Raw genomic sequence first — 72,089 nt, forward strand, 5'->3', positions numbered from 1 at the left:
TGAACCTCTCCTGTGAGTCCAGTTTTAAGTTCCGATGCTTCACTTCTGGTTTACTGTATACCTTGGACCATCTTATTGACGATGAAACACAGAAATTGCATCCGAATGTAATACAAAAGGCACAATGCCGACTTAAGTACAAGAGGACTGACACTCTAACTTTCTATGATTTGAACCTCTCCTGTGAGTCCAGTTTTAGATCCCGATGCTTCACTTCAGGTTTACTGTATCTCTTGGACCTTCTTACTGACGATAAAACACAGAAATTGCATCCGAATTTAATACAACAGGCACAATACCAACTTAAGTACAAGAGGACTTACACTCTAACTTTCTATGATTTGAACCTCTCCTGTGAGTCCAGTTTTAGATTCCGATGCTTCACTTCAGGTTTGCTGTATCCCTTGGACCTTCTTATTGACGATGAAACACTGAAATTGCATCCGTATTTAATACAAAAGGCACAATGCCGACTTAAGTACAAGAGGACTGACAATCTAACTTTCTATGATTTGAACCTCCCCTGTGAGTCCAGTTTTAGATTCCGATACTTCACTTCAGAATTACTGTATCCCTTGGGCCTTCTTATTGACGATGAAACACAGAAATTGCATCCAAATGTTATACAAAAAGGCACAATGCCGACTTAAGTACAAGAGGACTGACACTCAAACTTTCTATGATTAGAACCTCTCCTGTGAGTCCAGTTTCAGATTCCAATGCTTCACTTCCGGTTTACTGTATCCCTTGGACCTTCTTATTGACGATGAAAAACAGAAATTGCATCCGAATTTAATACAAAAGGCACAATGCCGACCTAAGTACAGGAGGACTGACACTCTAACTTTCTATGGTTTCAACCTTTCCTATGAGTCCAGTTTTAGATTCTGATGCTTCACTTAAGGTTTACTGTATCCCTTGCACCTTCTTATTGACGAAGAAACACAGAAATTGCAACTGAATGTAATACAAACGGCAGAATGCCGACTTAAGTACAAGAGGACTGACACAACAACTTTCTATGATTTGAACCTCTCCTGTGAGTCCAGTTTTAGATTCCGATGCTACACTTCCGGTTTACTGTATCCCTTGGACCTTCTGATTGACGATGAAACACAGAAATTCCATCCGAATTTAATACAAAAGCACAATGCCGACTTAAGTACAGGAGGACTGACACTCTAACTTTCTATGATTTGAACCTCTCCTGTGAGTCCAGTTTTAGATTCCGATGCTACACTTCCGGTTTACTGTATCCCTTGGACCTTCTGATTGACGATGAAACACAGAAATTCCATCCGAATTTAATACAAAAGCACAATGCCGACTTAAGTACAAGAGGACTGACACTCTAACTTTCTATGATTTGAACCTCTCCTGTGAGTCCACTTTTAGATTCCGATGCTTCACTTCTATTTTACTGTATCCCTTGGACCGTCTTATTGACGACGAAACACAGAAACGGCCTCCGAATTTAAACAAAAGGCTCAATGCCGCCTTAAGTACAAGAGTACAGACACTCTAATTTTTTATGATTTGAACCTCTCCTGTGAGTCCAGTTTTAGATTCCGATGCTACACGTCAGGTTTACTGTATCCCTTGGACCTTTTTATTGACGATGATACACAGAGATTGCATCCGAATTTAATACAAAAGGCACAATGCCGACTTAAGTACAAGAGGACTGACACTCTAACTTTCTGTGAATTGAGCCTGTCCTGTGAGTCCAGTTTTAGTTTCTGATGCTTCACTTCCGGTTTACTGTATCCCTGGGACCTCCTTATTGGCGATGAAACACAGAAATAGCATTCGAATTTAATACAAAAGGCACAAAGCCGACTTAAGTACAAGAGGACTGACACTCTAACTTTCTATGATTTGAACCTCTCCTGTGAGTCCAGTTTTAGATTCCGATGCTTCACTTCATGTTTACTGTTTCCCTTCGACCATCTTATTGACGATGAAAAACAGAAATTGCATCCCAATTTAATACAAAAGTCACAATGCCGACTTAACTACAAGAGGACTGACACTCTAACTTTCTATGATTTGAACCTCTCCTGTGAGTCCAGTTTTAGATTCCGATGCTTCACTTCAGGATTACTGTATCCCTTGGACCTTCTTATTGACGATGAAACACAGAAATTGCATCCAAATGTAATACAAAAGGCACAATGCCGACTTAAGTACAAGAGGAGTGACACTCTAACTTTCTGTGATTTGAGCCTCTCCTGTGAGTCCAGTTTTAGTTTCCGATGCAGCACTTCCGGTTTACTGTATCCCTGGGACCTTCTTATTGACGATGAAACAAAGAAATTGCATCCGAATTTAATACAAAAGGCACAATGCCGACTTAAGTACAGGAGGACTGACACTCTAACTTTCTATGATTTGAACCTTTCCTTTGAGTCCAGTTTTAGAATCCGAAGCTTCACTTCAGGTTTACTGTATCCCTTGCACCTTCTTATTGACGATGAAACACAGAAATTGCAACTGAATGTAATACAAACGGCAGAATGCCGACTTAAGTACAAGAGGACTGACACTCTAACTTTCTATGATTTGAACCTCTCCTGTGAGTCCAGTTTTAGATTCCGATGCTACACTTCAGGTTCAATGTATCCCTTGGACCTTTTTATTGTCGTAGAAACACAGAAATTGCATCCGAATTTAATACAAAAGGCACAATGCCGACTTAACTACAAGAGGACTGACACTCTAACTTTCTATGATTTGAACCTCTCCTGTGAGTCCAGTTTTAGATTCCGATGCTTCACTTCAGGGTTACTGTATCCCTTGGACCTTCTTATTGACGATGAAACACAGAAATTGCATCCAAATGTAATACAAAAGGCACAATGCCGACTTAAGTACAAGAGGACTGACACTATAACTTTCTATGATTTGAACCTCTCCTGTGAGTCCAGTTTCAGATTCCGATGCTTCACTTCCGGTTTACTGTATCCCTTGGACCTTCTTATTGACGATGAAACAAAGAAATTGCATCCGAATTTAATACAAAAGGCACAATGCCGACTTAACTACAAGAGGACTGACACTCTAACTTTCTATGATTTGAACCTGTCCTGTGAGTCCAGTTTTAGATTCCGATGCTACACTTCAGGTTCACTGTATCCCTTGGACCTTTTTATTGTCGTAGAAACACAGAAATTGCATCCGAATTTAATACAAAAGCACAATGCCGACTTAAGTACAAGAGGACTGGCACTCTAACTTTCTATGATTTGAACCTCTCCTCTGAGTCCAGTTTTAGATTCCGATGCTTCACCTCAGGTTTACTGTATCTCTTGGACCTTCTTATTCACGATGAAGCACAGAAATTGCAACTGAAATTAATACAAACGGCAGAATGCCGACTTAAGTACAATAGGACTGACACTCTAACTTACTATGTTTTGAACCTCTCCTGTGAGTCCAGTTTCAAATTCCGATGCTTCACTTCAGGTTTACTGTATCCCTTGAACCTTCTTATTGACGACGAAACACAGAAATTGCAGCCGAATTTAATACAAAAGGCACAATGCCGCCCCAAGTACAAGAGGACTGACACTCTAACTTTATATGAATTGAACCTCTCCTGTGAGTCCAGTTTTAGATTCCGATGTTTCACCTCAGGTTTACTGTATCACTTTGACCTCTTTATTGACGATGAAACATAGAAATTGCATCTGAATTTAATACAAAAGGCACAATGCCGACTTAAGTACAAGAGGACTGACACTCTAACTTTCTATGATTTCAACCTCTTCTGTGAGTCCACTTTAAGATTCCGATGCTTCACTTCAGGTTTACTGTATCGCATGGACCCTTTTATTGACGATGAAACACAGAAATTGCTTTCGAATTTAATACAAAAGGCACAATGCCGACTAAAGTACATGAGGACTGACACTCTAACTTTCAATGATTAGAGCCTCTCCTGTGAGTCCAGTTTCAGATTTCGATGCTTCACTTCGGGTTTACTGTATCCCTTGGACCTCCTTAATGACGATGAAACACAGAAATAGAATTCGAATTCAATACAAAAGGCACAATGCCGACTTAAGTACAAGAGGACTGACACTCAAACTTTCTATGATTTGAACCTCTCCTGTGAGTCCAGTTTCAGATTCCGATGCTTCGCTTCCGGTTTACTGTATCCCTAGGACCTTCTTATTGACGATGAAAAACAGAAATTGCATCCGAATTTAATACAAAAGGCACAATGGCGACTTGAGAACAAGAGGACTGACACTTAACTTTCTATGATATGAACCTTTCCTGTGAGTCCAGTTTTAGATTACGATGCTTCACTTCAGGTTTACTGTATCCTTTGCACCTTCTTATTGACGAAGAAACACAGAAATTTCAACTGAATGTAACACAAACGGCAGAATGCCGACTTAAGTACAAGAGGACTGACACTCTAACTTTCTATGATTTGAACCTCTCCTGTGAGTCCAGTTTTAGATCTCGATGCTTCACTTCAGGTTTACTGTATCACTTGGACCTTCTTATTGACGATGAAACACAGAAATTGCATCCGAACTTAATACAAAAGGCACAATGCCGACTTAAGTACAAGAGGACTGACACTCTAACTTTCTATGAATTGAGCCTGTCCTGTGAGTCCAGTTTTAGTTTCTGATGCTTCACTTCCGGTTTACTGTATCCCTGGGACCTCCTTATTGGCGATGAAACACAGAAATAGCATTCGAATTTAATACAAAAGGCACAAAGCCGACTTAAGTACAAGAGGACTGACACTCCAACTTGCTATGATTTGAACCTCTCCTGTGAGTCCAGTTTTAGATTCCGATGCTTCACTTCAGGATTACTGTATCCCTTGGACCTTCTTATTGACGATGAAACACAGAAATTGCATCCAAATGTAATACAAAAGGCACAATGCCGACTTAAGTACAAATGGACTGACACTCTAACTTTCTATGATTTGAACCTCTCCTGTGAGTCCAGTTTTAGATTCCGATGCTTCACTTCAGGTTTACTGCATCCCTTGGACCTTCTTATTGGCGATGAAACATAGAAATTGCATCCGAATTCTATACAAAAGGCACAATGCCGACTTAAGTACAAATGGACTGACACTCTAACTTTCTATGATTTGAACCTCTCCTGTGGGTCCAGTTTTAGATTCCCATACTTCACTTCAGGTTTACTGCATCCCTTGAACCTTATTATTGGCGATGAAACACAGAAATTGCATCCGAATATAATACAAAATGCACAATGCCGACTTAAGTACAAGAGGACTGACACTCTAACTTTCTATTATTTGAACCTCTCCTGTGAGTGCAGTTTTACATTCCGATGCATCACTTCCGGTTTACTGTATCCCTTGGACCTTCTTATTGACGATGAATCACAGAAAAAGCATCCGAATTTAATACAAAAGGCACAATGCCGACTTAAGTACAAGAGGACTGACACTCTAACTTTCTATGAATTGAACCTCTCCTGTGAGTCCAGTTTTAGATCCCGATGCTTCACTTCAGGTTTACTGTATATCTTGGACCTTCTTATTGACGATAAAACACAGAAATTGCATCCGAATTTAATACAAAAGGCACAATGCCTCCTTAAGTACAAGAGGACTGACACAATAACTTTCTATGATTTGAACCTCTCCTGTGAGTCCAGTTTTAGATTTCGATGCTACACTTCCGGTTTACTGTATCCCTTGGACCTTCTGATTGACGATGAAACACAGAAATTCCATCCGAATTTAATACAAAGCACAATGCCGACTTAAGTACAAGAGGACTGACACTCTAACTTTCTATGATTTGAACCTCTCCTGTGAGTCCACTTTTAGATTCCGACGCTTCACTTCTATTTTACTGTATCGCTTGGACCGTCGTATTGACGACGAAACACAGAAACGGCCTCCGAATTTAAACAAAAGGCACAATGCCCAATTAAGTACAAGAGGACAGACACTCTAAATTTATATGATTTGAACCTCTCCTGTGAGTCCAGTTTTAGATTCCGATGCTACACTTCAGGTTTACTCTATCCCTTGGACCTTTTTATTGACGATGATACACAGAAATTGCATCCGAATTTAATACAAAAGGTACAATGCCGACTTAAGTACAAGAGGACTGACACTCTAACTTTCTGTGATTTGAGCCTCTCCTGTGAGTCCAGTTTTAGTTTCTGATGCTTCACTTCCGGTTTACTGAATCCCTGGGACCTCCTTATTGGTGATGAAACACAGAAATAGCATTCGAATTTAATACAAAAGGCACAAAGCCGACTTAAGTACAAGAGGACTGACACTCTAACTTTCTATGATTTGAACCTCTCCTGTGAGTCCAGTTTTAGATTCCGATGCTTCACTTCATGTTTACTGTTTCCCTTCGACCATCTTATTGACGATGAAACACAGATATTGCATCCGAATTTAATACAAAAGGCACAATGCCGACTTAAGTACAAGAGGAGGGACACTCTAACTTTCTGTGATTTGAGCCTCTCCTGTGAGTCTAGTTTTAGTTTCCGATGCTTCACTTCCGGTTTACTGTATACCTGGGACCTTCTTATTGACGATGAAACAAAGAAATTGCATCCGAATTTAATACAAAAGGCACAATGCCGACTTAAGTACAGGAGGACTGACACTCTAACTTTCTATGATTTGAACCTTTCCTGTGAGTCCAGTTTTAGATTCCGATGCTACACTTCAGGTTTACTGTATCCCTTGGACCTTCTTATTAACGATGAAACACAGAAATTCCATCCGAATTTAATACAAAAGCACAATGCCGACTTAAGTACAAGAGGACTGACACTCTAACTTTCTATGATTTGAACCTCTCCTCTGAGTCCAGTTTTAGATCCCGATCCTTCACTTCAGGTTTACTGTATCCCTTGGACCTTCTTATTGACGATGAAACACAGAAATTGCATCCGAATTTAATACAAAAGGCACAATGCCGACTTAACTACAAGAGGACTGACACTCTAACTTTCTATGATTTGAACCTCTCCTGTGAGTCCAGTTTTAGATTCCGATGCTTCACTTCAGGGTTACTGTATCCCTTGGACCTTCTTATTGACGATGAAACACAGAAATTGCATCCAAATGTAATACAAAAGGCACAATGCCGACTTAAGTACAAGAGGACTGACACTCTAACTTTCTATGATTTGAACCTCTCCTGTGAGTCCAGTTTCAGATTCCGATGCTTCACTTCCGGTTTACTGTATCCCTTGGACCTTCTTATTGACGATGAAACAAAGAAATTGCATCCGAATTTAATACAAAAGGCACAATGCCGACTTAACTACAAGAGGACTGACACTCTAACTTTCTATGATTTAAACCTCTCCTGTGAGTCCAGTTTTAGATTCCGATGCTACACTTCAGGTTTACTGTATCCCTTGGATCTTCTTATTAACGATGAAACACAGAAATTCCATCCGAATTTAATACAAAAGCACAATGCCGACTTAAGTACAAGAGGACTGACACTCTAACTTACTATTATTTGAACCTCTCCTCTGAGTCCAGTTTTAGATTCCGATGCTTCACTTCAGGTTTACTGTATCGCTTGGACCTTCTTATTGACGATGAAACACAGAAATTGCATCCGAACTTAATACAAAAGGCACAATGCCGACTTAAGTACAAGAGGACTGACACTCTAACTTTCTATGAATTGAGCCTGTCCTGTGAGTCCAGTTTTAGTTTCTGATGCTTCACTTCCGGTTTACTGTATCCCTGGGACCTCCTTATTGGCGATGAAACACAGAAATAGCATTCGAATTTAATACAAAAGGCACAAAGCCGACTTAAGTACAAGAGGACTGACACTCCAACTTGCTATGATTTGAACCTCTCCTGTGAGTCCAGTTTTAGATTCCGATGCTTCACTTCAGGATTACTGTATCCCTTGGACCTTCTTATTGACGATGAAACACAGAAATTGCATCCAAATGTAATACAAAAGGCACAATGCCGACTTAAGTACAAATGGACTGACACTCTAACTTTCTATGATTTGAACCTCTCCTGTGAGTCCAGTTTTAGATTCCGATGCTTCACTTCAGGTTTACTGCATCCCTTGGACCTTCTTATTGGCGATGAAACATAGAAATTGCATCCGAATTCTATACAAAAGGCACAATGCCGACTTAAGTACAAATGGACTGACACTCTAACTTTCTATGATTTGAACCTCTCCTGTGGGTCCAGTTTTAGATTCCCATACTTCACTTCAGGTTTACTGCATCCCTTGAACCTTATTATTGGCGATGAAACACAGAAATTGCATCCGAATATAATACAAAATGCACAATGCCGACTTAAGTACAAGAGGACTGACACTCTAACTTTCTATTATTTGAACCTCTCCTGTGAGTGCAGTTTTACATTCCGATGCATCACTTCCGGTTTACTGTATCCCTTGGACCTTCTTATTGACGATGAATCACAGAAAAAGCATCCGAATTTAATACAAAAGGCACAATGCCGACTTAAGTACAAGAGGACTGACACTCTAACTTTCTATGAATTGAACCTCTCCTGTGAGTCCAGTTTTAGATCCCGATGCTTCACTTCAGGTTTACTGTATATCTTGGACCTTCTTATTGACGATAAAACACAGAAATTGCATCCGAATTTAATACAAAAGGCACAATGCCTCCTTAAGTACAAGAGGACTGACACAATAACTTTCTATGATTTGAACCTCTCCTGTGAGTCCAGTTTTAGATTTCGATGCTACACTTCCGGTTTACTGTATCCCTTGGACCTTCTGATTGACGATGAAACACAGAAATTCCATCCGAATTTAATACAAAGCACAATGCCGACTTAAGTACAAGAGGACTGACACTCTAACTTTCTATGATTTGAACCTCTCCTGTGAGTCCACTTTTAGATTCCGACGCTTCACTTCTATTTTACTGTATCGCTTGGACCGTCGTATTGACGACGAAACACAGAAACGGCCTCCGAATTTAAACAAAAGGCACAATGCCCAATTAAGTACAAGAGGACAGACACTCTAAATTTATATGATTTGAACCTCTCCTGTGAGTCCAGTTTTAGATTCCGATGCTACACTTCAGGTTTACTCTATCCCTTGGACCTTTTTATTGACGATGATACACAGAAATTGCATCCGAATTTAATACAAAAGGTACAATGCCGACTTAAGTACAAGAGGACTGACACTCTAACTTTCTGTGATTTGAGCCTCTCCTGTGAGTCCAGTTTTAGTTTCTGATGCTTCACTTCCGGTTTACTGAATCCCTGGGACCTCCTTATTGGCGATGAAACACAGAAATAGCATTCGAATTTAATACAAAAGGCACAAAGCCGACTTAAGTACAAGAGGACTGACACTCTAACTTTCTATGATTTGAACCTCTCCTGTGAGTCCAGTTTTAGATTCCGATGCTTCACTTCATGTTTACTGTTTCCCTTCGACCATCTTATTGACGATGAAACACAGATATTGCATCCGAATTTAATACAAAAGGCACAATGCCGACTTAAGTACAAGAGGAGGGACACTCTAACTTTCTGTGATTTGAGCCTCTCCTGTGAGTCTAGTTTTAGTTTCCGATGCTTCACTTCCGGTTTACTGTATACCTGGGACCTTCTTATTGACGATGAAACAAAGAAATTGCATCCGAATTTAATACAAAAGGCACAATGCCGACTTAAGTACAGGAGGACTGACACTCTAACTTTCTATGATTTGAACCTTTCCTGTGAGTCCAGTTTTAGATTCCGATGCTACACTTCAGGTTTACTGTATCCCTTGGACCTTCTTATTAACGATGAAACACAGAAATTCCATCCGAATTTAATACAAAAGCACAATGCCGACTTAAGTACAAGAGGACTGACACTCTAACTTTCTATGATTTGAACCTCTCCTCTGAGTCCAGTTTTAGATCCCGATCCTTCACTTCAGGTTTACTGTATCCCTTGGACCTTCTTATTGACGATGAAACACAGAAATTGCATCCGAATTTAATACAAAAGGCACAATGCCGACTTAACTACAAGAGGACTGACACTCTAACTTTCTATGATTTGAACCTCTCCTGTGAGTCCAGTTTTAGATTCCGATGCTTCACTTCAGGGTTACTGTATTCCTTGGACCTTCTTATTGACGATGAAACACAGAAATTGCATCCAAATGTAATACAAAAGGCACAATGCCGACTTAAGTACAAGAGGACTGACACTCTAACTTTCTATGATTTGAACCTCTCCTGTGAGTCCAGTTTCAGATTCCGATGCTTCACTTCCGGTTTACTGTATCCCTTGGACCTTCTTATTGACGATGAAACAAAGAAATTGCATCCGAATTTAATACAAAAGGCACAATGCCGACTTAACTACAAGAGGACTGACACTCTAACTTTCTATGATTTAAACCTCTCCTGTGAGTCCAGTTTTAGATTCCGATGCTACACTTCAGGTTTACTGTATCCCTTGGATCTTCTTATTAACGATGAAACACAGAAATTCCATCCGAATTTAATACAAAAGCACAATGCCGACTTAAGTACAAGAGGACTGACACTCTAACTTTCTATGATTTGAACCTCTCCTCTGAGTCCAGTTTTAGATTCCGATGCTTCACCTCAGGTTTACTGTATCTCTTGGACCTTCTTATTCACGATGAAGCACAGAAATTGCAACTGAAATTAATACAAACGGCAGAATGCCGACTTAACTACAAGAGGACTGACACTCTAACTTTCTATGATTTGAACCTCTCCTGTGAGTCCAGTTTTAGATTCCGATGCTTCACTTCCGGTTTACTGTATCCCTTGAACCTTCTTATTGACGACGAAACACAGAAATTGCATCCGAATTTAATACAAAAGGCACAATGCCGCCCCAAGTACAAGAGGACTGACACTCTAACTTTATGTGATTTGAACCTCTCCTGTGAGTCCAGTTTTAGATTCCGATGTTTCACTTCAGGTTTACTATATCACTTTGACCTTCTTATTAACGATGAAACACAGAAATTGCATCCGAATTTAATACAAAAGGCACAATGCCGACTTAAGTACAAGAGGACTGACACTCAAACTTTCTATGATTACAACCTCTTCTGTGAGTCCACTTTAAGATTCCGATGCTTCACTTCAGGTTTACTGTATCGCTTGGACCCTTTTATTGACGATGAAACACAGAAATTGCATCCGAATTTAATACAAAAGGCACAATGCCGACTTAAGTACAAGAGGACTGACACTCAAACTTTCTATGATTTGAACTTCTCCTGTGAGTCCAGTTTCAGATTCCGATGCTTCACTTCCGGTTTACTGTATCCCTAGGACCTTCTTATTGACGATGGATAACAGAAATTGCATCCGAATGTAATACAAAAGGCACAATGGCGATTTAAGAACAAGAGGACTGACACTTAACTTTCTATGTTATGAACCTTTCCTGTGAGTCCAGTTTTAGATTACGATGCTTCACTTCAGGTTTACTGTATCCCTTGCACCTTCTTATTGACGAAGAAACACAGAAATTTCAACTGAATGTAACACAAACGGCAGAATGCCGACTTAAGTACAAGAGGACTGACACTCTAACTTTCTATGATTTGAACCTCTCCTGTGAGTCCAGTTTTAGATCTCGATGCTTCACTTCAGGTTTACTGTATCACTTGGACCTTCTTATTGACGATGAACACAGAAATTGCATCCGAACTTAATACAAAAGGCACAATGCCGACTTAAGTACAAGAGGACTGACACTATAACTTTCTATGATTTTAAACTCTCCTGTGAGTCCAGTTTAAATTCCGATGCATCACTTCAGGTTTACTGTATCCCAAGGACCTTCTTATTGACGATGAAACACAGAAATTGCATCCAAATGTAATACACTAGGCACAATGCCGACTTAAGTACAAGAGGACTGACACACTAACTATCTATGATTTGAACCTCTCCTGTGAGTCCAGTTTCAGATTACGATGCTTCACTTCAGGTTTACTGTATCCCTTCTACCATCTTATTGACAATGAAATACAGAAATTGCATCCGAATTTAATACAAAAGGCACAATGCCGACTGAAGTACAAGAGGACTGACACTCTAACTTTCTATGATATGAACCTCCCCTGTGAGTCGACTTTTAGATCTCGGTGCTTCACTTCAGGTTTACTGTATCCCTTGGACCTTTTTATTGTCGTAGAAACACAGAAATTGCATCCGAATTTAATACAAAAGGCACAATGCCGACTTAAGAACAAGAGGACTGACACTTTACCTTTCTATGATTTTAAACTCTCCTGTGAGTCCAGTTTAAATTCCGATGCATCACTTCAGGTTTACTGTATCCCAAGGACCTTCTTATTGACGATGAAACACAGAAATTGCATCCAAATGTAATACACTAGGCACAATGCCGACTTAAGTACAAGAGGACTGACACACTAACTATCTATGATTTGAACCTCTCCTCTGAGTCCAGTTTTAGATTCCGATGCTTCAGTTCAGGTTTACTGCATCCCTTGGATCTTCTTAATGACGATGAAACACAGAAATTGCATCCGAATTTAATACAAGAGGCAAAATGGCAACATAAGTACAAGTGGCCTGACACTCTAATTTTCTATGAATTCAACCTCTCCTGTGAGTCCAGTTTTAGATTCCGATGCTTCACTTCAGGTTTACTGTATCCCTTGGACCTTCTCATTGACGATGAAACACAGAAATTGCATCCGAATGTAATACATAAGGCACAATGCCGACTTAAGTACAAGAGGACTGACACTCTAACTTTCTATGATTTGAACCTCTCCTGTGAGTACAGTTTTAGATTCCGATGCTTCACTTCAGGTTTTCTGTATCCCTTGGACCTTCTTATTGATGAAGAAACACAGAAATTGCATCCGACTTTAATACAAACCGCACAATGCCGACTTAAGTACAAGAGGACTGACACTCTACCTTGCTATGATTTGAACCTCTCCTGTGAGGCGAGTTTTAAATTCCGAAGCTTCACTTCAGGTTTACTGTTTACCTTCGACCTTCTTATTGACGATGAAACACAGAAATTGCATCCGAATTTAATACAAAAGGCACAATGCCGACTTACGTACAAAATGACTGACACTCTAACTTTCTATGATTTGAACCTTTCCTGTGAGTCCAGTTTTATATTCCGATGCTTCACTTCAGGTTTACTGCATCCCTTGGACCTTCTTATTGGCGATGAAACACAGAAATTGCACCCGAATTTTATACAAAAGGCACAATGCCGACTTAAGTACAAGAGGACTGACACTCTAACTTTCTATGATTTGAACCTCTCCTGTGAGTCCAGATTTAGATTCCGATGCTTCACTTCAGTTTTACTGTATCCCTTGGACCTTCTTATTGATGTTGAAACACAGAAATAGCATCCGATTTTAATACAAAACGCACAATGCCGACATAAGTACAAGAGGACTGACACTTTACCTTTCTATGATTTGAACCTCTCCTGTGAGTTGAGTTTTAGATTCCGATGCTTCACTTCAGGTTTACTGTATACCTTGGACCTTCTTATTGACGATGAAACACAGAAATTGCATCCGAATTTAATACAAAAGGCACAATGCCGACTTAAGTACAAATGGACTGACACTCTAACTTTCTATCATTTGAACCTCTCCTGTGGGTCCAGTTTTAGATTCCGATACTTCACTTCAGGTGTACTGCCTCCCTTGAACCTTATTATTGGCGATGAAACACAGAAATTGCATCCGAATATAATACAAAATGCACAATGCCGACTTAAGTACAAGAGGACTGACACTCTAACTTTCTATTATTTGAAACTCTCCTGTGAGTGCAGTTTTACATTCCGATGCATCACTTCCGGTTTACTGTATCCTTTGGACCTTCTTATTGACGATGAATCACAGAAAAAGCATCCGAATTTAATACAAAAGGCACAATGCCGACCTAAGTACAAAAGGACTGACACTCTGTCATTCTATGATTTGAACCTCTCCTGTGAGTCTAGTTTTAGATTCCGATGCTTCACTTCAGATTTACTGTATCCCTTTGTCCTTCTTATTGACGATGAAACACAGATATTGTATCCGAATTTAATACATAAGGCACATTGCCGACATAAGTACAAGAGGACTGACACTCTAACTTTCTGTGATTTGAACCTCTCCTGTGAGTCCAGTTTTAAGTTCCGATGCTTCACTTCTGGTTTACTGTATACCTTGGACCATATTATTGACGATGAAACACAGAAATTGCATCCGAATTTAATACAAAAGGCACAATGCCGACTTAAGTACAAGAGGACTGACACTCTAACTTTCTATGATTTGAACCGCTCTTGTGAGTCCAGTTTTAGATTCCGATGCTTCACTTCAGGTTTACTGTATCCCTTGGACCTTCTTATTGACGATGAAGCACAGAAAGTTCATCGGAATATAATTCAAAAGGCACTATGCCGACGTAAGTACAAGAGGACAGACACTCTAACTTTCTATGATGAGAACCGCTCTTGTGAGTCCAGTTTTAGATTCCGATGCTTCACTTCAGGTTTACTGTATCCCTTGGGCCTTCTTATTGACGATGAAACACAGAAATTCCATCCGAATTTAATACAAAAGCACAATGCCGACTTAAGTACAAGAGGACTGACACACTAACTTTCTATGATTTGAACCTCTCCTGTGAGTCCAGTTTTAGATTCCGATGCTTGACTTCAGGTTTACTGTATCCCTTGGACCTTCTTCTTGACGATGAACCACTGAAATTGTATCCGAATTTAATGCAAAAGGCACAATGCCGACCTAAGTACAAGAGGACTGACACTCTAACTTTTTATGATTTGAACCTCTCCTGTGAGTCCAGTTTTGGATCTCGATGCTTCACTTCAGGTTTACTGTATCACTTGGACCTTCTTATTGACGATGAAACACAGAAATTGCATCCGAACTTAATACAAAAGGCACAATGCCGACTTAAGTACAAGTGGACTGACACTCTAACTTTGTATGATTTGAACCTCTCCTGTGAGTCCAGTTTTAGATTCCGATGCTTCACTTCTGGTTTACTGTATCCCATGGACCTTCTTATTGACGACGAAAGACAGAAATTGCATCCAAATGTAATACACAAGGCACAATGCCGACTTAAGTACAAGATGACTGATACTCTAACTTTCTATGATTTGAACCTCTCCTGTGAGTCCACTTTAAGATTCCGATGCTTCACTTCAGGTTTACTATATCCCTTGGACCTTTTTTTTGACGATGAAACACAGATATTGCATCCGAATTTAATACAAAAGGCATAATACCGACTTAAGTACAAGAGGACTCACACTCTAACTTTCAATGATTTGAGCCTAACCTGTGAGCCCAGTTTTAGATTCCGATGCTTCACCTCAGGTTTACTGTATCACTTGGACCTTCTTATTGACGATGAAACACAGAAATAGCATTCGAATTTAATACAAAAGGACAAACCCGACTTAAGTACAAGTGGACTGACACTCTAACTTTGTATGATTTGAACCTCTCCTGTGAGTCCAGTTTTAGATTCCGATGCTTCACTTCTGGTTTACTGTATCCCATGGACCTTCTTATTGACCATGAAAGACAGAAATTGCATCCAAATGTAATACACAAGGCACAATGCCGACTTAAGTACAAGATGACTGATACTCTAACTTTCTATGATCTGAACCTCTCCTGTGAGTCCAGTTTTGGATCTCGATGCTTCACTTCAGGTTTACTGTATCACTTGGACCTTCTTATTGACGATGAAACACAGAAATTGCATCCGAACTTAATACAAAAGGCACAATGCCGACTTAAGTACAAGAGGACTGGCACTATAACTTTCTATGATTTGAAGCTCTCCTGTGAGTCCAGTTTTAGATCCCGATGCTTCACTTCAGGTTTACTGTATCTCTTGGACCTTCTTACTGACGATAAAACATAGAAATTGCATCCGAATTTAATACAACAGGCACAATACCAACTTAAGTACAAGAGGACTTACACTCTAACTTTCTATGATTTGAACCTCTCCTGTGAGTCCAGTTTTAGATTCCGATGCTTCACTTCAGGTTTGCTGTATCCCTTGGACCTTCTTATTGACGATGAAACACTGAAATTGCATCCGAATTTAATACAAAAGGCACAATGCCGACTTAAGTACAAGAGGACTGACAATCTAACTTTCTATGATTTGAACCTCTCCTGTGAGTCCAGTTTTAGATTCCGATGCTTCACTTCAGAATTACTGTATCCCTTGGGCCTTCTTATTGACGATGAAACACAGAAATTGCATCCAAATGTTATACAAAAAGGCACAATGCCGACTTAAGTACAAGAGGACTGACACTCAAACTTTCTATGATTAGAACCTCTCCTGTGAGTCCAGTTTCAGATTCCAATGCTTCACTTCCGGTTTACTGTATCCCTTGGACCTTCTTATTGACGATGAAAAACAGAAATTGCATCCGAATTTAATACAAAAGGCACAATGCCGACCTAAGTACAGGAGGACTGACACTCTAACTTTCTATGGTTTCAACCTTTCCTATGAGTCCAGTTTTAGATTCTGATGCTTCACTTAAGGTTTACTGTATCCCTTGCACCTTCTTATTGACGAAGAAACACAGAAATTGCAACTGAATGTAATACAAACGGCAGAATGCCGACTTAAGTACAAGAGGACTGACACAACAACTTTCTATGATTTGAACCTCTCCTGTGAGTCCAGTTTTAGATTCCGATGCTACACTTCCGGTTTACTGTATCCCTTTTACCTTCTGATTGACGATGAAACACAGAAATTCCATCCGAATTTAATACAAAAGCACAATGCCGACTTAAGTACAGGAGGACTGACACTCTAACTTTCTATGATTTGAACGTCTCCTGAGAGTCCAGTTTTAGTTTCCAATGCTTCACATCAGGTTTACTGTATCCCTTGGACCTTCTTATAGACGATGAAACACAGATATTGCATCCGAGTTTAATACAAAAGGCACAATGCCGACTTAAGTACAAATGGACTGACACTCTAACTTTCTATGATTTGAACCTCTCCTGTGGGTCCAGTTTTAGATTCCGATACATCACTTCAGGTTTACTGCATCCCTTGAACCTTATTATTGGCGATGAAACACAGAAATTGCATCCGAATATAATACAAAATGCACAATGCCGACTTAAGTACAAGAGGACTGACACTCTAACTTTCTATTATTTGAACCTCTCCTGTGAGTGCAGTTTTACATTCCGATGCATCACTTCCGGTTTACTGTATCCCTTGGACCTTCTTATTGACGATGAATCACAGAAAAAGCATCCAAATTTAATACAAAAGGCACCATGCCGACTTAAGTGCAAGAGGACTGACACTCTGTCATTCTATGATTGGAACCTCTCCTGTGAGTCCAGTTTTAGATTCCGATGCTTCACTTCAGGTTTACTGTATCCCTTGGTCCTTCTTATTGACGATGAAACACAGAAATTGTATCCGAATTTAATACATAAGGCACATTGCCGACATAAGTACAAGAGGACTGACACTCTAACTTTCTGTGATTTGAACCTCTCCTGTGAGTCCAGTTTTAAGTTCCGATGTTTCACTTCTGGTTTACTGTATACCTTGGACCATCTTATTGACGATGAAACACAGAAATTACATCCGAATTTAATACAAAAGGCACAATGCCGACTTAAGTACAAGAGGACTGACACTCTAACTTTCTATGATTTGAACCTCCCCTGTGAGTCCAGTTTTAGATCCCGATGCTTCACTTCAGGTTTACTGTATCTCTTGGACCTTCTTACTGACGATAAAACACAGAAATTGCATCCGAATTTAATACAAAAGGCACAATACCAACTTAAGTACAAGAGGACTTACACTCTAACTTTCTATGATTTGAACCTCTCCTGTGAGTCCAGTTTTAGATTCCGATGCTTCACTTCAGAATTACTGTATCCCTTGGGCCTTCTTATTGACGATGAAACACAGACATTGCATCCAAATGTTATACAAAAAGGCACAATGCCGACTTAAGTACAAGAGGACTGACACTTAAACTTTCTATGATTAGAACCTCTCCTGTGAGTCCAGTTTCAGATTCCGATGCTTCACTTCCGGTTTACTGTATCCCTTGGACCTTCTTATTGACGATGAAAAACAGAAATTGCATCCGAATTTAATACAAAAGGCACAATGCCGACCTAAGTACAGGAGGACTGACACTCTAACTTTCTATGGTTTCAACCTTTCCTATGAGTCCAGTTTTAGATTCTGATGCTTCACTTAAGGTTTACTGTATCCCTTGCACCTTCTTATTGACGAAGAAACACAGAAATTGCAACTGAATGTAATACAAACGGCAGAATGCCGACTTAAGTACAAGAGGACTGACACAACAACTTTCTATGATTTGAACCTCTCCTGTGAGTCCAGTTTTAGATTCCGATGCTACACTTCCGGTTTACTGTATCCCTTGGACCTTCTGATTGACGATGAAACACAGAAATTCCATCCGAATTTAATACAAAAGCACAATGCCGACTTAAGTACAGGAGGCCTGACACTCTAACTTTCTATGATTTGAACGTCTCCTGAGAGTCCAGTTTTAGTTTCCAATGCTTCACATCAGGTTTACTGTATCCCTTGGACCTTCTTATAGACGATGAAACACAGATGTTGCATCCGAGTTTAATACAAAAGGCACAATGCCGACTTAAGTACAAATGGACTGACACTCTAACTTTCTATGATTTGAACCTCTCCTGTGGGTCCAGTTTTAGATTCCGATACATCACTTCAGGTTTACTGCATCCCTTGAACCTTATTATTGGCGATGAAACACAGAAATTGCATCCGAATATAATACAAAATGCACAATGCCGACTTAAGTACAAGAGGACTGACACTCTAACTTTCTATTATTTGAACCTCTCCTGTGAGTGCAGTTTTACATTCCGATGCATCACTTCCGGTTTACTGTATCCCTTGGACCTTCTTATTGACGATGAATCACAGAAAAAGCATCCGAATTTAATACAAAAGTCACAATGCCGACTTAAGTACAAGAGGACTGACACTCTGTCATTCTATGATTTGAACCTCTCCTGTGAGTCCAGTTTTAGATTCCGATGCTTCACTTCAGGTTTACTGTATCCCTTGGTCCTTCTTATTGACGATGAAACACAGAAATTGTATCCGAATTTAATACATAAGGCACATTGCCGACATAAGTACAAGAGGACTGACACTCTAACTTTCTGTGATTTGAACCTCTCCTGTGAGTCCAGTTTTAAGTTCCGATGCTTCACTTCTGGTTTACTGTATACCTTGGACCATCTTATTGACGATGAAACACAGAAATTGCATCCGAATTTAATACAAAAGGCACAATGCCGACTTAAGTACAAGAGGACTGACACTCTAACTTTCTATGATTTGAACCTCTCCCGTGAGTCCAGTTTTACATCCCCATGCTTCACTTCGGGTTTACTGTATCTCTTGGACCTTCTTATTGACGATAAAACACAGAAATTGCATCCGAATTTAATACAAAAGGCACAATGCCTCCTTAAGTACAAGAGGACTGACACAATAACTTTCTATGATTTGAACTTCTCCTGTGAGTCCAGTTTTAGATTCCGATGCTACACTTCCGGTTTACTGTATCCCTTGGACCTTCTGATTGACGATGAAACACAGAAATTCCATCCGAATTTAATACAAAAGCACAATGCCGACTTAAGTACAAGAGGACTGACACTCTAACTTTCTATGATTTGAACCTCTCCTGTGAGTCCACTTTTAGATTCCGATGCTTCACTTCTATTTTACTGTATCCCTTGGACCGTCTTATTGACGACGAAACACAGAAACGGCCTCCGAATTTAAACAAAAGGCACAATGCCGCCTTAAGTACAAGAGTACAGACACTCTAATTTTTTATGATTTGAACCTCTCCTGTGAGTCCAGTTTTAGATTCCGATGCTACACTTCAGGTTTACTGTATCCCTTGGACCTTTTTATTGACGATGATACACAGAAATTGCATCCGAATTTAATACAAAAGGCACAATGCCGACTTAAGTACAAGCGGACTGACACTCTAACTTTCTGTGAATTGAGCCTGGCCTGTGAGTCCAGTTTTAGTTTCTGATGCTTCACTTCCGGTTTACTGTATCCCTGGGACCTCCTTATTGGCGATGAAACACAGAAATAGCATTCGAATTTAATACAAAAGGCACAAAGCCGACTTAAGTACAAGGGGACTGACACTCTAACTTTCTATGATTTGAACCTCCTCTGTGAGTCCAGTTTTAGATTCCGATGCTTCACTTCATGTTTACTGTTTCCCTTTCACCATCTTATTGACGATGAAACACAGAAATTGCATCCCAATTTAATACAAAAGGCACAATGCCGACTTAACTACAAGAGGACTGACACTCTAACTTTCTATGATTTGAACCTCTCCTGTGAGTCCAGTTTTAGATTCCGATGCTTCACTTCGGGATTACTGTATCCCTTGGACCTTCTTATTGACGATGAAACACAGAAATTGCATCCAAATGTAATACAAAAGGCACAATGCCGACTTAAGTACAAGAGGAGTGACACTCTAACTTTCTGTGATTTGAGCCTCTCCTGTGAGTCCAGTTTTAGTTTCCGATGCAGCACTTCCGGTTTACTGTATCCCTGGGACCTTCTTATTGACGATGAAACAAAGAAATTGCATCCGAATTTAATACAAAAGGCACAATGCCGACTTAAGTACAGGAGGACTGACACACTAACTTTCTATGATTTGAACCTTTCCTGTGAGTCCAGTTTTAGAATCCGAAGCTTCACTTCAGGTTTACTGTATCCCTTGCACCTTCTTATTGACGATGAAACACAGAAATTGCAACTGAATGTAATACAAACGGCAGAATGCCGACTTAAGTACAAGAGGACTGACACTCTAACTTTCTATGATTTGAACCTCTCCTGTGAGTCCAGTTTTAGATCCCGATCCTTCACTTCAGGTTTACTGTATCCCGTGGACCTTCTTATTGACGATGAAACACAGAAATTGCATCCGAATTTAATACAAAAGGCACAATGCCGACTTAACTACAAGAGGACTGACACTCTAACTTTCTATGATTTGAACCTCTCCTGTGAGTCCAGTATTAGATTCCGATGCTTCACTTCAGGGTTACTGTATCCCTTGGACCTTCTTATTGACGATGAAACACAGAAATTGCATCCAAATGTAATACAAAAGGCACAATGCCGACTTAAGTACAAGAGGACTGACACTCTAACTTTCTATGATTTGAACCTCTCCTGTGAGTCCAGTTTCAGATTCCGATGCTTCACTTCCGGTTTACAGTATCCCTTGGACCTTCTTATTGACGATGAAACAAAGAAATTGCATCCGAATTTAATACAAAAGGCACAATGCCGACTTAACTACAAGAGGACTGACACTCTAACTTTCTATGATTTGAACCTGTCCTGTGAGTCCAGTTTTAGATTCCGATGCTACACTTCAGGTTTACTGTATCCCTTGGACCTTTTTATTGTCGTAGAAACACAGAAATTGCATCCGAATTTAATACAAAAGCACAATGCCGACTTAAGTACAAGAGGACTGACACTCTAACTTTCTATGATTTGAACCTCTCCTCTGAGTCCAGTTTTAGATTCCGATGCTTCACCTCAGGTTTACTGTATCTCTTGGACCTTCTTATTCACGATGAAGCACAGAAATTGCAACTGAAATTAATACAAACGGCAGAATGCCGACTTAAGTACAAGAGGACTGACACTCTAACTTACTATGATTTGAACCTCTCCTGTGAGTCCAGTTTCAGATTCCGATGCTTCACTTCAGGTTTACTGTATCCCTTGGACCTTCTTATTAACGATGAAACACAGAAATTCCATCCGAATTTAATACAAAAGCACAATGCCGACTTAAGTACAAGAGAACTGACACTCTAACTTTCTATGATTTGAACCTCTCCTCCGAGTCCAGTTTTAGATTCCGATGCTTCACCTCAGGTTTACTGTATCACTTTGACCTCCTTATTAACGATGAAACATAGAAATTGCATCTGAATTTAATACAAAAGGCACAATGCCGACTTAAGTACAAGAGGACTGATACTCTAACTTTCTATGATTTCAACCTCTTCTGTGAGTCCACTTTAAGATTCCGATGCTTCACTTCAGGTTTACTGTATCGCATGGACCCTTTTATTGACGATGAAACACAGAAATTGCTTTCGAATTTAATACAAAAGGCACAATGCCGACTAAAGTACATGAGGACTGACACTCTAACTTTCAATGATTAGAGCCTCTCCTGTGAGTCCAGTTTTAGATTTCGATGCTTCACTTCGGGTTTACTGTATCCCTTGGACCTCCTTAATGACGATGAAACACAGAAATAGAATTCGAATTTAATACAAAAGGCACAATGCCGACTTAAGTACAAGAGGACTGACACTCAAACTTTCTATGATTTGAACCTCTCCTGTGAGTCCAGTTTCAGATTCCGATGCTTCACTTCCGGTTTACTGTATCCCTAGGACCTTCTTATTGACGATGAAAAACCGAAATTGCATCCGAATTTAATTCAAAAGGCACAATGGCGACTTGAGAACAAGAGGACTGACACTTAACTTTCTATGATATGAACCTTTCCTGTGAGTCCAGTTTTAGATTACGATGCTTCACTTCAGGTTTACTGTATCCCTGGGACCTCCTTATTGGCGATGAAACACAGAAATAGCATTCGAATTTAATACAAAAGGCACAAAGCCGACTTAAGTACAAGAGGTCTGACACTCTAACTTGCTATGATTTGAACCTCTCCTGTGAGTCCAGTTTTAGATTCCGATGCTTCACTTCAGGATTACCGTATCCCTTGGACCTTCTTATTGACGATGAAACACAGAAATTGCATCCAAATGTAATACAAAAGGCATAATGCCGACTTAAGTACAAGAGGAGTGACACTCTAACTTTCTGTGATTTGAGCCTCTCCTGTGAGTCCAGTTTTAGTTTCCGATGCAGCACTTCCGGTTTACTGTATCCCTGGGACCTTCTTATTGACGATGAAACACAGAAATTGCATCCAAATGTAATACAAAAGGCACAATGCCGACTTAAGTACAAGAGGAGTGACACTCTAACTTTCTGTGATTTGAGCCTCTCCTGTGAGTCCAGTTTTAGTTTCCGATGCAGCACTTCCGGTTTACTGTATCCCTGGGACCTTCTTATTGACGATGAAACAAAGAAATTGCATCCGAATTTAATACAAAAGGCACAATGCCGACTTAAGTACAGGAGGACTGACACACTAACTTTCTATGATTTGAACCTTTCCTGTGAGTCCAGTTTTAGAATCCGAAGCTTCACTTCAGGTTTACTGTATCCCTTGCACCTTCTTATTGACGATGAAACACAGAAATTGCAACTGAATGTAATACAAACGGCAGAATGCCGACTTAAGTACAAGAGGACTGACACTCTAACTTTCTATGATTTGAACCTCTCCTGTGAGTCCAGTTTTAGATCCCGATCCTTCACTTCAGGTTTACTGTATCCCTTGGACCTTCTTATTGACGATGAAACACAGAAATTGCATCCGAATTTAATACAAAAGGCACAATGCCGACTTAACTACAAGAGGACTGACACTCTAACTTTCTATGATTTGAACCTCTCCTGTGAGTCCAGTTTTAGATTCCGATGCTTCACTTCAGGGTTACTGTATCCCTTGGACCTTCTTATTGACGATGAAACACAGAAATTGCATCCAAATGTAATACAAAAGGCACAATGCCGACTTAAGTACAAGAGGACTGACACTCTAACTTTCTATGATTTGAACCTCTCCTGTGAGTCCAGTTTCAGATTCCGATGCTTCACTTCCGGTTTACTGTATCCCTTGGACCTTCTTATTGACGATGAAACAAAGAAATTGCATCCGAATTTAATACAAAAGGCACAATGCCGACTTAACTACAAGAGGACTGACACTCTAACTTTCTATGATTTGAACCTGTCCTGTGAGTCCAGTTTTAGATTCCGATGCTACACTTCAGGTTTACTGTATCCCTTGGACCTTTTTATTGTCGTAGAAACACAGAAATTGCATCCGAATTTAATACAAAAGCACAATGCCGACTTAAGTACAAGAGGACTGACACTCTAACTTTCTATGATTTGAACCTCTCCTCTGAGTCCAGTTTTAGATTCCGATGCTTCACCTCAGGTTTACTGTATCTCTTGGACCTTCTTATTCACGATGAAGCACAGAAATTGCAACTGAAATTAATACAAACGGCAGAATGCCGACTTAAGTACAAGAGGACTGACACTCTAACTTACTATGATTTGAACCTCTCCTGTGAGTCCAGTTTCAGATTCCGATGCTTCACTTCAGGTTTACTGTATCCCTTGGACCTTCTTATTAACGATGAAACGCAGAAATTCCATCCGAATTTAATACAAAAGCACAATGCCGACTTAAGTACAAGAGGACTGACACTCTAACTTTCTATGATTTGAACCTCTCCTCTGAGTCCAGTTTTAGATTCCGATGCTTCACCTCAGGTTTACTGTATCTCTTGGACCTTCTTATTCACGATGAAGCACAGAAATTGCAACTGAAATTAATACAAACATCAGAAAGCCGACTTAAGTACAAGAGGACTGACACTCTAACTTTATATGATTTGAACCTCTCCTGTGAGTCCAGTTTTAGATTCCGATGTTTCACCTCAGGTTTACTGTATCACTTTGACCTCCTTATTAACGATGAAACATAGAAATTGCATCTGAATTTAATACAAAAGGCACAATGCCGACTTAAGTACAAGAGGACTGACACTCTAACTTTCTATGATTTCAACCTCTTCTGTGAGTCCACTTTAAGATTCCGATGCTTCACTTCAGGTTTACTGTATCGCATGGACCCTTTTATTGACGATGAAACACAGAAATTGCTTTCGAATTTAATACAAAAGGCACAATGATGACTAAAGTACATGAGGACTGACACTCAAACTTTCTATGATTTGAACCTCTCCTGTGAGTCCAGTTTCAGATTCCGATGCTTCACTTCCGGTTTACTGTATCCCTCGGACCTTCTTATTGACGATGAAAAACAGAAATTGCATCCGAATTTAATACAAAAGGCACAATGGCGACTTGAGAACAAGAGGACTGACACTTAACTTTCTATGATATGAACCTTTCCTGTGAATCCAGTTTTATATTACGATGCTTCACTTCAGGTTTACTGTATCCCTTGCACCTTCTTATTGACGAAGAAACACAGAAATTTCAACTGAATGTAACACAAACGGCAGAATGCCGACTTAAGTACAAGAGGACTGACACTCTAACTTTCTATGATTTGAACCTCTCCTGTGAGTCCAGTTTTAGATCTCGATGCTTCACTTCAGGTTTACTGTATCACTTGGACCTTCTTATTGACGATGAAACACAGAAATTGCATCCGAACTTAATACAAAAGGCACAATGCCGACTTAAGTACAAGAGGACTGACACTATAACTTTCTATGATTTGAAACTCTCCTGTGAGTCCAGTTTAAATTCCGATGCATCACTTCAGGTTTACTGTATCCCTTCTACCATCTTATTGACGATGAAATACAGAAATTGCATCCGAATTTAATACAAAAGGCACAATGCCGACTGAAGTACGAGAGGACTGACACTCTAACTTTCTATGATATGAACCTCCCCTGTGAGTCGACTTTTAGATCTCGATGCTTCACTTCAGGTTTACTGTATCCCTTGGACCTTTTTATTGTCGTAGAAACACAGAAATTGCATCCGAATTTAATACAAAAGGCACAATGCCGACTTAAGAACAAGAGGACAGACACTCTAAATTTCTATGATTTGAGCCTCTCCTCTGAGTCCAGTTTTAGATTCCGATGCTTCACTTCAGGTTTACTGTATCCCTTGGACCTTCTTATTGACGATGAAACACAGAAATTGCATCCGAATGTAATACATAAGGCACAATGCCGACTTAAGTACAAGAGGACTGACGCTCTAACTTTCTATGATTTGAACCTCTCCTGTGAGTCCAGTTTTAGATTCCGATGCTTCACTTCAGGTTTTCTGTATCCCTTGGACCTTCTTATTGATGAAGAAACACAGAAATTGCATCCGAATGTAATACAAACCGCACAATGCCGACTTAAGTACAAGAGGACTGACACTCTACCTTGCTATGATTTGAACCTCTCCTGTGAGGCGAGTTTTAAATTCCGATGCTTCACTTCAGGTTTACTGTTTACCTTGGACCTTCTTATTGACGATGAAACAAAGAAATTGCATCCGAATTTAATACAAAAGGCACAATGCCGACTTAAGTACAAAAGGACTGACACTCTAACTTTCTATGATTTGAACCTCTCCTGTGAGTCCAGTTTTATATTCCGATGCTTCACTTCAGGTTTACTGCATCCCTTGGACCTTCTTATTGGCGATGAAACACAGAAATTGCACCCGAATTTTATACAAAAGGCACAATGCCGACTTAAGTACAAGAGGACTGACACTCTAACTTTCTATGACTTGAACCTCTCCTGTGAGTCCAGATTTAGATTCCGATGCTTCACTTCAGTTTTACTGTATCCCTTCGGACCTTCTTATTGATGATGAAACACAGAAATTGCATCCGAATTTAATACAAAACGCACAATGCCGACTTAAGTACAAGAGGACTGACACTTTACCTTTCTATGATTTGAACCTCTCCTGTGAGTTGAGTTTTAGATTCCGATGCTTCACTTCAGGTATACTGTATACCTTGGACCTTCTTATTGACGATGAAACACAGAAATTGCATCCGAATTTAATACAAAAGGCACAATGCCGACTTAAGTACAAATGGACTGACACTCTAACTTTCTATGATTTGAACCTCTCCTGTGGGTCCAGTTTTAGATTCCGATACTTCACTTCAGGTTTACTGCATCCATTGAACCTTATTATTGGCGATGAAACACAGAAATTGCATCCGAATATAATACAAAATGCACAATGCTGACTTAAGTACAAGAGGACTGACACTCTAACTTTCTATTATTTGAAACTCTCCTGTGAGTGCAGTTTTACATTCCGATGCATCACTTCCGGTTTACTGTATCCCTTGGACCTTCTCATTGACGATGAATCACAGAAAAAGCATCCGAATGTAATACAAAAGGCACAATGCCGACTTAAGTACAAGAGGACTGACACTCTGTCATTCTATGATTTGAACCTCTTCTGTGAGTCTAGTTTTAGATTCCGATGCTTCACTTCAGGTTAACTGTACCCCTTCGTCCTTCTTATTGACGATGAAACACAGAAATTGTATCCGAATTTAATACATAGGGCACATTGCCGACATAAGTACAAGAGGACTGTCACTCTATCTTTCTGTGATTTGAACCACTCCTGTGAGTCCAGTTTTAAGTTCCGATGCTTCACTTCTGGTTTACTGTATACCTTGGACCATCTAATTGACGATGAAATACAGAAATTGCATCCGAATTTAATACAAAAGGCACAATGCCGACTTAAGTACAAGAGGACTGACACTCTAACTTTCTATGATTTGAACCTCTCCTGTGAGTCCAGTTTTACATTCCGATGCTTCTCTTCCGGTATACTGTATCCCTTGGTCCTTCTTATTGACGATGAACCACAGAAATTGCATCCGAATTTAATACATAAGGCACAATGCCGACTTAAGTACAAGAGGAATGACACTCTAACTTTCTGTGATTTGAACCGCTCTTGTGAGTCCAGTTTTAGATTCCGATGCTTCACTTCAGGTTTACTGTATCCCTTGGACCTTCTTATTGACGATGAAGCACAGAAAGTTCATCGGAATATAATTCAAAAGGCACTATGCCGACGTAAGTACAAGAGGACTGACACTCTAACTTTCTATGATGAGAACCGCTCTTGTGAGTCCAGTTTTAGAATCCGATGCTTCACTTCAGGTTTACTGTATTCCTTGGACCTTCTTATTCACGATGAAGCACAGAAATTGCAAATGAATTTAATACAAACTTCAGAATGCCGACTTAAGTACAATAGGAACGACACTCAAACTTTCTATGATTTGAACCTCTCCTGTGAGTCCACTTTTAGATTCCGATGCTTCACTTCAGGTTTACTGTATCCCTTGGACCTTCTTATTGACGATGAAACACAGAAATTCCATCCGAATGTAATACAAAAGCACAATGCCGACTTAAGTACAAGAGGACTGACACACTAACTTTCTATGATTTGAACCTCTCCTGTGGGTCCAGTTTTAGATTCCAATACTTCACTTCAGGTTTACTGTATACCTTGGACCTTCTTATTGACGAAGAAACACAGATATTGCATCCGAATTTAATACAAAAGTCACAATGTCGACTTAAGTACAAGAGGACTGAAACCATAACTTACTATAATTTGAACCTCTGCTGTGAGTCCAGATTCAGACTCCGATGCTTCACTTCAGGTTTACTGTATCCCTTGGACCTTCTTCTTGACGATGAACCACTGAAATTGTATCCGAATTTAATACAAAAGGCACAATGCCGACTTAAGTACAAGAGGACTGACACTCTAACTTTCTATGATTTGAACCTCTCCTGTGAGTCCACTTTAAGATTCCGATGCTTCACTTCAGGTTTACTATATCCCTTGGACCTTTTTTTTGACGATGAAACACAGAAATTGCATCCGAATTGAATACAAAAGGCATAATGCCGACTTAAGTACAAGAGGTCTGACACTCTAACTTTCTATGATTTGAGCCTAACCTGTGAGCCCAGTTTTAGATTCCGATGCTTCACCTCAGGTTTACTGTATCACTTGGACCTCCTTATTGACGATGAAACACAGAAATAGCATTCGAATTTAATACAAAAGGACAAATCCGACTTAAGTACAAGTGGACTGACACTCTAACTTTGTATGATTTGAACCTCTCCTGTGAGTCCAGTTTTAGATTCCGATGCTTCACTTCTGGTTTACTATATCCCATGGACCTTCTTAATGACGATGAAACACAGAAATTGCATCCAAATGTAATACACAAGGCACAATGCCGACTTAAGTACAAGATGACTGACACTCTAACTTTCTATGATTTGAACCTCTCCTGTGAGTCCAGTTTTAGATTCCGATGCTTCACTTCATGTTTACTGTATCCCTTGGACCTTCTTATTGACGATGAAACACAGAAATTGCATCCAAATGTAATACAAAAGTCACAATGCCGACTTAAGTACAAGAGGACTGACACTCTAATAACTTTCCATGATTTGAACCTCTAGTGTGAGTCCAGTTTCAGATTCCGATGCTTCACTTCCGGTTTACAGTACCCCTTGGACCTTCTTATTGACGATGAAACAAAGAAATTGCATCCGAATTTAATACAAATGGCACAATGCCGAGCTAGGTACAAGATGACTGACACTCTAACTTTCTATGATTTGAACCTCTCCTGTGAGTCCAGTTTTAGATCCCGATCCATTACTTCAGGTTTACTGTATCCCTTGGACCTTCTTATTGACGATGAAACACAGAAATTGCATCCGAATTTAATACAAAAGGCACATTGCCGCCTTAGGTACAAGAGGACTGACACAATAACTTTCTATGATGTGACCCTCTCCTGTGAGTCCAGTCTTAGATTCCGATGCTACTCTTCAGGTTTACTGTATCCCTAGGACCTTCTTATTGACGATGAAACACTGAAATTGCATCCGAATTTAATACAAAAGGCACAATGCCGACTTAAGTACAAGAGGAATGACACTCTAACTTTCTATGATTTGAACTTCTCCTGTGAGTCCAGTTTTAGATTCCGATGCTACACTTCAGGTTTACTGTACCCCTTGGACCATCTTATTAACGATGAAACACAGAAATTCCATCCGAACTTAATACAAAAGCAGAATGCTGACTTAAGTACAAGAGGACTGACACTCTAACTTTCTATGATTTGAACTTCTCCTGTGAGTCCAGTTTTAGATTCCGATGCTACACTTCAGGTTTACTGTACCCCTTGGACCATCTTATTAACGATGAAACACGTAAATTCCATACGAATTTAATACAAAAGCAGAATGCCGACTTAAGTACAAGACGACTGACACTCAAAGTTTCTTTGATTTGAACTTCTCCTGTGAGTCCAGTTTTAGACTCCGATGCTTCACTTCAGGTTGACTGTATCTCTTGGACCTTCTTATTCACGATGAAGCACAGAAATTGCAACTGAATTTAATACAAACGGCAGAATGCCGACTTAAGTACAAGAGGACTGACACTCTAACTTTCTATGATTTGAACCTCTCCTGTGAGTCCAGTTTTAGATTCCGATGCTTCACTTCAGGGTTACTGTATCCCTTGAACCTTCTTATTGACGACGAAACACAGAAATAGCATCCGAATTTAATACAAAAGGTCAATGCCGCCTCGAGTACAAGAGGACTGACGCTCTAAATTTATTTGATTTGAACCTCTCCTGTGAGTCCAGTTTGAGATTCCGATGATACACTTCAGGTTTACTGTATCCCTTGGACCTTCTTGTTGACGATGAAACACAGAAATTCCATCCGAATTTAATACAAAAGCACAATGCCGATTTAAGTACAAGAGGACTGACACTCTAACTTTCTGTGTTTTGAACCTCTCCTGTGGGTCCAGTTTTAGATTCCAATGCTTCACTTCAGGTTTACTGTATCCCTTGGACCTTCTTATTGACGATGAAACACAGATATTGCATCCGAATTTAATACAAGATTCACAATGCCGACATAAGTACAAGTGGACTGAAACTCAAACTTTCTATGATTTGAACCTCTGCTGTGAGTGCAGTTTTAGAATCTGATGTTTCACTTCAGGTATACTGTATCCCTTGGACCTTCTTATAAACGATGAAACACAGAAATTGCATCCGAATTTAATACGAAAAGCACAATGCCGACTTAAGTACAAGAGGACTGACACTCTAACTTTCTATGATTTGAGCCTCTCCTGTGAGTCCAGTTTTAGATTCCGATGCATCACTTCAGGTTTACTGTATCCCTTGGTCCTTCTTATTGACGATGAAACACAGAAATACATTCGAATTTAATACAAAAGGCACAATGCCGACTTAGGTACAAGAGGACAAACACTCTAACTTTCTATGATTTGAACCACTCCTGTGAGTCCAGTTTTAGATTCCGATGCTTCACTTCAGGTTTACTGTATCCCTTGGACCTTCTTATTGACGATGAAACACTGAAATTGCATCCGAATTTAATACGAAAAGCACAATGCCGACTTAAGTACAAGAGGACTGACACTCTAACTTTCTATGATTTGTACCTCTCCTATGAGTCCAGTTTTAGATTCCGATGCTTCACTTCAGGATTACTGTATCCCTTGGACGTTCTTATATACGATGAAACACAGAAATTGCATCCAAATGTTATACAAAAGGTACAATGCCGACATAAGTACAAGAGGACTGACACTCATACTTTCTATGATTTGAAACTCTAATGTGAGTCCAGTTTCAGATTCCGATGCTTCACTTCCGGTTTACTGTATCCCTTGGACCTTCTTATTGACGATGAAAAACAGATATTGCATCCGTATTTAATACAAAAGGCACAATGCCGACTTAAGTACAAGAGGACTGACACTCTAACTTTCTATGATTTGAACCTTTCCTGTGAGTTCAGTTTTAGATTCCGATGCTTCACTTCATGTTTACTGTATCCCTTGGACCTTCTTATTGACGATGAAACACAGAAATTGCATCCAAATGTAATACAAAAGTCACAATGCCGACTTAAGTACAAGAGGACTGACACTCTAATAACTTTCCATGATTTGAACCTCTAGTGTGAGTCCAGTTTCAGATTCCGATGCTTCACTTCCGGTTTACAGTACCCCTTGGACCTTCTTATTGACGATGAAACAAAGAAATTGCATCCGAATTTAATACAAATGGCACAATGCCGAGCTAAGTACAAGATGACTGACACTCTAACTTTCTATGATTTGAACCTCTCCTGTGAGTCCAGTTTTAGATCCCGATCCATTACTTCAGGTTTACTGTATCCCTTGGACCTTCTTATTGACGATGAAACACAGAAATTGCATCCGAATTTAATACAAAAGGCACATTGCCGCCTTAGGTACAAGAGGACTGACACAATAACTTTCTATGATGTGACCCTCTCCTGTGAGTCCAGTTTTCGATTCCGATGCTACACTTCAGGTTTACTGTATCCCTTTTACCTTCTTATTAACGATGAAACACAGAAATTCCATCCGAATTTAATACAAAAGCACAATGCCGACTTAAGTACAAGAGGACTGACACTCTAAGTTTCTATGATTTGAACATCTCCTCTGGGTCCAGTTTTAGATTCCGATGCTTCATTTCAGGTTTACTGTATCTCTTGGACCTTCTTATTCACGATGAAGCACAGAAATTGCAACTGAATTTAATACAAACGGCAGAATGCCGACTTAAGTGCAAGAGGACTGACACTCTAATATTCTGTGATTTGAACCTCTCCTGTGAGTCCAGTTTTAGGTTCCAATGCTTCACTTCTGGTTTACTGTATCCCTTGGACCCTTTTATTGACGATGAAACACAGAAATTGCATCCGAATTTAATACAAAAGGCACAATGCCGACTTAAGTACAAGAGGACTGACACTCTAACTTTCTATGATATGAGACTCTCCTGTGAGTCCAGTTTTAGATTCCGATGCTTCACTTCAGGTTTACTGTATCCCTTGGACCTTCTTATTGACGATGAAACACTGAAATTGCATCCGAATTTAATACAAAAGGCACAATGCCGACTTAATTACAAGAGGACTGACAATCTAACTTTCTATGATTTGAACCTCTCCTGTGAGTCCAGTTTTAGATTCCGATGCTTCACTTCAGAATTACTGTATCCCTTGGGCCTTCTTATTGACGATGAAACACAGAAATTGCATCCAAATGTTATACAAAAAGGCACAATGCCGACTTAAGTACAAGAGGACTGACACTCTAACTTTCTATGATTTGAACTTCTCCTGTGAGTCCAGTTTTAGATTCCGATGCTACACTTCAGGTTTACTGTACCCCTTGGACCATCTTATTAACGATGAAACACATAAATTCCATACGAATTTAATACAAAAGCAGAATGCCGACTTAAGTACAAGACGACTGACACTCAAAGTTTCTTTGATTTGAACTTCTCCTGTGAGTCCAGTTTTAGACTCCGATGCTTCACTTCAGGTTGACTGTATCTCTTGGACCTTCTTATTCACGATGAAGCACAGAAATTGCAACTGAATTTAATACAAACGGCAGAATGCCGACTTAAGTACAAGAGGACTGACACTCTAACTTTCTATGATTTGAACCTCTCCTGTGAGTCCAGTTTTAGATTCCGATGCTTCACTTCAGGGTTACTGTATCCCTTGAACCTTCTTATTGACGACGAAACACAGAAATAGCATCCGAATTTAATACAAAAGGTCAATGCCGCCTCGAGTACAAGAGGACTGACGCTCTAAATTTATTTGATTTGAACCTCTCCTGTGAGTCCAGTTTGAGATTCCGATGATACACTTCAGGTTTACTGTATCCCTTGGACCTTCTTGTTGACGATGAAACACAGAAATTCCATCCGAATTTAATACAAAAGCACAATGCCGATTTAAGTACAAGAGGACTGACACTCTAACTTTCTGTGTTTTGAACCTCTCCTGTGGGTCCAGTTTTAGATTCCAATGCTTCACTTCAGGTTTACTGTATCCCTTGGACCTTCTTATTGACGATGAAACACAGATATTGCATCCGAATTTAATACAAGATTCACAATGCCGACATAAGTACAAGTGGACTGAAACTCAAACTTTCTATGATTTGAACCTCTGCTGTGAGTGCAGTTTTAGAATCTGATGTTTCACTTCAGGTATACTGTATCCCTTGGACCTTCTTATAAACGATGAAACACAGAAATTGCATCCGAATTTAATACGAAAAGCACAATGCCGACTTAAGTACAAGAGGACTGACACTCTAACTTTCTATGATTTGAGCCTCTCCTGTGAGTCCAGTTTTAGATTCCGATGCATCACTTCAGGTTTACTGTATCCCTTGGTCCTTCTTATTGACGATGAAACACAGAAATACATTCGAATTTAATACAAAAGGCACAATGCCGACTTAGGTACAAGAGGACAAACACTCTAACTTTCTATGATTTGAACCACTCCTGTGAGTCCAGTTTTAGATTCCGATGCTTCACTTCAGGTTTACTGTATCCCTTGGACCTTCTTATTGACGATGAAACACTGAAATTGCATCCGAATTTAATACGAAAAGCACAATGCCGACTTAAGTACAAGAGGACTGACACTCTAACTTTCTATGATTTGTACCTCTCCTATGAGTCCAGTTTTAGATTCCGATGCTTCACTTCAGGATTACTGTATCCCTTGGACGTTCTTATATACGATGAAACACAGAAATTGCATCCAAATGTTATACAAAAGGTACAATGCCGACATAAGTACAAGAGGACTGACACTCATACTTTCTATGATTTGAAACTCTAATGTGAGTCCAGTTTCAGATTCCGATGCTTCACTTCCGGTTTACTGTATCCCTTGGACCTACTTATTGACGATGAAAAACAGATATTGCATCCGTATTTAATACAAAAGGCACAATGCCGACTTAAGTACAAGAGGACTGACACTCTAACTTTCTATGATTTGAACCTTTCCTGTGAGTTCAGTTTTAGATTCCGATGCTTCACTTCATGTTTACTGTATCCCTTGGACCTTCTTATTGACGATGAAACACAGAAATTGCATCCAAATGTAATACAAAAGTCACAATGCCGACTTAAGTACAAGAGGACTGACACTCTAATAACTTTCCATGATTTGAACCTCTAGTGTGAGTCCAGTTTCAGATTCCGATGCTTCACTTCCGGTTTACAGTACCCCTTGGACCTTCTTATTGACGATGAAACAAAGAAATTGCATCCGAATTTAATACAAATGGCACAATGCCGAGCTAAGTACAAGATGACTGACACTCTAACTTTCTATGATTTGAACCTCTCCTGTGAGTCCAGTTTTAGATCCCGATCCATTACTTCAGGTTTACTGTATCCCTTGGACCTTCTTATTGACGATGAAACACAGAAATTGCATCCGAATTTAATACAAAAGGCACATTGCCGCCTTAGGTACAAGAGGACTGACACAATAACTTTCTATGATGTGACCCTCTCCTGTGAGTCCAGTTTTAGATTCCGATGCTACACTTCAGGTTTACTGTATCCCTTTTACCTTCTTATTAACGATGAAACACAGAAATTCCATCCGAATTTAATACAAAAGCACAATGCCGACTTAAGTACAAGAGGACTGACACTCTAAGTTTCTATGATTTGAACATCTCCTCTGGGTCCAGTTTTAGATTCCGATGCTTCATTTCAGGTTTACTGTATCTCTTGGACCTTCTTATTCACGATGAAGCACAGAAATTCCAACTGAATTTAATACAAACGGCAGAATGCCGACTTAAGTGCAAGAGGACTGACACTCTAATATTCTGTGATTTGAACCTCTCCTGTGAGTCCAGTTTTAGGTTCCAATGCTTCACTTCTGGTTTACTGTATCCCTTGGACCCTTTTATTGACGATGAAACACAGAAATTGCATCCGAATTTAATACAAAAGGCACAATGCCGACTTAAGTACAAGAGGACTGACACTCTAACTTTCTATGATATGAGACTCTCCTGTGAGTCCAGTTTTAGATTCCGATGCTTCACTTCAGGTTTACTGTATCCCTTGGACCTTCTTATTGACGATGAAACACTGAAATTGCATCCGAATTTAATACAAAAGGCACAATGCCGACTTAATTACAAGAGGACTGACAATCTAACTTTCTATGATTTGAACCTCTCCTGTGAGTCCAGTTTTAGATTCCGATGCTTCACTTCAGAATTACTGTATCCCTTGGGCCTTCTTATTGACGATGAAACACAGAAATTGCATCCAAATGTTATACAAAAAGGCACAATGCCGACTTAAGTACAAGAGGACTGACACTCAAACTTTCTATGATTAGAACCTCTCCTGTGAGTCCAGTTTCAGATTCCGATGCTTCACTTCCGGTTTACTGAATCCCTTGGACCTTCTTACTGACGATGAAAAACAGAAATTGCATCCGAATTTAATACAAAAGGCACAATGACGACCTAAGTACAGGAGGACTGACACTCAAACTTTCTTTGGTCTCAACCTTTCCTATGAGTCCAGTTTTAGATTCGGATGCTTCACTTCAGGTTTACTGTATCCCTTGCACCTTCTTATTGACGAAGAAACACAGAAATTGCAACTGAATGTAATACAAACGGCAGAATGCCGACTTAAGTACAAGAGGACTGACACAACAACTTTCTATGATTTGAACCTCTCCTGTGAGTCCAGTTTTAGATTCCGATGCTACACTTCCGGTTTACTGTATCCCTTGGACCTTCTGATTGACGATGAAACACAGAAATTCCATCCGAATTTAATACAAAAGCACAATGCCGACTTAAGTACAGGAGGACTGACACTCTAACTTTCTATGATTTGAACGTCTCCTGTGAGTCCAGTTTTAGTTTCCAATGCTTCACATCAGGTTTACTGTATCCCTTGGACCTTCTTATAGACGATGAAACACAGATATTGCATCCGAGTTTAATACAAAAGGCACAATGCCGACTTAAGTACAAGAGGACTGACACTCTAACTTTCTATGATTTGAACCTCTGCTGCGAGTCCAGTTTTAGATTCCGATGCTTCACTTAAGGTTTACTGTATTCCTTGGACCTTCTTATTGACGATGAAACACTGAAATTGCATCCGAATTTAATACAAAAGGCACAATGCCGACTTAAGTACAAGAGGAATGACACTCTAACTTTCTATGATTTGAACTTCTCCTGTGAGTCCAGTTTTAGATTCCGATGCTACACTTCAGGTTTACTGTACCCCTTGGACCATCTTATTAACGATGAAACACAGAAATTCCATCCGAACTTAATACAAAAGCAGAATGCTGACTTAAGTACAAGAGGACTGACACTCTAACTTTCTATGATTTGAACTTCTCCTGTGAGTCCAGTTTTAGATTCCGATGCTACACTTCAGGATTACTGTACCCCTTGGACCATCTTATTTACGATGAAACACAGAAATTCCATCCGAATTTAATACAAAAGCAGAATGCCGACTTAAGTACAAGACGACTGACACTCTAACTTTCTATGGTTTGAACTTCTCCTGTGAGTCCAGTTTTAGACTCCGATGCTTCACTTCAGGTTGACTGTATCTCTTGGACCTTCTTATTCACGATGAAGCACAGAAATTGCAACTGAATTTAATCCAAACGGCAGAATGCCGACTTAAGTACAAGAGGACTGACACTCTAACTTTCTATGATTTGAACCTCTCCTGTGAGTCCAGTTTTAGATTCCGATGCTTCACTACAGGGTTACTGTATCCCTTGAACCTTCTTATTGACGACGAAACACAGAAATAGCATCCGAATTTAATACAAAAGGTCAATGCCGCCTCGAGTACAAGAGGACTGACGCTCTAAATTTATTTGATTTGAACCTCTCCTGTGAGTCCAGTTTGAGAATCCGATGATACACTTCAGGTTTACTGTATCCCTTGGGCCTTCTTGTTGACGATGAAACACAGAAATTCCATCCGAATTTAATACAAAAGCACAATGCCGATTTAAGTACAAGAGGACTGACACTCTAACTTTCTGTGTTTTGAACCTCTCCTGTGGGTCCAGTTTTAGATTCCAATGCTTCATTTCAGGTTTACTGTATCCCTTGGCCCTTCTTATTGACGATGAAACACAGATATTGCATCCGAATTTAATACAAGATTCACAATGCCGACATAAGTACAAGTGGACTGAAACTCAAACTTTCTATGATTTGAACCTCTGCTGTGAGTCCAGTTTTAGAATCTGATGTTTCACTTCAGGTATACTGTATCCCTTGGACCTTCTTATTAACGATGAAACACAGAAATTGCATCCGAATTTAATACAAAAGGCACAATGCCGACTTAAGTACAAGAGGACTGACACTCTAACTTTCTATGATTTGCGCCTCTCCTGTGAGTCCAGTTTTAGATTCCGATGCCTCACTTCAGGTTTGCTGTATCCCTTGGACCTTCTTATTGACGATGAAACACTGAAATTGCATCCGAATTTAATACGAAAAGCACAATGCCGACTTAAGTACAAGAGGACTGACACTCATACTTTCTATGATTTGATACTCTAATGTGAGTCCAGTTTCAGATTCCGATGCTTCACTTCCGGTTTACTGTATCCCTTGGACCTTCTAATTGACGATGAAAAACAGATATTGCATCCGAATTTAATACAAAAGGCACAATGCCGACTTAAGTACAAGAGGACTGACACTCTAACTTTCTATGATTTGAACCTTTCCTGTGAGTTCAGTTTTAGATTCCGATGCTTCACTTCAGGTTTACTGTATCCCTCGCACCTTCTTATTGACGAAGAAACACAGAAATTGCAACTAATGTAATACAAACGGCAGAATGCTACTTAAGTACAAGAGGACTGACCCTCTAACTCTCTATGATCTGAACCTCTCCTGTGAGTCCAGTTTTAGATCCCGATGCTTCACTTCAGGTTTACTGTATCCCTTGGACCTGCTGATTGACGATGAAACACAGATATTCCATCAGAATTTAATACAAAAGCACAATGCCGACTTAAGTACAAGAGGACTGACACTCTAACTTTCTATGATTTGAACCTCTCCTGAGAGTCCAGTTTTAGATTCCGATGCTTCACTTCAGGATTACTGTATCCCTTGGACCATCTTATTGACGATGAAACACAGAAATTGCATCCGAATATAATACAAGAGGCACAATGCCGACTTAAGTACTAGAGGACGGACACTCTAACTTTCTATAATTTGAACCTCTCCTCTGAGTCCAGTTTTGGATTCCGATGCTTCACTTCCGGTTTACTGTGTCCCTTGGACCTTCTTATTGACGATGAAACACAGAAATGGCTTCCGAATTTAATACAAAAGGCACAAAGCCGACTTAAGTACAAGAGGACTGACACTCTAACTTTCTATGATTTGAGCCTCTCCTGTGAGTCTAGTTTTAGATTCCGATGCTTCACTTCAGGTTTACTGCATCCCTTGGACCATCTTATTGACGATGAAACACAGAAATAGCATTCGAATTCGATACAAAAGGCACAAAGCCGACTTAAGTACAAGAGGACCGACACTCTAACTTTCTATGATTTCAACCTCTTCTGTGAGTCCAGTTTTAGATTCCGATGCTTCACTTCAGGTTTACTGTATCCCTTGGACCTTCTTACTGACGATGAAACACAGAAATTGCATCCGAATTTAATACAAAAGGCACAATGCCGACTTAAGTACAAGAGGACTGACACTCTAACTTTCAATGAATTGAACCTCTCCTGTGAGTCTAGTTTTAGATTCCGATGCTTCACTTCAGGTTTACTGTATCTCTTGGACCTACTTATTGACGATGAAACACAGAAATTGCATCCGAATTTAATACAAAAGCCACAATGAGGACTTAAGTACAAGAGGAATGACACTCTAACTTTCTATGATTTGAACCTCTCCTGTGAGTCCACTTTAAGATTCCGATGCTTCAGTGCAGGTTTACTGTATCCCTTGGACCATTTTATTGACGTAGAAACACAGAAATTGCATCCGAATTTAATACAAAAGGCACAATGCCGACTTAAGTACAAGAGGACTGACACTCTAACTTTCTATGATTTGAGCCTCTCCTGTGAGTTCAGTTTTAATTCCGATGCCTCACTTCAGGTTTACTGTATCCCTTGGACCTTCTTATGGATGATGAAACACAGGAATAGCATACGAACGTAAAACAAATGGCACAATGCCGACTGAAGTACAAGAGGACTGACACTCCAAATTTCTATGATTTGAACCACTCCTGTGAGTCCAGTTTTAGATTCCGATGCTGCACTTCATGTTTACTCTATCCCTTGGACCTTCTTATTGACGATGAAACACTGAAATTGCATCCGAATTTAATACAAAAGGCACAATGCCGACTTAAGTACAAGAGGACTGACAATCTAACTTTCTATGATTTGAACCTGTCCTGTGAGTAGAGTTTTAGATTCCGATGCTTCACTTCAGGATTACTGTACCCCTTGGACCTTCTTATTGACGATGAAACACAGAAATTGCATCCAAATGTTATACAAAAGGCACCATGCCGACTTAAGTACAAGAGGACTGACACTCTAACTTTCTATGATTTGAACCTCAGCTGTGATTCCAGTTTAAGATTCCGATGCTTCACTTCAGGTTTACTGTATCCCTTGGAACTTTTTATTGACGATGAAACACAGAAATTGCATCCGATTCAATAGAAAAGGCACAATGCCGACTTAAGTACAAGAGGACTGACACTCTAACTTTCTATGATTTGAACCTCTCCTGTGAGTCCAGTTTTAAATTCCGAAGCTTCACTTCAGGTCTACTGTATCCCTTGGACCATTTTATTGACGCTGAAACACAGAAATTGCATCCGAATATAATACAAAAGGCACAATGCCGACTTAAGTACAATAGGACTGACACTCTAACTTTCTATGAGTTGAACCTCACCTGTGAGTCCAGTTTTAGATTCCGATGCTTCACTTCCGGTTTACTGTATCCCTTGGACCTTCTTATTGACGATGAAACACAGAAATGGCATCCGAATTTAATACAAAAGGCACAATGCTGACTTAAGTACAAGAGGACTGACACTCTAACTTTCTATGATTTGAACCTCTCCTGTGAGTCCAGTTTTAGATTCCGATGCTTCACTTCAGATATACTGTATCCCTTGGACCTTCTTATTGACGATGAAACACAGAAATAGCATCCGAATTTGATACAACGGGCACCAAGCCGACTTAAGTACAAGAGGACTGACACTCTAACTTTCTATGATTTGAGCCTCTCCTGTGAGTTCAGTTTTAGATTCCGATCCTTCACTTCAGGTTTACTGTATCCCTTGGACCTTCTTATGGATGATGAAACACAGAAATAGCATACGAACTTAATACAAAGGCACAATGCCGACTGAAGTACAAGAGGACTGACACTCCAAATTTCTATGATTTGAACCACTCCTGTGAGTCCAGTTTTAGATTCCGATGCTTCACTTCAGGTTTACTGTATCCCTTGGACCTTCTTATTGACGATGAAACACAGAAATAGCATTCGAATTTAATACAAAAGGCTCAAAGCCGACTTAAGTACAAGAGGACTGACACTCTAACTTTCTATGATTTGAACTTCTCCTGTGAGTCCAGTTTTAGATTCCGATGCTACACTTCAGGTTTACTGGATCCCTTGGACCATCTTATTAACGATGAAACACAGAAATTCCATCCGAATTTAATACAAAAGCACAATGCCGACTTAAGTACAAGACGACTGACACTATAAATTTCTATGATTTGAACTTCTCCTGTGAGTCCAGTTTTAGACTCCGATGCTTCACTTCAGGTTGACTGTATCTCTTGGACCTTCTTATTCACGATGAAGCACAGAAATTGCAACTGAATATAATACAAACGGCAGAATGCCGACTTAAGTACAAGAGGACTGACACTCTAACTTTCTATGATTTGAACCTCTCCTGTGAGTCCAGTTTTAGATTCCGATGCTTCACTTCAGGGTTACTGTATCCCTTGAACCTTCTTATTGACGACGAAACACAGAAATAGCATCCGAATTTAATACAAAAGGACAATGCCGCCTCAAGTACAAGAGGACTAACACTCTAAATTTATTTGATTTGAACCACTCCTGTGAGTCCAGTTTTAGATTCCGATGCTACACTTCAGGTTTACTGTACCCCTTGGACCATCTTATTAACGATGAAACACAGAAATTCCATCCGAACTTAATACAAAAGCAGAATGCTGACTTAAGTACAAGAGGACTGACACTCTAACTTTCTATGATTTGAACTTCTCCTGTGAGTCCAGTTTTAGATTCCGATGCTACACTTCAGGTTTACTGTACCCCTTGGACCATCTTATTTACGATGAAACACAGAAATTCCATCCGAATTTAATACAAAAGCAGAATGGCGACTTAAGTACAATACGACTGACACACTAACTTTCTATGATTTGAACTTCTCCTGTGAGTCCAGTTTTAGACTCCGATGCTTCACTTCAGGTTGACTGTAACTCTTGGACATTCTTATTCACGATGAAGCACAGAAATTGCAACTGAATTTAATCCAAACGGCAGAATGCCGACTTAAGTACAAGAGGACTGACACTCTAACTTTCTATGATTTGATCTCTCCTGTGAGTCCAGTTTTAGATTCCGATGCTTCACTACAGGGTTACTGTATCCCTTGAACCTTCTTATTGACGACGAAACACAGAAATAGCATCCGAATTTAATACAAAAGGTCAATGCCGCCTCGAGTACAAGAGGACTGACGCTCTAAATTTATTTGATTTGAACTTCTCCTGTGAGTCCAGTTTGAGGATCCGATGATACACTTCAGGTTTACTGTATCCCTTGGACCTTCTTGTTGACGATGAAACACAGAAATTCCATCCGAATTTAATACAAAAGCACAATGCCGATTTAAGTACAAGAGGACTGACACTCTAACTTTCTGTGTTTTGAACCTCTCCTGTGGGACCAGTTTTAGATTCCAATGCTTCATTTCAGGTTTACTGTATCCCTTGGCCCTTCTTATTGACGATGAAACACAGATATTGCATCCGAATTTAATACAAGATTCACAATGCCGACATAAGTACAAGTGGACTGAAACTCAAACTTTCTATGATTTGAACCTCTGCTGTGAGTCCAGTTTTAGAATCTGATGTTTCACTTCAGGTATACTGTATCCCTTGGACCTTCTTATTAACGATGAAACACAGAAATTGCATCCGAATTTAATACAAAAGGCACAATGCCGACTTAAGTACAAGAGGACTGACACTCTAACATTCTATGATTTGCGCCTCTCCTGTGAGTCCAGTTTTAGATTCCGATGCTTCACTTCAGGTTTGCTGTATCCCTTGGACCTTCTTATTGACGATGAAACACTGAAATTGCATCCGAATTTAATACGAAAAGCACAATGCCGACTTAAGTACAAGAGGACTGACACTCATACTTTCTATGATTTGATACTCTAATGTGAGTCCAGTTTCAGATTCCGATGCTTCACTTCCGGTTTACTGTATCCCTTGGACCTTCTAATTGACGATGAAAAACAGATATTGCATCCGAATTTAATACAAAAGGCACAATGCCGACTTAAGTACAAGAGGACTGACACTCTAACTTTCTATGATTTGAACCTTTCCTGTGAGTTCAGTTTTAGATTCCGATGCTTCACTTCAGGTTTACTGTATCCCTCGCACCTTCTTATTGACGAAGAAACACAGAAATTGCAACTAATGTAATACAAACGGCAGAATGCTACTTAAGTACAAGAGGACTGACCCTCTAACTCTCTATGATTTGAACCTCTCCTGTGAGTCCAGTTTTAGATCCCGATGCTTCACTTCAGGTTTACTGTATCCCTTGGACCTTCTGATTGACGATGAAACACAGATATTCCATCAGAATTTAATACAAAAGCACAATGCCGACTTAAGTACAAGAGGACTGACACTCTAACTTTCTATGATTTGAACCTCTCCTGAGAGTCCAGTTTTAGATTCCGATGCTTCACTTCAGGATTACTGTATCCCTTGGACCATCTTATTGACGATGAAACACAGAAATTGCATCCGAATATAATACAAGAAGCACAATGCCGACTTAAGTACTAGAGGACGGACACTCTAACTTTCTATAATTTGAACCTCTCCTCTGAGTCCAGTTTTGGATTCCGATGCTTCACTTCCGGTTTACTGTATCCCTTGGACCTTCTTATTGACGATGAAACACAGATATGGCTTCCGAATTTAATACAAAAGGCACAAAGCCGACTTAAGTACAAGAGGACTGACACTCTAACTTTCTATGATTTGAGCCTCTCCTGTGAGTCTAGTTTTAGATTCCGATGCTTCACTTCAGGTTTACTGCATCCCTTGGACCATCTTATTGACGATGAAACACAGAAATAGCATTCGAATTCGATACAAAAGGCACAAAGCCGACTTAAGTACAAGAGGACCGACACTCTAACTTCCTATGATTTCAACCTCTTCTGTGAGTCCAGTTTTAGATTCCGATGCTTCACTTCAGGTTTACTGTATCCCTTGGACCTTCTTACTGACGATGAAACACAGAAATTGCATCCGAATTTAATACAAAAGGCACAATGCCGACTTAAGTACAAGAGGACTGACACTCTAACTTTCAATGAATTGAACCTCTCCTGTGAGTCTAGTTTTAGATTCCGATGCTTCACTTCAGGTTTACTGTATCTCTTGGACCTACTTATTGACGATGAAACACAGAAATTGCATCCGAATTTAATACAAAAGCCACAATGAGGACTTAAGTACAAGAGGACTGACACTCTAACTTTCTATGATTTGAACCTCAGCTGTGATTCCAGTTTAAGATTCCGATGCTTCACTTCAGGTTTACTGTATCCCTTGGAACTTTTTATTGACGATGAAACACAGAAATTGCATCCGATTCAATAGAAAAGGCACAATGCCGACTTAAGTACAAGAGGACTGACACTCTAACTTTCTATGATTTGAACCTCTCCTGTGAGTCCAGTTTTAAATTCCGAAGCTTCACTTCAGGTCTACTGTATCCCTTGGACCATTTTATTGACGCTGAAACACAGAAATTGCATCCGAATATAATACAAAAGGCACAATGCCGACTTAAGTACAATAGGACTGACACTCTAACTTTCTATGAGTTGAACCTCACCTGTGAGTCCAGTTTTAGATTCCGATGCTTCACTTCCGGTTTACTGTATCCCTTGGACCTTCTTATTGACGATGAAACACAGAAATGGCATCCGAATTTAATACAAAAGGCACAATGCTGACTTAAGTACAAGAGGACTGACACTCTAACTTTCTATGATTTGAACCTCTCCTGTGAGTCCAGTTTTAGATTCCGATGCTTCACTTCAGATATACTGTATCCCTTGGACCTTCTTATTGACGATGAAACACAGAAATAGCATCCGAATTTGATACAACGGGCACAAAGCCGACTTAAGTACAAGAGGACTGACACTCTAACTTTCTATGATTTGAGCCTCTCCTGTGAGTTCAGTTTTAGATTCCGATCCTTCACTTCAGGTTTACTGTATCCCTTGGACCTTCTTATGGATGATGAAACACAGAAATAGCATACGAACTTAATACAAAGGCACAATGCCGACTGAAGTACAAGAGGACTGACACTCCAAATTTCTATGATTTGAACCACTCCTGTGAGTCCAGTTTTAGATTCCGATGCTTCACTTCAGGATTACTGTATCGCTTGGGCCTTCTTATTGACGATGAAACACAGAAATAGCATTCGAATTTAATACAAAAGGCTCAAAGCCGACTTAAGTACAAGAGGACTGACACTCTAACTTTCTATGATTTGAACTTCTCCTGTGAGTCCAGTTTTAGATTCCGATGCTACACTTCAGGTTTACTGGATCCCTTGGACCATCTTATTAACGATGAAACACAGAAATTCCATCCGAATTTAATACAAAAGCACAATGCCGACTTAAGTACAAGACGACTGACACTCTAAATTTCTATGATTTGAACTTCTCCTGTGAGTCCAGTTTTAGACTCCGATGCTTCACTTCAGGTTGATTGTATCTCTTGGACCTTCTTATTCACGATGAAGCACAGAAATTGCAACTGAATATAATACAAACGGCAGAATGCCGACTTAAGTACAAGAGGACTGACACTCTAACTTTCTATGATTTGAACCTCTCCTGTGAGTCCAGTTTTAGATTCCGATGCTTCACTTCAGGGTTACTGTATCCCTTGAACCTTCTTATTGACGACGAAACACAGAAATAGCATCCGAATTTAATACAAAAGGACAATGCCGCCTCAAGTACAAGAGGACTGACACTCTAAATTTATTTGATTTGAACCTCTCCTGTGAGTCCAGTTTGAGATTCCGATGATACACTTCAGGTTTACTGTATACCTTGGACCTTCTTGTTGACGATGAAACACAGAAATTCCATCCGAATTTAATACAAAAGCACAATGCCGACTTAAGTACAAGAGGACTGACACTCTAACTTTCTGTGATTTGAACCTCTCCTGTAGGTCCAGTTTTAGATTCCGATGCTTCACTTCAGGTTTACTGTATCCCTTGGAACTTTTTATTGACGATGAAACACAGAAATTGCATCCGATTCAATAGAAAAGGCACAATGCCGACTTAAGTACAAGAGGACTGACACTCTAACTTTCTATGATTTGAACCTCTCCTGTGAGTCCAGTTTTAAATTCCGAAGCTTCACTTCAGGTCTACTGTATCCCTTGGACCATTTTATTGACGCTGAAACACAGAAATTGCATCCGAATATAATACAAAAGGCACAATGCCGACTTAAGTACAATGGGACTGACACTCTAATTTTCTATGAGTTGAACCTCACCTGTGAGTCCAGTTTTAGATTCCGATGCTTCACTTCCGGTTTACTGTATCCCTTGGACCTTCTTATTGACGATGAAACACAGAAATGGCATCCGAATTTAATACAAAAGGCACAATGCTGACTTAAGTACAAGAGGACTGACACTCTAACTTTCTATGATTTGAACCTCTCCTGTGAGTCCAGTTTTAGATTCCGATGCTTCACTTCAGATATACTGTATCCCTTGGACCTTCTTATTGACGATGAAATACAGAAATAGCATCCGAATTTGATACAACGGGCACAAAGCCGACTTAAGTACAAGAGGACTGACACTCTAACTTTCTATGATTTGAGCCTCTCCTGTGAGTTCAGTTTTAGATTCCGATCCTTCACTTCAGGTTCACTGTATCCCTTGGACCTTCTTATGGATGATGAAACACAGAAATAGCATACGAACTTAATACAAAGGCACAATGCCGACTGAAGTACAAGAGGACTGACACTCCAAATTTCTATGATTTGAACCACTCCTGTGAGTCCAGTTTTAGATTCCGATGCTTCACTTCAGGTTTACTGTATCCCTTGGACCTTCTTATTGACGATGAAACACAGAAATAGCATTCGAATTTAATACAAAAGGCTCAAAGCCGACTTAAGTACAAGAGGACTGACACTCTAACTTTCTATGATTTGAACTTCTCCTGTGAGTCCAGTTTTAGATTCCGATGCTACACTTCAGGTTTACTGGATCCCTTGGACCATCTTATTAACGATGAAACACAGAAATTCCATCCGAATTTAATACAAAAGCACAATGCCGACTTAAGTACAAGACGACTGACACTATAAATTTCTATGATTTGAACTTCTCCTGTGAGTCCAGTTTTAGACTCCGATGCTTCACTTCAGGTTGACTGTATCTCTTGGACCTTCTTATTCACGATGAAGCACAGAAATTGCAACTGAATATAATACAAACGGCAGAATGCCGACTTAAGTACAAGAGGACTGACACTCTAACTTTCTATGATTTGAACCTCTCCTGTGAGTCCAGTTTTAGATTCCGATGCTTCACTTCAGGGTTACTGTATCCCTTGAACCTTCTTATTAACGACGAAACACAGAAATAGCATCCGAATTTAATACAAAAGGACAATGCCGCCTCAAGTACAAGAGGACTAACACTCTAAATTTATTTGATTTGAACCTCTCCTGTGAGTCCAGTTTGAGATTCCGATGATACCCTTCAGGTTTACTGTATACCTTGGACCTTCTTGTTGACGATGAAACACAGAAATTCCATCCGAATTTAATACAAAAGCACAATGCCGACTTAAGTACAAGAGGAATGACACTCTAACTTTCTGTGATTTGAACCTCTCCTGTGGGTCCAGTTTTAGATTCCGATGCTTCACTTCAGGTTTACTGTATCCCTTGGACCCTTTTATTGACGATGAAACACAGAAATTGCATCCAAATTTAATACAAAAGGCACAATGCCGACTTAAGTACAAGAGGACTGACACTCTAACTTTCTATGATTTGAGCCTCTCCTGTGAGTCCAGTTTTAGATTCCGATGCTTCACTTCAGGTTTACTGTATCCCTTGTACCTTCTTATTGACGATGAAACACAGAAATTGCATCCGAATTTAATACAAAAGGCACAATGCCGACTTAGGTACAAGAGGACAAACACTCTAACTTTCTATGATTTGAACCACTCCTGTGAGTCCAGTTTTAGATTCCGATGCTTCACTTCAGGTTTACTGTATCCCTTGGACCTTCTTATTGACGATGAAACACTGAAATTGCATCCGAATTTAATACAAAAGGCACAATGCCGACTTAAGTACAAGAGGACTGACACTCTAATTTTCTATGATTTGAACCTCTCCTGTGAGTCCACTTTAAGATTCCGATGCTTCACTTCAGGTTTACTGTATCCCTTGGACCCTTTTATTGACGATGAAACACAGAAATTGCATCCAAATTTAATACAAAAGGCACAATGCCGACTTAAGTACAAGAGGACTGACACTCTAACTTTCTATGATTTGAGCCTCTCCTGTGAGTCCAGTTTTAGATTCCGATGCTTCACTTCAGGTTTACTGTATCCCTTGTACCTTCTTATTGACGATGAAACACAGAAATTGCATCCGAATTTAATACAAAAGGCACAATGCCGACTTAGGTACAAGAGGACAAACACTCTAACTTTCTATGATTTGAACCACTCCTGTGAGTCCAGTTTTAGATTCCGATGCTTCACTTCAGGTTTACTGTATCCCTTGGACCTTCTTATTGACGATGAAACACTGAAATTGCATCCGAATTTAATACAAAAGGCACAATGCCGACTTAAGTACAAGAGGACTGACACTCTAACTTTCTATGATTTGAACCTCTCCTGTGAGTTCAGTTTTAGATTCCGATGCTTCACTTCAGGTTTACTGTATCCCTTGCACCTTCTTATTGACGAAGAAACACAGAAATTGCAACTAATGTAATACAAACGGCAGAATGCTACTTAAGTACAAGAGGACTGACCCTCTAACTCTCTATGATTTGAACCTCTCCTGTGAGTCCAGTTTTAGATCCCGATGCTTCACTTCAGGTTTACTGTATCCCTTGGACCTTCTGATTGACGATGAAACACAGAAATTCCATCCTAATTTAATACAAAAGCACAATGCCGACTTAAGTACAAGAGGATTGACACTCTAACTTTCTATGATTTGAACCTCTCCTGTGAGTCCAGTTTTAGATTCCAATGCTTTACTTCAGGTTTACTGTATACCTTGGACCTTTTTATTGACGATGAAACACAGAAATCGCATACGAATGTAATAGAAAAGGCACAATGCCGACTTAAGTACAAGAGGACTGACACTCTAACTTTGTATGATTTGAACCTCTCCTGTGAGTCCAGTTTTAAATTCCGAAGCCTCACTTCAGGTCTACTGTATCCCTTGGACCATCTTATTGACGATGAAACACAGAAATTGCATCCGAATACAATACAAGAGGCACAATGCCGACTTAAGTACTAGAGGACGGACACTCGAACTTTCTATAATTTGAACCTCTCCTCTGAGTCCAGTTTTGGATTCCGATGCTTCACTTCCGGTTTACTGTATCCCCTGGACCTTCTTATTGACGATGAAACACAGAAATGGCTTCCGAATTTAATACAAGAGGCACAATGCCGACTTAAGTACAAGAGGACTGACACTCTAACTTTCTATGATTTGAGCCTCTCCTGTGAGTCCAGTTTTAGATTCCGATGCTTCACTTCAGGTTTACTGTATCCCTTGTACCTTCTTATTTACGATGAAACACAGAAATTGCATCCGAATTTAATACAAAAGGCACAATGCCGACTTAGGTACAAGAGGACAAACACTCTAACTTTCTATGATTTGAACCACTCCTGTGAGTCCAGTTTTAGATTCCGATGCTTCACTTCAGGTTTACTGTATCCCTTGGACCTTCTTATTGACGATGAAACACTGAAATTGCATCCGAATTTAATACAAAAGGCACAATGCCGACTTAAGTACAAGAGGACTGACACTCTAACTTTCTATGATTTGAACCTTTCCTGTGAGTTCAGTTTTAGATTCCGATGCTTCACTTCAGGTTAACTGTATCCCTTGCACCTTCTTATTGACGAAGAAACACAGAATTTGCAACTAATGTAATACAAACGGCAGAATGCTACTTAAGTACAAGAGGACTGACCCTCTAACTCTCTATGATTTGAACCTCTCCTGTGAGTCCAGTTTTAGATCCCGATGCTTCACTTCAGGTTTACTGTATCCCTTGGACCTTCTGATTGACGATGAAACACAGAAATTCCATCCTAATTTAATACAAAAGCACAATGCCGACTTAAGTACAAGAGGATTGACACTCTAGCTTTCTATGATTTGAACCTCTCCTGTGAGTCCAGTTTTAGATTCCAATGCTTTACTTCAGGTTTACTGTATACCTTGGACCTTTTTATTGACGATGAAACACAGAAATTGCATACGAATGTAATAGAAAAGGCACAATGCCGACTTAAGTACAAGAGGACTGACACTCTAACTTTGTATGATTTGAACCTCTCCTGTGAGTCCAGTTTTAAATTCCGAAGCTTCACTTCAGGTCTACTGTATCCCTTGGACCATCTTATTGACGATGAAACACAGAAATTGCATCCGAATATAATACAAGAGGCACAATGCCGACTTAAGTACTAGAGGACGGACACTCGAACTTTCTATAATTTGAACCTCTCCTCTGAGTCCAGTTTTGGATTCCGATGCTTCACTTCCGGTTTACTGTATCCCCTGGACCTTCTTATTGACGATGAAACACAGAAATGGCTTCCGAATTTAATACAAAAGGCACAAAGCCGACTTAAGTACAAGAGGACTGACACTCTAACTCTCTATGACTTGAACCTCTCCTGTGAGTCTAGTTTCAGATTCCGATGCTTCACTTCAGGTTTACTGTATCACTTGGACCTTCTTATTGACGATGAAACAATGAGAATGCATCCGAATTTCATACAAAAGGCACAATGCCGACTTAAGTACAAGAGGACTGACACTCTAACTTTCTATGATTTGAACCTCAGCAGTGAATCCAGTTTAAGATTCCGATGCTTCACTTCATGTTTACTGTATCCCTTGGACCTTTTTATTCACGATGAAACACAGAAATTGCATCCAAATGTAATAGAAAAGGCACAATGCCGACTTAAGTACAAGAGGACTGACACTCTAACTTTGTATGATTTGAACCTCTCCTGTGAGTCCAGTTTTAAATTCCGAAGCTTCACTTCAGGTCTACTGTATCCCTTGGACCATCTTATTGACGATGAAACACAGAAATTGCATCCGAATATAATACAAGAGGCACAATGCCGACTGAAGTACTAAAGGACGGACACTCGAACTTTCTATAATTTGAACCTCTCCTCTGAGTCCAGTTTTGGATTCCGATGCTTCACTTCCGGTTTACTGTATCCCTTGGACCTTCTTATTGACGATGAAACACAGAAATGGCTTCCGAATTTAATACAAAAGGCACAAATCCGACTTAAGTACAAGAGGACTGACACTCTAACTTTCTATGATTTGAACCTCTCCTGTGAGTCTAGTTTTAGATTCCGATGCTTCACTTCAGGTTTACTGTATCCCTTGGACCTTCTTATTGACGATGAAACACAGAAATAGCATTCGAATTTGATACAAAAGGCACAAAGCCGACTTAAGTACAAGAGGACCGACACTCTAACTTTCTATGATTTGAACCTCTTCTGTGAGTCCAGTTTTAGATTCCGATGCTTCACTTCAGGTTTACTGTATCCCTTGGACCTTCTTACTGACGATGAAACACAGAAATTGCATCCGAATTTAATACAAAAGGCACAATGCCGACATAAGTACAAGAGGACTGACACTCTAACTTTCAATGAATTGAACCTCTCCTGTGAGACTAGTTTTAGATTCCGATGCTTCACTTCAGGTTTACTGTATCTCTTGGACCTACTTATTAACGATGAAACACAGAAATTGCATCCGAATTTAATACAAAAGCCACAATGAGGATTTAAGTACAAGAGGACTGACACTCTAACTTTCTATGATTTGAACCTCTCCTGTGAGTCCACTTTAAGATTCCGATGCTTCAGTTCAGGTTTACTGTATCCCTTGGACGCTTTTATTGACGATGAAACACAGAAATTGCATCCGAATTTAATACAAAAGGCACAATGCCGACTTAAGTACAAGAGGACTGACACTCTACCTTTTTATGATTTGAGCCTCTATTGTGAGTTCAGTTTTAGATTCCGATGCTTCACTTCAGGTTTACTGTATCCCTTGGACCTTCTTATGGATGATGAAACACAGAAATAGCATACGAACTTAATACAAATGGCACAATGCCGACTGAAGTACAAGAGGACTGACACTCCAAATTTCTATGATTTGAACCACTCCTGTGAGTCCAGTTTTAGATTCCGATGCTTCACTTCAGGTTTACTGTATCCCTTGGACCTTCTTATTGACGATGAAACACTGAAATTGCATCCGAATTTAACACAAAAGGCACAATGCCGACTTAAGTACAAGAGGACTGCCACTCTAACTTTCTATGATTTGAACCTGTCCTGTGAGTAGAGTTTTAGATTCCGATGCTTCACTTTAGGATTACTGTACCCCTTGGACCTTCTTATTGACGATGAAACACAGAAATTGCATCCAAATGTTATACAAAAGGCACCATGCCTACTTAAGTACAAGAGGACTGACACTCTAACTTTCTATGATTTGAACCTCAGCTGTGAATCCAGTTTAAGATTCCGATGCTTCACTTCAGGTTTACTGTATCCCTTGGACCTTTTTATTGACGATGAAACACAGAAATTGCATCCGATTTAATAGAAAAGGCACAATGCCGACTTAGGTACAAGAGGACTGACACTCTAACTTTCTATGATTTGAACCTCTCCTGTGAGTCCAGTTTTAGATTCCGATGCTTCACTTCAGGTTTGCTGTATCCCTTGGACCCTTTTATTGACGATAAAACACAGAAATTGCATCCGAATATAATACAAAAAGCACAATGCCGACTTAAGTACAATAGGACTGACACTCTGACTTTCTATGATTTGAACCTCTCCTGTGAGTCCAGTTTTAGATTCCGATGCTTCACTTCCGGTTTACTGTATCCCTTGGACCTTCTTATTGACGATGAAACACAGAAATGCCATCCGAATTTAATACAAAAGGCACAATGCCGACTTAAGTACAAGAGGACTGACACTCTAACTTTCTATGATTTGAACCTCTCCTGTGTGTCCAGTTTTAGATTCCGATGCTTCACTTCAGATATACTGTATCCCTTGGACCTTCTAATTGACGATGAAACACAGAAATAGCATCCGAATTTGATACAACGGGCACAAAGCCGACTTAAGTACAAGAGGACTGATGCTCTAACTTTCTATGATTTGAACCTCTCCTGTGAGTCCAGTTTTAGATTCCGATGCTTCACTTCAGGTTTACTGTATCCCTTCGACCATCTTATTGACGATGAAACACTGAAATTGCATCCAAATTTGATACAAAAGGCACAATGCCGACTGAAGTACAAGAGGACTGACACCCTAACTTTCCATGATTTGAACCTCTCCTGTGAGTCCAGTTTTAGATTCCGAAACTTCACGTCACGTCTACTGTATCCCTTGGACCATCTTATTGACGATGAAACACAGAAATTCCATCCGATTTAATACAAAAGGCACAAAGCCGACTTAAGTACAAGAGGACCGACACTCTAACTTTCTATGATTTGAACCTCTTCTGTGAGTCCAGTTTTAGATTCCGATGCTTCACTTCAGGTTTACTGTATCCCTTGGACCTTCTTACTGACGATGAAACACAGAAATTGCATCCGAATTTAATACAAAAGGCACAATGCCGACATAAGTACAAGAGGACTGACACTCTAACTTTCAATGAATTGAACCTCTCCTGTGAGACTAGTTTTAGATTCCGATGCTTCACTTCAGGTTTACTGTATCTCTTGGACCTACTTATTAACGATGAAACACAGAAATTGCATCCGAATTTAATACAAAAGCCACAATGAGGACTTAAGTACAAGAGGAGTGACACTCTAACTTTCTATGATTTGAACCTCTCCTGTGAGTCCACTTTAAGATTCCGATGCTTCAGTTCAGGTTTACTGTATCCCTTGGACGCTTTTATTGACGATGAAACACAGAAATTGCATCCGAATTTAATACAAAAGGCACAATGCCTGCTTAAGTACAAGAGGACTGACACTCTAACTTTTTATGATTTGAGCCTCTCCTGTGAGTTCAGTTTTAGATTCCGATGCTTCACTTCAGGTTTACTGTATCCCTTGGACCTTCTTATGGATGATGAAACACAGAAATAGCATACGAACTTAATACAAAAGGCACAATGCCGACTGAAGTACAAGAGGACTGACACTCCAAATTTCTATGATTTGAACCACTCCTGTGAGTCCAGTTTTAGATTCCGATGCTTCACTTCAGGTTTACTGTATCCCTTGGACCTTCTTATTGACGATGAAACACTGAAATTGCATCCGAATTTAACACAAAAGGCACAATGCCGACTTAAGTACAAGAGGACTGACACTCTAACTTTCTATGATTTGAACCTGTCCTGTGAGTAGAGTTTTAGATTCCGATGCTTCACTTTAGGATTACTGTACCCCTTGGACCTTCTTATTGACGATGAAACACAGAAATTGCATCCAAATGTTATACAAAAGGCACCATGCCTACTTAAGTACAAGAGGACTGACACTCTAACTTTCTATGATTTGAACCTCAGCTGTGAATCCAGTTTAAGATTCCGATGCTTCACTTCAGGTTTACTGTATCCCTTGGACCTTTTTATTGACGATGAAACACAGAAATTGCATCCGATTTAATAGAAAAGGCACAATGCCGACTTAGGTACAAGAGGACTGACACTCTAACTTTCTATGATTTGAACCTCTCCTGTGAGTCCAGTTTAAGATTCCGACGCTTCACTTTAGGTTTACTGTATCCCTTGGACCTTCTTATTGACGATGAAACACTGAAATTGCATCCGAATTTAATACAAAAGGCACAATGCCGACATAAGTACAAGAGGACTGACACTCTAACTTTCTATGATTTGAACCTCTCCTGTGAGTCCAGTTTTAGATTCTGATGCTTCACTTAAGGATTACTGTATCCCTTGGACGTTCTTATTGACGATGAAACACAGAAATTGCATCCAAATGTTATACAAAAGGTACAATGCCGACATAAGTACAAGAGGACTGACACTCAAACTTTCTATGATTTGAAACTTTCCTGTGAGGTCAGTTTCAGATTCCGATGCTTCACTTCCGGTTTACTGTATCCCTTGGACCTTCTTATTGACGAAGAAATACAGAAATTGCATCCGAATTTAATACAAAAGGCACAAGGCCGACTTAAGTACAAGAGGACTGACACTCTAACTTTCTATGATTTGAGCCTCTCCTGTGAGTCCAGTTTTAGATTCCGATGCTTCACTTCAGGTTTACTGTATCCCTTGGACCTTCTTATTGTTGATGAAACACAGAAATAGCATTCGAATTTCATACAAAAGGCACAACCCCGACTTAAGTACAAGACGACTGACACTCTAACTTTCTATGAATTGAACCTCTCCCGTGAGTCCAGTTTTAGATTCCGATGCTTCACTTAAGGTTGACAGTATCCCATGGACCTTCTAATTGACGATGAAACACAGAAATTGCATGCAAATTTAAAACAAAATGCACAATGCCGACTTAAGTACACGAGGACTGATACTCTAACTTTCTATGATTTGAACCTCTCCTGTGAGTAGAGTTTCAGATTCCGATGCTTCACTTCCGGTTTACCGTATCCCTTGCACCTTCTTATTGACGATGAAACACAGAAATTGCAACTGAATGTAATACAAACGGCAGAATGCCGACTTAAGTATAAGAGGACTGACACTCTAACTTTCTATGATTTGAACCTCTCCTGTGAGTCCAGTTTTAGATTCCGAAACTTCACGTCACGTCTACTGTATCCCTTGGACCATCTTATTGACGATGAAACACAGAAATTCCATCCGATTTAATACAAAAGGCACAAAGCCAACTTAAGTACAAGAGGACCGACACTCTAACTTTCTATGATTTGAACCTCTTCTGTGAGTCCAGTTTTAGATTCCGATGCTTCACTTCAGGTTTACTGTATCCCTTGGACCTTCTTACAGACGATGAAACACAGAAATTGCATCCGAATTTAATACAAAAGGCACAATGCCGACATAAGTACAAGAGGACTGACACTCTAACTTTCAATGAATTGAACCTCTCCTGTGAGACTAGTTTTAGATTCCGATGCTTCACTTCAGGTTTACTGTATCTCTTGGACCTACTTATTAACGATGAAACACAGAAATTGCATCCGAATTTAATACAAAAGCCACAATGAGGACTTAAGTACAAGAGGAGTGACACTCTAACTTTCTATGATTTGAACCTCTCCTGTGAGTCCACTTTAAGATTCCGATGCTTCAGTTCAGGTTTACTGTATCCCTTGGACGCTTTTATTGACGATGAAACACAGAAATTGCATCCGAATTTAATACAAAAGGCACAATGCCTGCTTAAGTACAAGAGGACTGACACTCTAACTTTTTATGATTTGAGCCTCTCCTGTGAGTTCAGTTTTAGATTCCGATGCTTCACTTCAGGTTTACTGTATCCCTTGGACCTTCTTATGGATGATGAAACACAGAAATAGCATACGAACTTAATACAAAAGGCACAATGCCGACTGAAGTACAAGAGGACTGACACTCCAAATTTCTATGATTTGAACCACTCCTGTGAGTCCAGTTTTAGATTCCGATGCTTCACTTCAGGTTTACTGTATCCCTTGGACCTTCTTATTGACGATGAAACACTGAAATTGCATCCGAATTTAACACAAAAGGCACAATGCCGACTTAAGTACAAGAGGACTGACACTCTAACTTTCTATGATTTGAACCTGTCCTGTGAGTAGAGTTTTAGATTCCGATGCTTCACTTTAGGATTACTGTACCCCTTGGACCTTCTTATTGACGATGAAACACAGAAATTGCATCCAAATGTTATACAAAAGGCACCATGCCTACTTAAGTACAAGAGGACTGACACTCTAACTTTCTATGATTTGAACCTCAGCTGTGAATCCAGTTTAAGATTCCGATGCTTCACTTCAGGTTTACTGTATCCCTTGGACCTTTTTATTGACGATGAAACACAGAAATTGCATCCGATTTAATAGAAAAGGCACAATGCCGACTTAGGTACAAGAGGACTGACACTCTAACTTTCTATGATTTGAACCTCTCCTGTGAGTCCAATTTTAGATTCCGATGCTTCACTTCAGGTTTGCTGTATCCCTTGGACCCTTTTATTGACGATAAAACACAGAAATTGCATCCGAATATAATACAAAAAGCACAATGCCGACTTAAGTACAATAGGACTGACACTCTGACTTTCTATGATTTGAACCTCACCTGTGAGTCCAGTTTTAGATTCCGATGCTTCACTTCCGGTTTACTGTATCCCTTGGACCTTCTTATTGACGATGAAACACAGAAATGCCATCCGAATTTAATACAAAAGGCACAATGCCGACTTAAGTACAAGAGGACTGACACTCTAACTTTCTATGATTTGAACCTCTCCTGTGAGTCCAGTTTTAGATTCCGATGCTTCACTTCAGATATACTGTATCCCTTGGACCTTCTAATTGACGATGAAACACAGAAATAGCATCCGAATTTGATACAACGGGCACAAAGCCGACTTAAGTACAAGAGGACTGACGCTCTAACTTTCTATGATTTGAACCTTTCCTGTGAGTCCAGTTTTAGATTCCGATGCTTCACTTCAGGTTTACTGTATCCCTTCGACCATCTTATTGACGATGAAACACTGAAATTGCATCCAAATTTGATACAAAAGGCACAATGCCGACTGAAGTACAAGAGGACTGACACCCTAATTTTGCATGATTTGAACCACTCCTGTGAGTCCACTTTAAGATTCCGACGCTTCACTTTAGGTTTACTGTATCCCTTGGACCTTCTTATTGACGATGAAACACTGAAATTGCATCCGAATTTAATACAAAAGGCACAATGCCGACATAAGTACAAGAGGACTGACACTCTAACTTTCTATGATTTGAACCTCTCCTGTGAGTCCAGTTTTAGATTCTGATGCTTCACTTAAGGATTACTGTATCCCTTGGACGTTCTTATTGACGATGAAACACAGAAATTGCATCCAAATGTTATACAAAAGGTACAATGCCGACATAAGTACAAGAGGACTGACACTCAAACTTTCTATGATTTGAAACTTTCCTGTGAGGTCATTTTCAGATTCCGATGCTTCACTTCCGGTTTACTGTATCCCTTGGACCTTCTTATTGACGAAGAAACACAGAAATTGCATCCGAATTTAATACAAAAGGCACAAGGCCGACTTAAGTACAAGAGGACTGACACTCTAACTTTCTATGATTTGAGCCTCTCCTGTGAGTCCAGTTTTAGATTCCGATGCTTCACTTCAGGTTTACTGTATCCCTTGGACCTTCTTATTGTTGATGAAACACAGAAATAGCATTCGAATTTCATACAAAAGGCACAACCCCGACTTAAGTACAAGACGACTGACACTCTATCTTTCTATGAATTGAACCTCTCCCGTGAGTCCAGTTTTAGATTCCGATGCTTCACTTAAGGTTGACAGTATCCCATGGACCTTCTAATTGACGATGAAACACAGAAATTGCATGCAAATTTAAAACAAAATGCACAATGCCGACTTAAGTACACGAGGACTGATACTCTAACTTTCTATGATTTGAACCTCTCCTGTGAGTAGAGTTTCAGATTCCGATGCTTCACTTCCGGTTTACCGTATCCCTTGCACCTTCTTATTGACGATGAAACACAGAAATTGCAACTGAATGTAATACAAACGGCAGAATGCCGACTTAAGTATAAGAGGACTGACACTCTAACTTCCTATGATTTGAACCTCTCCTGTGAGTCCAGTTTTAGATTCCGAAACTTCACGTCACGTCTACTGTATCCCTTGGACCATCTTTTTGACGATGAAACACAGAAATTCCATCCGATTTAATACAAAAGCATAATGCCGACTTAAGTAAAAGAGGATTGACACTCTAACTTTCTATGATTTGAAACTCTCCTGTGAGTCCAGTTTTAGATTCCAATGCTTTACTTCAGGTTTACTATTTCCCTTGGACCTTCTTATTGACGATAAAACGCAGATATTGCATCCCAATTTAATACAAAAGGCACAATGCCGACTTAAGTACAAGAGGACTGACATTCTAACTTTCTATGATGTGAAACTCTCCTGTGAGTCCAGTTTTAGATTCCGATGCTTCACTTCAGGATTACTGTATCACTTGGACCTTCTTATTGACGATGAAACACTGAGAATGCATCCGAATTTAATACAAAAGGCACAATGCCGACTTAAGTACAAGAGGACTGACACTCTAACTTACTATGATTTGACCCTCAGCAGTGAATCCAGTTTAAGATTCCGATGCTTCACTTCATGTTTACTGTATCCCTTGGACCTTTTTATTGACGATGAAACACAGAAATTGCATCCGAATGTAATAGAAAAGGCACAATGCCGACTTAAGTACAAGAGGACTGACACTCTAACTTTGTATGATTTGAACCTCTCCTGTGAGTCCAGTTTTATATTCTGAAGCTTCACTTCAGGTCTACTGTATCCCTTGGACCATCTTATTGACGATGAAACACAGAAATTGCATCCGAATATAATACAAGAGGCACAATGCCGACTTAAGTACTAGAGGACGGACACTCGAACTTTCTATAATTTGAACCTCTCCTCTGAGTCCAGTTTTTATTCCGATGCTTCACTTCCGGTTTACTGTATCCCTTGGACCTTCTTATTGACGATGAAACACAGAAATGGCTTCCGAATTTAATACAAAAGGCACAAAGCCGACTTAAGTACAAGAGGACTGACACTCTAACTTTCTATGATTTGAACCTCTCCTGTGAGTCTAGTTTTAGATTCCGATGCTTCACTTCAGGTTTACTGTATCCCTTGGACCTTCTTATTGACGATGAAACACAGAAATAGCATTTGAATTTGATACAAAAGGCACAAAGCCGACTTAAGTACAAGAGGACCGACACTCTAACTTTCTATGATTTGAACCTCTTCTGTGAGTCCAGTTTTAGATTCCGATGCTTCACTTCAGGTTTACTGAATCCCTTGGACGTTCTTACTGACGATGAAACACAGAAATTGCATGCAAATTTAAAACAAAATGCACAATGCCGACTTAAGTACACGAGGACTGATACTCTAACTTTCTATGATTTGAACCTCTCCTGTGAGTAGAGTTTCAGATTCCGATGTTTCACTTCCGGTTTACCGTATCCCTTGCACCTTCTTATTGACGATGAAACACAGAAATTGCAACTGAATGTAATACAAACGGCAGAATGCCGACTTAAGTATAAGAGGACTGACACTCTAACTTTCTATGATTTGTACCTCTCCTGTGAGTCCAGTTTTAGATTCCGAAACTTCACGTCACGTCTACTGTATCCCTTGGACCATCTTATTGACGATGAAACACAGAAATTCCATCCGATTTAATACAAAAGGCACAAAGCCGACTTAAGTACAAGAGGACCGACACTCTAACTTTCTATGATTTGAACCTCTTCTGTGAGTCCAGTTTTAGATTCCGATGCTTCACTTCAGGTTTACTGTATCCCTTGGACCTTCTTACTGACGATGAAACACAGAAATTGCATCCGAATTTAATACAAAAGGCACAATGCCGACATAAGTACAAGAGGACTGACACTCTAACTTTCAATGAATTGAACCTCTCCTGTGAGACTAGTTTTAGATTCCGATGCTTCACTTCAGGTTTACTGTATCTCTTGGACCTACTTATTAACGATGAAACACAGAAATTGCATCCGAATTTAATACAAAAGCCACAATGAGGACTTAAGTACAAGAGGAGTGACACTCTAACTTTCTATGATTTGAACCTCTCCTGTGAGTCCACTTTAAGATTCCGATGCTTCAGTTCAGGTTTACTGTATCCCTTGGACGCTTTTATTGACGATGAAACACAGAAATTGCATCCGAATTTAATACAAAAGGCACAATGCCTGCTTAAGTACAAGAGGACTGACACTCTAACTTTTTATGATTTGAGCCTCTCCTGTGAGTTCAGTTTTAGATTCCGATGCTTCACTTCAGGTTTACTGTATCCCTTGGACCTTCTTATGGATGATGAAACACAGAAATAGCATACGAACTTAATACAAAAGGCACAATGCCGACTGAAGTACAAGAGGACTGACACTCCAAATTTCTATGATTTGAACCACTCCTGTGAGTCCAGTTTTAGATTCCGATGCTTCACTTCAGGTTTACTGTATCCCTTGGACCTTCTTATTGACGATGAAACACTGAAATTGCATCCGAATTTAACACAAAAGGCACAATGCCGACTTAAGTACAAGAGGACTGACACTCTAACTTTCTATGATTTGAACCTGTCCTGTGAGTAGAGTTTTAGATTCCGATGCTTCACTTTAGGATTACTGTACCCCTTGGACCTTCTTATTGACGATGAAACACAGAAATTGCATCCAAATGTTATACAAAAGGCACCATGCCTACTTAAGTACAAGAGGACTGACACTCTAACTTTCTATGATTTGAACCTCAGCTGTGAATCCAGTTTAAGATTCCGATGCTTCACTTCAGGTTTACTGTATCCCTTGGACCTTTTTATTGACGATGAAACACAGAAATTGCATCCGATTTAATAGAAAAGGCACAATGCCGACTTAGGTACAAGAGGACTGACACTCTAACTTTCTATGATTTGAACCTCTCCTGTGAGTCCAGTTTTAGATTCCGATGCTTCACTTCAGGTTTGCTGTATCCCTTGGACCCTTTTATTGACGATAAAACACAGAAATTGCATCCGAATATAATACAAAAAGCACAATGCCGACTTAAGTACAATAGGACTGACACTCTGACTTTCTATGATTTGAACCTCTCCTGTGAGTCCAGTTTTAGATTCCGATGCTTCACTTCCGGTTTACTGTATCCCTTGGACCTTCTTATTGACGATGAAACACAGAAATGCCATCCGAATTTAATACAAAAGGCACAATGCCGACTTAAGTACAAGAGGACTGACACTCTAACTTTCTATGATTTGAACCTCTCCTGTGAGTCCAGTTTTAGATTCCGATGCTTCACTTCAGATATACTGTATCCCTTGGACCTTCTAATTGACGATGAAACACAGAAATAGCATCCGAATTTGATACAACGGGCACAAAGCCGACTTAAGTACAAGAGGACTGACGCTCTAACTTTCTATGATTTGAACCTCTCCTGTGAGTCCAGTTTTAGATTCCGATGCTTCACTTCAGGTTTACTGTATCCCTTCGACCATCTTATTGACGATGAAACACTGAAATTGCATCCAAATTTGATACAAAAGGCACAATGCCGACTGAAGTACAAGAGGACTGACACCCTAACTTTCCATGATTTGAACCACTCCTGTGAGTCCACTTTAAGATTCCGACGCTTCACTTTAGGTTTACTGTATCCCTTGGACCTTCTTATTGACGATGAAACACTGAAATTGCATCCGAATTTAATACAAAAGGCACAATGCCGACATAAGTACAAGAGGACTGACACTCTAACTTTCTATGATTTGAACCTCTCCTGTGAGTCCAGTTTTAGATTCTGATGCTTCACTTATGGATTACTGTATCCCTTGGACGTTCTTATTGACGATGAAACACAGAAATTGCATCCAAATGTTATACAAAAGGTACAATGCCGACATAAGTACAAGAGGACTGACACTCAAACTTTCTATGATTTGAAACTTTCCTGTGAGGTCAGTTTCAGATTCCGATGCTTCACTTCCGGTTTACTGTATCCCTTGGACCTTCTTATTGACGAAGAAACACAGAAATTGCATCCGAATTTAATACAAAAGGCACAAGGCCGACTTAAGTACAAGAGGACTGACACTCTAACTTTCTATGATTTGAGCCTCTCCTGTGAGTCCAGTTTTAGATTCCGATGCTTCACTTCAGGTTTACTGTATCCCTTGGACCTTCTTATTGTTGATGAAACACAGAAATAGCATTCGAATTTCATACAAAAGGCACAACCCCGACTTAAGTACAAGACGACTGACACTCTATCTTTCTATGAATTGAACCTCTCCCGTGAGTCCAGTTTTAGATTCCGATGCTTCACTTAAGGTTGACAGTATCCCATGGACCTTCTAATTGACGATGAAACACAGAAATTGCATGCAAATTTAAAACAAAATGCACAATGCCGACTTAAGTACACGAGGACTGATACTCTAACTTTCTATGATTTGAACCTCTCCTGTGAGTAGAGTTTCAGATTCCGATGCTTCACTTCCGGTTTACCGTATCCCTTGCTCCTTCTTATTGACGATGAAACACAGAAATTGCAACTGAATGTAATACAAACGGCAGAATGCCGACTTAAGTATAAGAGGACTGACACTCTAACTTTCTATGATTTGAACCTCTCCTGTGAGTCCAGTTTTAGATTCCGAAACTTCACGTCACGTCTACTGTATCCCTTGGACCATCTTATTGACGATGAAACACAGAAATTCCATCCGATTTAATACAAAAGCATAATGCCGACTTAAGTACAAGAGGATTGACACTCTAACTTTCTATTATTTGAACCTCTCCTGTGAGTCCAGTTTTAGATTCCAATGCTTTACTTCAGGTTTACTATTTCCCTTGGACCTTCTTATTGATGATAAAACGCAGATATTGCATCCCAATTTAATACAAAAGGCACAATGCCGACTTAAGTACAAGAGGACTGACATTCTAACTTTCTATGATGTGAAACTCTCCTGTGAGTCCAGTTTTAGATTCCGATGCTTCACTTCAGGATTACTGTATCACTTGGACCTTCTTATTGACGATGAAACACTGAGAATGCATCCGAATTTAATACAAAAGGCACAATGCCGACTTAAGTACAAGAGGACTGACACTCTAACTTTCTATGATTTGACCCTCAGCAGTGAATCCAGTTTAAGATTCCGATGCTTCACTTCATGTTTACTGTATCCCTTGGACCTTTTTATTGACGATGAAACACAGAAATTGCATCCGAATGTAATAGAAAAGGCACAATGCCGACTTAAGTACAAGAGGACTGACACTCTAACTTTGTATGATTTGAACCTCTCCTGTGAGTCCAGTTTTATATTCTGAAGCTTCACTTCAGGTCTACTGTACCCCTTGGACCATCTTATTGACGATGAAACACAGAAATTGCATCCGAATATAATACAAGAGGCACAATGCCGACTTAAGTACTAGAGGACGGACACTCGAACTTTCTATAATTTGAACCTCTCCTCTGAGTCCAGTTTTTATTCCGATGCTTCACTTCCGGTTTACTGTATCCCTTGGACCTTCCTATTGACGATGAAACACAGAAATGGCTTCCGAATTTAATACAAAAGGCACAAAGCCGACTTAAGTACAAGAGGACTGACACTCTAACTTTCTATGATTTGAACCTCTCCTGTGAGTCTAGTTTTAGATTCCGATGCTTCACTTCAGGTTTACTGTATCCCTTGGACCTTCTTATTGACGATGAAACACAGAAATAGCATTTGAATTTGATACAAAAGGCACAAAGCCGACTTAAGTACAAGAGGACCGACACTCTAACTTTCTATGATTTGAACCTCTTCTGTGAGTCCAGTTTTAGATTCCGATGCTTCACTTCAGGTTTACTGAATCCCTTGGACGTTCTTACTGACGATGAAACACAGAAATTGCATCCGAATTTAATACAAAAGGCACAATGCCGACATAAGTACAAGAGGACTGACACTCTAACTTTCAATGAATTGAACCTCTCCTGTGAGTCTAGTTTTAGATTCCGATGCTTCACTTCAGGTTTACTGTATCTCTTGGACCTACTTATTAACGATGAAACACAGAAATTGCATCCGAATTTAATACAAAAGCCACAAGGAGGACTTAAGTACAAGAGGACTGACACTCTAACTTTCTATGATTTGAACCTCTCCTGTGAGTCCACTTTAAGATTCCGATGCTTCAGTTCAGGTTTACTGTATCCCTTGGACCTTTTAGTGACGATGAAACACAGAAATTGCATCCGAATTTAATACAAAAGGCACAATGCCGACTTGAGTACAAGAGGACTGACACTGTAACTTTCTATGATTTGAGCCTCTCCTGTGAGTTCAGTTTTAGATTCCGATGCTTCCCTTCAGGTTTACTGTATCCCTTGGACCTTCTTATGGATGATGAAACACAGAAATAGCATACGAACTTAATACAAAAGGCACAATGCCGACTGAAGTACAAGAGGACTGACACTCCAAATTTCTATGATTTGAACCACTCCTGTGAGTCCAGTTTTAGATTCCGATGCTTCACTTCAGGTTAACTGTATCCCTTGGACCTTCTTATTGACGATGAAACACTGAAATTGCATCCGAATTTAATACAAAAGGCACAATGCCGACATAAGTACAAGAGGACTGACACTCTAACTTTCTATGATTTGAACCTGTCCTGTGAGTAGAGTTTTAGATTCCGATGCTTCACTTTAGGATTACTGTACCCCTTGGACCTTCTTATTGACGATGAAACACAGAAATTGCATCCAAAAGTTATACAAAAGGCACCATGCCTACTTAAGTACAAGAGGACTGACACTCTAACTTTCTATGATTTGAACCTCAGCTGTGAATCCAGTTCAAGATTCCGATGCTTCACTTCAGGTTTACTGTATCCCTTGGACCTTTTTATTGACGATGAAACACAGAAATTGCATCCGATTTAATAGAAAAGGCACAATGCCGACTTAGGTACAAGAGGACTGACACTCTAACTTTCTATGATTTGAACCTCTCCTGTGAGTCCAGTTTTAAATTCCGAAGCTTCACTTCAGGTCTACTGTATCCCTTGGACCTTCTTATTGACGATGAAACACAGAAATGGCATCCGAATTTAATACAAAAGGCACAATGCCGACTTAAGTACAAGAGGACTGACACTCTAACTTTCTATGATTTGAACCTCTCCTGTGAGTCCAGTTTTAGATTCCGATGCTTCACTTCAGATATACTGTATCCCTTGGACCTTCTAATTGACGATGAAACACAGGAATAGCATCCGAATTTGATACAACGGGCACAAAGCCGACTTAAGTACAAGAGGACTGACACTCTAACTTTCTATGATTTGAACCTCTCCTGTGAGTCCAGTTTTAGATTCCGATGCTTCACTTCAAGTTTACTGTATCCCTTCGACCATCTTATTGACGATGAAACACTGAAATTGCATCCAAATTTGATACAAATGGCACAATGGCGACTGAAGTACAAGAGGACTGACACCCTAACTTTCCTTGCTTTGAACCACTCCTGTGAGTCCACTTTAAGATTCCGATGCTTCACTTCAGGTTTGCTGTATCCCTTGGACCCTTTTATTGACGATAAAACACAGAAATTGCATCCGAATTTAATACAAAAGGCACAATGCCGACTTAAGTACAAGAGGACTGGCACTCTAACTTTCTATGATTTGAGCCTCTCCTGTGGGTCCAGATTTAGATTCCGATGCTTCACTTTATGTTTACAGTATCCCTTGGACCTTCTTATTGACGATGAAACACTGAAATTGCATCCGAATTTAATACAAAAGGCACAATGCCGACTTAAGTACAAGAGGACTGACACTCTAACGTTCTATGATTTGAACCTCTCCTGTGAGTCCAGTATTAGATTCTGATGCTCCACTTAAAGATTACTGTATCCCTTGGACGTTCTTATTGACGATGAAACACAGAAATTGCATCCAAATGTTATACAAAAGGTACAATGCCGACATAAGTACAAGAGGACTGACACTCAAACTTTCTATGATTTGAAACTTTCCTGTGAGTCCAGTTTCAGATTCCGATGCTTCACTTCCGGTTTACTGTATCCCTTGGACCTTCTTATTGACGATGAAAAACAGAAATTGCATCCGAATTTAATACAAAAACACAATGCCGACTTACGTACAGGAGGACTGACACTCTAACTTTCTATGATTTGAACCTTTCCTGTGAGTTCAGTTTTAGATTCCGATGCTTCACTTCAGGTTTACTGTATCCCTTGCACCTTCTTATTGACGAAGAAACACAGAAATTGCAACTAATGTAATACAAACGGCAGAATTCAGACTTAAGTACAAGAGGACTGACACTCTAACTATCTGTGATTTGACCCTCTCCTGTGAGTCCAGTTTTGGATCCCGACGCATCACTGCAGGTTTACTGTATCCCTTGGACCTTCTGATTGACGATGAAACACAGAAATTCCATCCGAAATTAATACAGAAGCACAATGCGACTTAAGTACAAGAGGACTGCCACTCTAACTTTCTATGATTTGAATCTCTCCTGTGAGTCCAGTTTTAGATTCCAATGCTTTACTTCAGGTTTACTGTATCCCTTGGACCTTATTATTGACGATGAAACACAGAAATTGCATCCGAATTTAATACAAAAGGCACAAGGCCGACTTAAGTACAAGAGGACTGACACTCTAACTTTCTATGATTTGAGCCTCTCCTGTGAGTCCAGTTTTAGATTCCGATGCTTCACTTCAGGTTTACTGTATCCCTTGGACCTTCTTATTGTCGATGAAACACAGAAATAGCATTCGAATTTCATACAAAAGGCACAACCCCGACTTAAGTACAAGACGACTGACACTCTATCTTTCTATGAATTGAACCTCTCCCGTGAGTCCAGTTTTAGATTCCGATGCTTCACTTCAGGTTTACAGTATCCCATGGACCTTCTAATTGACGATGAAACACAGAAATTGCATCCAAATGTAATACAAGAGGCACAATGCCGACTTAAGTACAAGAGGACTGATACTCTAACTTTCTATGATTTGAACCTCTCCTGTGAGTAGAGTTTCAGATTCCGATGCTTCACTTCCGGTTTACTGTATCCCTTGCACCTTCTTATTGACGATGAAACACAGAAATTGCAACTGAATGTAATACAAACGGCAGAATGCCGACTTAAGTATAAGAGGACTGACACTCTAACTTTCTATGATTTGAACCTCTCCTGTGAGTCCAGTTTTAGATTCCGAAGCTTCACGTCAGGTCTACTGTATCCCTTGGACCATCTTATTGACGATGAAACACAAAAATTGCATCCGAATATAATACAAAAGGCACAATGCCGACTTAAGTACAAGAGGACTGAAACTCTAACTTTCTATGGTGTGAACCTCTCCTGTGAGTCCTGTTTTACATTCCGATGCTTCACTTCCGGTTTACTGTATCCCTTGGACCTTCTTATTGACGATGAAACACAGATATTGCATTCGAATGTAATGCAAAAGGCAATATGCCGACTTAAGTACAAGAGGACTGACACTCTAATTTTCTATGATTTGAACCTCTCCTGTGAGTCCAGTTTTAGATTCCGATGCTACACTTCAGGCTTACTGTATCCCTTGGACCTTCTTATTGACGATGAAGCACAGAAATTCCATCCGAATTTAATACAAAAGCACAATGCCGACTTAAGTACAAGAGGACAGACACTCGAACTTTCCATGATTTGAACCCCTCCTGTGAGTCCAGTTTTAGATTCCGATGCTTCACTTCATGTTTACTGTATCCCTTGGACCTTCTTATTGACGATGAAACACAGAAATTGCATCCAAATGTAATACAAAAGGCACAATGGTGACTTAAGTACTAGCGGACTGACATTCTAACTTTCTATGATTTGAACGTCTCCTGTGAGTCCAGTTTTAGATTCCGATGCTTCACTTCCGGTTTGCTGTATCCCTTGGACCTTCTTATTGACGATGAAACACAGAAATTGCACCCGAATTTAATACAAAAGGCACAATGCCGACATAAGTACAAGAGGACTGACACTCTAACTTTCTATGATTTCAACCTCTCCTGTGAGTCCAGTTTTAGATTCCGATGCTTCACTTCAGGTTTACTCGATCCCTTAGACCTTCTTATTGACGATGAAACACAGAAATAGCACCCGAATTTAATACAAAAGGTACAATGCTGACTTAAGTACAAGAGGACTGACACTCTAACATTCTTTGATTTGAACCTTTCCTGTGAGTCCAGTTTTAGATTCCGATGCTTCACTTCAGGTTTACTGTATCCCTTGCACCTTCTTATTGACGATGAAACACAGAAATTGCAACTGAAATAATACAAACGGCAGAATGCCGAGTTAAGTACAAGAGGAGTGACACTCTAACTTTCTATGATTTGAACCTCTCCTGTGAGTCCAGTTTTAGATCCCGATGCTTCCCTTCTGTTTTCCTGTTTCCCTTGGACCGTCTTATTGACGATGGAACACAAAAATTGCATCCGAATTTAATACAAAAGACACAATGCCGCCTTAAGTACAAGAGGACTGACACAATAACTTTCTATGATTTGAACCTCTCCTGTGAGTCCAATTTTAGATTCCGATGCTACACTTCAGGTTTACTGTATCCCTTGGACCTTCTTATTGGCGATGAAACACAGAAATTCCATCGGAATTTAATACAAAGGCACAATGCCGACTTAATTACAAGAGGACTGACACTCTAACTTTCTATGATTTGAACCTCTCCAGTGAGTCCAGTTTTAGATTCCGATGCTTCACTTCAGGTTTACAGTATCCCATGGACCTTCTAATTGACGATGAAACACAGAAATTGCATCCAAATGTAATACAAGAGGCACAATGCCGACTTTAGTACAAGAGGACTGATACTCTAACTGTCTATGATTTGAACCTCTCCTGTGAGTAGAGTTTCAGATTCCGATGCTTCACTTCCGGTTTACTGTATCCCTTGCACCTTCTTATTGACGATGAAACACAGAAATTGCAACTGAATGTAATACAAACGGCAGAATGCCGACTTAAGTATAAGAGGACTGACACTCTAACTTTCTATGATTTGTACCTCTCCTGTGAGTCCAGTTTTAGATTCCGAAGCTGCACGTCAGGTCTACTGTATCCCTTGGACCATCTTATTGACGATGAAACACAAAAATTGCATCCGAATATAATACAAAAGGCACAATGCCGACTTAAGTACAAGAGGACTGACACTCTAACTTTCTATGGTTTGAACCTCTCCTGTGAGTCCAGTTTTACATTCCGATGCTTCACTTCCGGTTTACTGTATCCCTTGGACCTTCTTATTGACGATGAAACACAGATATTGCATTCGAATGTAATGCAAAAGGCAATATGCCGACATAAGTACAAGAGGACTGACACTCTAATTTTCTATGATATGAACCTCTCCTGTGAGTCCAGTTTTAGATTCCGATGCTACACTTCAGGCTTACTGTATCGCTTGGACCTTCTTATTGACGATGAAGCACAGAAATTCCATCCGAATTTAATACAAAAGCACAATGCCGACTTAAGTGCAAGAGGACTGACACTCCATGATTTGAACCCCTCCTGTGAGTCCAGTTTTAGATTCCGATGCTTCACTTCATGTTTACTGTATCCCTTGGACCTTCTTATTGACGATGAAACACAGAAATTGCATCCAAATGTAATACAAAAGGCACAATGGTGACTTAAGTACTAGCGGACTGACATTCTAACTTTCTATGATTTGAACGTCTCCTGTGCGTCCAGTTTTAGATTCCGATGCTTCACTTCCGGTTTGCTGTATCCCTTGGACCTTCTTATTGACGATGAAACACAGAAATTGCACCCGAATTTAATACAAAAGGCACAATGCCGACTTAAGTACAAGAGGACTGACACTCTAACTTTCTATGATATCAACCTCTCCTGTGAGTCCAGTTTTAGATTCCGATGCTTCACTTCAGGTTTACTCGATCCCTTAGACCTTCTTATTGACCATGAAACACAGAAATAGCATTAGAATTTAATACAAAAGGTACAAAGCCGACTTAAGTACAAGAGGACTGACACTCTAACTTTCTATGATTTGAACCTCTCCAGTGAGTCCAGTTTTAGATTCCGATGCTTCACTACTGGTTTACTGTATCCCTTGGACCTTCTTATTGACGAAGAAACACAGACATTGCATCCAAATGTAATACAAAAGGTACAATGCCGACTTAAGTACAAGAGGACTGACACTCTAACTTTCTTCGATTTGAACCTTTCCTGTGAGTCCAGTTTTAAATTCCGATGCTTCACTTCAGGTTTACTGTATCCCTAGCACCTTCTTATTGACGATGAAACACAGAAATTGCAACTGAAATAATACAAACGGCAGAATGCCGAGTTAAGTACAAGAGGAGTGTCACTCTAAGTTTCTATGCTTTGAACCTCTCCTGTGAGTCCAGTTTTAGATCCCGATGCTTCCCTTCTGTTTTCCTGTATCCCTTGGACCGTCTTATAGACGATGGAACACAGAAACTGCATCCGAATTTAATACAAAAGACACAATGCCGCCTTAAGTACAAGAGGACTGACACAATAACTTTCTATGATTTGAACCTCTCCTGTGAGTCCAATTTT

Source organism: Schistocerca americana, chromosome X, assembly GCF_021461395.2.
Source record: "Schistocerca americana isolate TAMUIC-IGC-003095 chromosome X, iqSchAmer2.1, whole genome shotgun sequence".
Classification (NCBI taxonomy): domain Eukaryota; kingdom Metazoa; phylum Arthropoda; class Insecta; order Orthoptera; family Acrididae; genus Schistocerca; species Schistocerca americana.